The sequence below is a fragment of the Haemaphysalis longicornis genome, unplaced genomic scaffold (assembly GCF_048455015.1).
Source record: "Haemaphysalis longicornis isolate Haplotype H1 unplaced genomic scaffold, Haemaphysalis longicornis Haplotype H1 scaffold_8, whole genome shotgun sequence".
Classification (NCBI taxonomy): domain Eukaryota; kingdom Metazoa; phylum Arthropoda; class Arachnida; order Ixodida; family Ixodidae; genus Haemaphysalis; species Haemaphysalis longicornis.
The window spans coordinates 81464245-81536333 of record NW_027526445.1 but is presented as its reverse complement, the minus strand read 5'-3'; positions in this window follow the sequence as shown (position 1 = coordinate 81536333).

Sequence of the window (72089 nt, the reverse complement as noted above, 5' to 3'; positions counted from 1 at the left end):
ACGAGTGGGACTGACGTGTGTAGTACAGCGGAGCGGCCATGTCATCTGCGGTGAGTGGTCCGTCTCTTACATCATCATTGCCAGGGCCTACCAAGGCTAGAAATTACGAGCTTGAAGCCGAACGCGCAAAAACGCGAGAGCTGGAGCGGCTTGTAAGGTTGGCTGAAGCGGAATTCCTAGCGCGTCCGGGAAACGAGAACGTTGTGCGGCAGTGCTGCAGTTGTGGTGAGACAACACACTCGTCCGCTGACTACCGCCGTTACCGCTATCTCGATCGCGAAGCCAGCCTACACCCTCAGAGGGAACGGTGGGTTGAGCTAGCTGATTCCGAGGTAGGGGAAAGGCTGCGGCTGGTCACTGCGGCAGTGTCTGGAATCTCTAAAAGACGGCCATGCAAGGTGGTCAGCCGGCTGGTGGGGCTGAGGGTTACCACTAAGCCGTTCAAGCTAAAGCCCGACAGGGTCAAATAATTTGCGGCGTTGCGAAGGATTTTCACCGCTGATCACCTGACCGGGCCAGCGAAATCTGTCTCACTGGCAGAAGATTCCTGTGAATCCCGCTGTTCCTACCACATCGAAAGGTATTGTCGGCGGCACCTCGGCTTCACAGCCAACGGTGACGGAGCCGGTTGGACAGGCCACGGGTCAGGCAGGCACGCTCGCAGCTTCGGCAGGCGCCGCCAAAGGGTCGGCGGGCTTGTTCAGTGACTGTCCGAGTAAAGCAAATGAGCCGGTCAATATCGAGGGATCTCCACTGAGAGCCACGGCGGTAGCAGAAAAGGCGGTTCGGCCGACAGCCAACGCCCACTTGGGTGCTTCAAAATCTGTGCCGTATCATGACCGGCTCTGCCCAAATGGTTTGCTTGGGGCAGACGCTGCCGCGGACGTCTGCTGGGGTAAAACTGCAGCAGGCACAGCGGCTGACGGCAGAGTACGAAAACAGAACGGTGGCGCCATGGCGAGAGACCCGGACTTGCACGCCATTCAGCTCCCGTCCGCTCGAACCTGTGCTCGGTTCCAGGCATACCCGCCGGTGCTCTCTTGCTTCGACAAGCCATTATAATTGAGAAATAGGGAATCGCGTCGTGCACCGGGTGACTTCATTGGTCCCACTAGGCGTAGACGAGGCTCAGTAGCGTCGAATGTGGTTGACCACCGCACTGCTCGGGAATCTTGGCCGAATCATGCCCGGGCCTGCTCAAACGGGTTTCCGGTGGCAGTAGCTCCCTCGGATGTTTGCGGTTGCGGAAAGATGGCAGGCACCGCGGCGGCGGTATGCAGCGGGCTAACGCGCACTGTTGCTGCCCTGGCAGGCGACATGGCCTCGGACGGCACTCAGCCGTTGTCCGCACTGGCTGGTACGCGTCCTCAGTATGGTCCGCCAGTGCTTGTTGGCGTTGACAAGCCGCCATCGAGCTGTGACAACTACGCAAACTAGATAGGCTTTCGGGGTCTCGTAAGTCTAGGCACAGCTCCACAGCCTCGAACGCTGTAAAGCTGCTGCTTCTGGGCGCAGTAAATCAAGAATCCGAGCAAAGGGCAGAGCAAAGCAGCTTTGCATGCGCTGGAGGGGACGGTGTCAAATGCGTACATGAGAAGGGAAGCGTCTGAAAGTTTCGGCTTCTGGCCATGCGTGTGGCCCTGGCATTCTGGGCTTCCCGCACAGGTTGCAGAGGTGGATCACCTTACGCCTCTTCAAACGCTGAACATCGCGGTTGGCGCAACAACCAGGTTGTGGCCTCTCACCTCGAAACAGCGCCCGATTAAGTCGAGTGTTACGGGCGAAAGGGAGAAGGGACTGTGGTGAACAGACTGAACGCTCCTGTGTGGTTCATTCCGCCGTTGTTTTTTTCTTCCCTGTGCTTTGGGCGGAGAGTAACATTCACCCTGTGTTTTGTTGCTTTATTTTGCAATTGCGTTGTTCATTTGGCTGCTGTTTTCTCTGGTTCCTTCCCTTGTTCTCACTTGTGAGCCTAACTGTTGCCTTTGCTCTTGTATCCCGCACTCGGGTATTTTGTAGGTTGTATGATGTTCCCCTGGAGTGTTATGCATCCTTTGTGTTTTATTTCTTTTGCGTAGCATTTCACTCTGTGCTTGTCTCGCAAGCGTAAATTTCCCTTGCATGCACGGAGTCCTCAAGGGATATTCCTCGCGGTTTTTGTTTGCTTGCTTGGGTTACGGCGCTGTAATCACTTTGTTTTGGTGCCTGTAGTAGTCCAAGCAGTCCTGACACAGGCTTTTGATAGGGGAGCTGTAACGATGACAGCGCCGCTGAACCCCGTCTTGACGACGACCCCCCTCCCTTCTCGTGGCCTTGTTGTGTCTCCCCATCTGGTGGCGGAATGTTGGGGCGGCCTCCGCCGACGAAAGCGAGTCGCAACCCTTTGTATGGGCCTCGACGTCGGCTTTTACGCGTTGTCGGGCAAGGCTTTCCTGTCCTCCTGACCTTTGGGGACGGCCAGGGGGGGGAGCGGAGGTCAAAACCTTTATTGGCATGTGCGCTGCTGTTGGGAGGCGGCATTGCTTGCACACTGCTCGGGCATGCTTCAACGAGTTTGTCGAGAGCTGCGACTGCGAGCGGTCGCACGAAGACTTGCTCCCGTGGCGGTTTCTGGGCGCCAGAGCCCCACGAATTCCTCCCCAACCGCGCCTCGGTTCGGCACCTTTTTTGGTCTCCGGGCTTCCATCAGGGATTGCGCCCCGATACCCCCTTTGTGCGCTGCGGCGCCTTTTAATTGTAATTAAGTTTTCGTTTTGTCTTGTGCTATGTTTCGTCGTATCCTGTAAATAAGTGTAAATAAACTTTTTCTTTAACGTCTACTTGGCTCGTCTCGAAATCGGGTCCTTCACCACCCTCCACGACAACACCACTGACATTCTTAAACGAACCGAACTTTACTGAGCTCAAGCTCGTGAAGTTGGTGCTTTGTGAGATCGTAACACATGCCATCGGAGAAAACTCCTGATCCCAACAGTGCGTGTACTAGCCAACGAGCGATATCTTGCCAGGCACCGCCGAAAATGATACACAGTCGACGTACACTGTTAGGAAACGTCGAGACGATGGTTCGAACTCTCTGCAACTCTTGAGATCCCCAGTTTTGCCAGAAACGGTACACCTAGCATGCGGATACAACCGTTAGGAGGGCAAGCCTTCCGATAGTTAAGCGAATACCTTCACGGTTGCTGGCTCTGCCATGCACAGATGAGTAATTTGTGTTTGTTACTGACACCTTCGTTCCAGTGGTAATCAGAAAGGTTATTATAGTATCCAACACAAGCCGCACGCGTTTTACTGCGGCATCAGTCATAGACTGATCGTTGGCATCCGTCCAGATTGTCACCACGTCTGCATAAGCCATGACGTGAACTTCTGTGGTGGCAGCAACATCTTTTACAGGTTCGGCCATACAATATTAAATATAGTCGGCTAAGTTATAGGGCTTGTAGTACTTCTTGGTGGGATACAGTCTCGGAAGCCCTAGAATGGTTTACAGCCAAAGAGATGTCTGCTGGATGATGGCGGATGCGCCGCAGACCCACCTGAGGAAATCGATTCTGCCGTGTGTTGCAAGATTGATTCTGAATCCATTCTGGGGGAGGTGCAAAAAGAAAGCGTCTTTTTCCAAGTAGTGGGTTAGGCGTGTAGCTGCCATGCATTCAAGTAACTTGCACAATGGCGGCGCGAGGGAAATTGGTCATAAATGAGACGTCGCGGATGGGCTTCTTCCAATCTTCGGAAAGGGGGTAACGACATCGTGATTGAATTATTCTTTGAGTAGTCTTAAGGCCCAAAGGCATTCAATGTTTTCAGTGTGTGGTCTCTGTTGGAGTCATCTAAATTCCACAGCATATACCAAGTCACGCGATGTTTCCAGTGGAGTTACAAGTTCCGTAAGATGAAAGGGCTCCTAATGGTGGTCGATTTCGTTTAATAGCTCCCTGGAGTAAATTGGATGGGGTGGCGTATAGAATATCTGGGGGAAACAGTTTTTCGGTCTTTTCGCTTTAAAAAGCCTAGCGAATGTCGCCTATGTGCAAAAGCACATCTGGGAATGCATCTTTCAAGCTTGTGCGAGCAGGGATGGCATGAAACGTTCCTCACAACATTCGAGTTGGACTCCCATGAGAAGACTAAGTGCAATGCTACGCGCAGCGGTTGTTCGCAACTTGCCGCGTTCGGCGACGAATGCGGGCATTGTGTTGGCGAATTCGCAAGTGGCCCCTAGCGCATTAGCGCTCTTGTAAGAGTCCCGAACACGGCACGTGTTAATGAGGTGGCGGGATAGAGCTGGCACATCAGGCTCATTCTGTAATGTTTGAGTAGCTATGGTAGCTGCCATAATAATGCGGGTGACCAGGGCATATATAATAGTAGCGCCTGGCTGGTAGAATAGCTGAGGTGGGGCTGTTTTGGCCAAAATGTACCAGAAACGTTGCTCATCTGTATTGCCGACTAGCTTCCTACGCATTGTGGCCCGAGTGAGTGCTTAGCGGAGTCAATTGAAGGTAGTGGTCGCTACCCCATGGAGAAGTTTCACGCCAGCAAATCGCTACCGCATTGTTAGTGGCTGATGCAAAATCATGAATTGTGTATCGTTGACGCGGGCGTGAGCCCAGACGCGACTGGGATGAGGCAACTGCAAATGCAGTGACCATTCCCTTGGCAGATATTGGATTAGGGTACGTCTCGCGGACAGGTATCCCCGCCATAAATGCTGCCATAGTGGAACCCACTGACGCGTTGGAAAGGTGATTCTGGAGATTCCCGTCGCGATGACAGCGACAACGCTGCAGTTTGTGCGGTACATAGGATAGGGCTTTAGAGAACCTAGTTCCGTGAAATAATGCAATGTCTCTGTGTGGGTGTGGGGGGGGGGGAGGGTGGCAGTGCCTAAAGACACAACGGCCAAATTCCTTTTACCGAGACGTCCAATGTAGACAATAGAGAGTTTTACTACAGCGTTTGTTGCCTTTCCGTACGCTAAACGCTAAATTTTTGCTTCCCGCTACGTAAGAACCGTGAGAGGAGTTTATTAGAGCGTCTTATCAGTCTTGCGTAGCGGCACGCTAATGCATACGGCGCCATCTGTCTAATGTTTTGCGAAATGACTCGCCGGCTGATCTGCGAGCGCAGTGCCGGTGTGCTTGGAGATTTTACCACTATCCAAACAATTGTAAACAAACGCTTTCCCGTTAGTACTGAATGTAACACGGCCACAACACGGCATTTATATTCTCTTACCTCAGTAAGTTCCATAAAGACACCGTTGAAGTCCCGCGGAGCTTCTTTCGTGCAATCGCACAGAAAGCACTGAACCGAATGCCCGGGTTTGACGCATACATTTTATTCAAGTTCAAAACGATCCAGAGAGGTGTTTCCAACGACAACAACGTCACGATATGCGGTGCAAGTCTGAACTGCATTCGAACAGCGATCGGGTGCCTCGTCCTGCCCGTCGTAAATGCGCCACTTACCTCGCGCGCGGTTTGCGGGGTGGAACAGCAAGTCACTTAACTCTGGCGCTCAAGCTGAGATGGCTTTTAGCCACACACAGTGTACATACCCGATGCGAGGTTGAGTCGTACGTCACTCGAGAAAGATAATCCAGAGCATGGGAAGCACTGTCCACCCGCAGAAACACAACGTCGCATTTCATCGCGAACGCACCCACTACGCACACAAACACCGCTTCAGTCGCTGGCCGGGCTACAAAGCTTCGTTCGGGCAGTCAGCGATGTCACTAAGATACGGAGGTGCGCGAGGGGCGATGTGCTAAGCACTCGACATATTTAAAAACACACGGGCAAAGAACTTGGTTCATCGGGAGCAAATTACTGTCGACAGAAAAGCGGAATCAAGGATGCTTGCCCGACTACTTGCCGCCATGTTAGAAACGCAAGCGGCCTCACATACGCACGCTATTTCGCTGGAATAGCGTCCGTCCGCTAAACGCAGAAGCAGCTTAACGTACGGCGCATGCGCAGTGAGAACGACGCAAAGAAATAGCGTTCGCTATATCTTTGCGTATGGTTGCGTACGTTATCCTAAAACTCTAATATTGGATGACTCCCATGTGGCGTAACTGCGGAGATTTGTGTTCGAGTCACGGGAATGTGTACGAATTACGCTACACGACCACACAACCAGCGCCTCGAAGACAATGCTGAGTGTCCAATGATCATTTGGGTCGGTTTGCAAAAATGGGCAGTTTGTTCTGGACTGTAAAAGGTGATTGTTTAGAATTTGCACGATGACTATTCTCTGTCAAAATGAGCCCGTTCGTAGTATCTTGCTGGGGGGATCAGTCAAAGGAGGCCTGCGCGTTACCTAGCCTAAATGTCACCAACGCGCACTTTGTGGAGACATGGACATACGAAATTAAAAGTTTAAAATGTTTAAAAAATTAAAAGACATACGAGAACGGAGTCCCTGTTGTAACGGGGCAAGGAGTGGTGTGACCGGTCCTTTGTCATCCACAAACCCGAAGCATCTTCTGAATGAATGTCATTGACGTTCATTCAGAAGAGGCTACTGGGGAAGAGCTGGCGTGGCCGTTTATGTGGCCTCGGACGTCGATTTGTATTTTCAGTCACCACGTTTATGCCTCTCACTGTCCACATGGGCCTCCGCACCAAGACCGGGTCAATTACCTCCCCTAATGAAGCCATTTATACCGCTTTGAGATTTATTGCGAGGATGGTACGCTTCAATAGATATCTTCACAACAGTCAAATATTTGGGCTGAACTTTCGGGACATATAACCAATACAGGACGAGACGTAGTGATCGTGATTCGGAGCCCCTTGTCAAAGCCATTCCGCTGGACAATTAACGGGAAATTAGAGTGCAGGAAAGGCTCCGTACTTGTATTCTTGATCCCCTACTTATCTTCTGTCTGCCTGGGAAGCAGGTCACAAGCAAATAATGCTTAGAACGTAATACATATGGAGAATGTGGGCCCCAAGGTACCCCACACACTATTGCCAGTTGCTCTTTTCACTGGGCCGGAGGCGCAGCCCAATAAGATTACCAGGGCTGGCGCCCGAAACTTTGCTAAGCGTACTCAACGGTAGTCTAATTACGCGCACAGCAGGTGGTCTGCGCGGGCCAGCTTGTGTTATCCTCTGTAAGAAAAATCGATTTCCTGCTCTTCATCCAAACGCACCAGACACATTTGCAGAATTGTCGTTAAAAGCTACAGAAGCATTATAAAAGCTATTTAAAAATACTGAAAACTTCTTCAAGTATTTACAATATAGCAAAACGTATTTTACTACTGCAAGAATACATTTAAAGAAATTAAAATTTCCCAATAAATTTTGAAGCGAAAACCTTTTACTTTTCTTTTTTTTTTCAACGTAGACGGATGTAGTTAATACCCTTAATGTGACCTTGCTTAAAACTATCTTTTGTTAATCTTTATCTGTGCCAATAAGGTTGTAAGCAATGGCTAATGCTTGTGCATTGCGACCAGAGCAATCACCGTTTCACTTACATTTAAGCTGTATTTGTACGGTTCCTTGCATTTTGCACGTACGCCATCAGCCTTGCGGCACAGCGAACTTCAACGTGAATTGAAGGCACATCATTCCGGCTACCCTTGTTTTAACAAACCATCCAAGCAGAAGAATATAGAATGTATTTCAGTTTCCCCGGTGAGATTGCTCTATCGTCAAGTGAATACATATGTTTTACTGATCATTATTACTTATTATATTTTACTGATCATTATTCATTGTAAAGTTAAACATTTTCCAGCGCATCTGCTGCCTAATGTGTTGCAAATATCGTCGAAAAGAACTTGTGCTCGATCGGATCTTGCCACGTAAAGTATTTTATTTTGCGCCGACCTGTCACGTTCTTCCTTTCAAGTCTGGCTTGTTCCACTGGAAACAGTGTAGATGTTAGCCCTAAAGAAATAAATGTTACAGCGTTTTAATGTAACCGCCGTCTACTGGAACGTTTTTTTTTAATGTTAAACCGTGAACTTTTCTACGTAGGGGTGCTTCGATTCCTTTGCATGTGTGGACGTGGAAACTCATAAACCCTTGAATCTTAATTGAAAAAACGATACAAATGCCTATTATAGGTTGATGTCTTATCTCGCATACGCTAAATATTTCCGTTTTGATCAACAACCTGGACCAGAAAGGACTTTCGTACGGGATATGTAGTTTGCAGAAGCGTCTACTGTATAAATGCCGCGTTCAAGAATGCATAGAACTTTAGTCTGGACGCCTCGAGTGCAAAGACAGACACACGTACAGACAAACAAAATGTTTGCCTACAAGTAGCCAAAGAAGAAACTATCGTGCTTAAAACGCTACACATTTCAGCCTGCTTTCCGTACAGGGCCATGATATCGGGAGCAGCATTGTAACATGGGACCGCTGCAAGTTCTGTTCTACCGAAACAATACAAATTTGTATACAATTCTTCTCTAAGATAACTATCTACATAGCGGAGTTTTAATGTTTGGTTGAGTTTAGTTCGTTCGTCATGAGTTGGTTCGTGCCTTTTTTATGTGTCCGCCCTGTTCCGTGTGCTACGCAGCCTCTGCCGTGGTAAACTTTCACAGCACGAAATGACTTATGTGTTTTGGTAAATGCCGAGCCCGTTTCGCGAAATCCTCATTTCAATATCTTGCATTTGGAGCGGATGAGAAACGGTGAGCAAATCTGAGGTCTCTTCGTGTGTACGGGAACAACCGTTGTATGGTAGAGCTGTGAATTTCGTTTGAGGTTTAAAGGCAGGCAAACCCACAAGTTAGGACAAACTAATATTCCAGTGTTCCTGGATTTCTCTTTTTTTTGTTTAGCTGCATATAAAAATTCAATAAACATAATCATCATCAACAACCGGCTGTTTTGTCAACCGCAGCACGAAGGCCTCTCCCAGTGACCGACACCCACTTCTGTCCAATGCTCTCCGAGTCCAATATTTGCCTCCGGGTTTTCATATTTCTTCGCTCCATAAAGTTACCGGCCGTCCCCCCTCTTCTAGTCGCGTCGCTTGGGCTCCATTCTGGGGCCCTCATGGTCCGTCTGTTTTCAGTCTTTCTTTCTACATGGACAGGCCAAGTTCATTTCTTTTTCTTAATTCGAACTATGATAACCGCGAATCATAGATTGGGTTTGTTTATTATTTGTTTTTACCGCCAGGCCGACTCAGGTTGTGCCATCTTTAACTTAAGTGAAGCGCGTATTGCATTCTTTTTTATGCCGCAAGGTTATCTAATTAAATAGGGAGAATTTTTTACCCTAGTGTCACCACATTAGAATAGTCTGCTTTCATATATTTTTTTTATTTATATAATCATACTGTTCGCTAGTGAGGGCCGATACTTGGTGGGAAAAAATAGGCAACGCTGGAGTGTTCTCAAAGTAATTCGACGGTTTGCGAAACACCCGCCCCGAAAGATAAACGCCCGCACAGCACACGCCGCGGCATACGGTTCGGCGACACTCGCCTGCTCACATCACTTTGCTGACTGCTGCTTCGCTACCTGGGTATTCTCCGAGTTGTTAGGGGAGGCCACGTTTGCTCCAAAAAAAAATTGCTTTTCCATCAAGACAGCTGCATCGTCTTTGGCTGCGTGACAAATCTTCTAGTCTAGTTTGTTCCCTTATCCAGCTTGCTCGTATCGCGTCTCTAAACGTAACACCTATCATTACTTGCTCCATGGCACGTTTAACGGATCGAGGTTGCTTTCTAGTTGTTTATTACAGCGCCTAGTTTGGGGCCAGTATGTAAACACTGGGAGGATGCATTCGCTTTCGTTTAGGGACAAATGTAGCTTAGTTTTCGTTATATGTGAGTTCTTGCCAGTACACACCAAACCAATCCTATTCTGCGCCGGATTTTTATGTCGAGTTTCGGGTCAACGCTGAACGTCAGGGTAAGGTAATATTCTCACATACATTGCAAGGCTTCGTCACCTATGCTTAAAAGGACGCGTTAAGCATGTTTTTTGATAATTACTGTAGATTTATTGATATTCATCTTCAGCCCATCGGCGACACTGTGATTTTAGTTCTTAAGTCATAATTTGGGGTCGTTCTGCGTATTTACGCACAAGACCAGTTCGTCTGTACATATGAAATGGCACATGTATCCCACCTTCATCCTTACGCCAACATTTTCCCTGTAAGGCGTCCTGGATGCACTCTCTAGACAAGCTGTGAACAATTTTGGCAAGATCGTATGTCCTTGTCCCAACTCATTTCGGATAGGAAATTTTTCGCTTTGTTTGTGAAGGATATCCTCCTCGTACATGATTTAAATAGGTGGTTGAGGGATAGCATTTTGATCTTAATCCATTACGGCGTCTATCACTCGGGGTGCGTACAGAATCGAACGATTTTACCTTGTCTGTAAATATAATGTTGAGCAGCTCATTAGGCTGGACCAATTTTATTACTTGTTTGATGACGTGGATGTGGTATATTTTACAATAATCTTTCCCGAACCCAGCGTGTTTTTTGGGTTTTTTAAAATCGAGATCGGCGTTCACGCGGTGAACTATTATCTTGGTGGACGGTTGGTCTGTAGTGTCTAGGATCCTTGTTATCTCTTTTCTAGTGAATTAAAACTATACTGGAGCTTCCCAGTCTGTTTGTAGACTTGAAGCCATTACAAATTCCTAGAATAATTTAGCAACTTTTCTAGTAATTTTTGTTCACCCTCCCGTAAATTGCGTATGTTTATGCCGTCCTCGCCTGCAGCTTTCCCCCTTTCTATGCCCTAACATTCCTCTTAATTGAAAACGCTCCGAAAATACTGAAATAGGAAGAACATACTTTTAAATTACCAGACCACCCATGATGCTTCTCTCCGATATTGTCGATTCCAGTATATTCAATTCCCGTTAATTTTAGGATTTCCATTTCTGCGCATTTATCACACTGATATGATGTTGCCGTTACAGTATTCGAATAATCACCACATGTAATGTTATATAACAGTGCATACAGGCAATACTAATACATAAAAAGGAGAATACGGAATGAGTTGCTTGCTTGCGAGGTTTGCTTTTAGTTGAGACTGCCAAATGAAGCAATTATAGTTCTAATGCCCATTACAATTTCTCATCGCTATCCTCCAACTCGGCTGGTAGCCTACGGCACCGCCTGTCCTAGCCGGAATCCTGTTTGCGGGAATTTCAAAGGTGATGTACTTCCACTGGGCAAAGAATGGATGGGATGCACATAGGGAATACATGTTGCCACTAGGAGGATATTCTTTACAGCATCATATTCCGAGTACCATCTTTTTCTAGAATTTGATGTATCTAAAAGTAATGCTCAACGGGGTGACAAAAGTGCAATATTAGCTGTAACCACTTAGTTAGGTCCTAAATTGAAAACACCAAGAAAATGATTTATTTGTAACAATTTATACGGTTTCTTTTTATCCGGAAGCTTAACCTGTTACTATAATATTTAACAATTACGGGGAGTTATGTTTTCATTTTGCGAAAAAAAAATCACCGTGCCAGTATTATTGCTATCCTGCTATACCACCTTTGCTTGAAAAGGAATATCAAAGTTATTTAGGTTTGTAACAACCGTCGTAAAGTTCAACGAAAAAGCCTCTTTCTCAGCTGTGTTTTCTGGTTATATAGACAGTGATTTTCAGAGTAACTTTGTTGCAGGTAATTCTGTGATTTATGTGCAAGAAATACCTCATTCAACACTTTTTCGAGAATATGCGCCAGCAAATGGAGACCCTTGACTTCGCGTATTGTCAGCAATACTTAAGCAGAAATGCGTTCATTTGCCCCAATTATTAGGCATACATCTCAACGCATGTGTTCAAAATCAAAGTTTTTTTCTCAGAAAAAAAAGTTGTTGGCCTTTTCAATTACGTTGGCAACACGTTCGACGAGGTCGTGCCACAAAATGGTTGTTAGTGGTTTATCCAAATTTTGTTCGACATATTTTTCTCACATTTGATTGCTGAAAAATTACAGCTAAAGGACATTTCAATAAAGGTATGTAGGTTATATCGAAAGCAATTTTGCCTTAATATAAACCGTCCTTCCTTTCAGGACTGTATACAGGGGCCAGGCATCTATGCGGCGTGTGTACGAAAGGGCTAGATCGCCGACTGATGCACAACAAATCGGAGCTGCCATTCCCAGTCCCCGGCTTGCCTCTAAAATGGAGACGAGACGAATGTGAAGAAACTAAGCTTACTTAACTGCTTCAGATGGTCTCCCTGACTACAAAATACAAATGGTATACACCGCCATTTTTTTTAAAATAGAGCCCTCATGTGCTCTTATGAAACGACGGTGTAGGAGGGGTTTCCAGTTCAAACAAAGGTGCTTTATTATTGAAGCCAAATTCATTGTATTGCCGCGAACCATGTATGGGTTTGTTTAAGTATTGTTTGTTTTACTGCCCGGCCACGCGCGGCTCTGTTATATGTGCCCAGAGCGATGCGCATCTTCCATTCTTTATGTTTGGGCAGCATGAGCTATGTCATTCAGATAAGCAGGCTGTTTCACCCAACGTCACTAAGCCCAGAATAATCTTCTTTGACCTACAATGTTCTGGATGTAAATCAACGGTTTCAGAAACATTTGCGCCGAAAGATAAAAGCCTGCAAAGCAGACGCCGCGGCATTCCAATCGACGACACTCGCCTGCGCAAGTCACTTTGTCGACCGCTGCTTCGCCGCCTCTGTATTCTTTTGGGTTGTTAGGGGAGCACACTTTCGCTCCAATAAACTTATTGTTTCTCCAAGACAGCTGCGTCGTCTTTGGCTACGCGACATCTGGTAATTAGAAAATAAACCCATACATGGTTCGCGGCTGTATAATATGCTTCTGGGACGTTTTAGGATGATATGATACATGATTCATGTATAATATACCTCGTTGTCATTGCGTTTTATTTTCTCTAGAAGCCCGAATAAGTAAGCGTCAAGGTTATCTTTGCTTGTACTTACCTTATAAGTTATGTATTTTGAAATTCATTGAATTACTATATCAGGCCATTTAAGACTACCTTAAGGCATTTAGAAAAACTTGAAACGATGAGGTAGTATTCCCTTTTGAGAGCATTAAAAAGTATGTTCACCCAAAACAATAAGTTCATCTCATGGCAGACCCGAACGCGCCCGATAACAATTTTTATATTTTCAAGCACATGATGCTAATCAAGGGACCTGCAGAGCCAAATCCTGCACAATTTTTGTTAGTGTGGTAATTTACCTGACCAGACATAAGGCCTGCAAATATGAATGCTAATCGAGGGCTTTTTGGATACTGTTGATATTAAATTACGTATCAAGAAGTTAGGTTTTTGTTCCATAACATTAGCCCTTGGGTGGCCTTACGTACCATTTCTTGTACTGTTGCACTGAATTATGGAATAATAAAGAAAAGGTCGTTCTGCTTTAGGGGCCTGATAAGTCAACACAAGTATTTTGCAGGTTGCTGGATCTTTCTGAGGGCTTTTCCACTTCTGCTAATCGGGCCCCTGGAAATAAACATAGACTAATGTACCATCGCGCCGTTAACGAAATGGAGAAATTTTCCCTGATACCTCCCGCATATCTAGAAGTAACGCTGACTTAGCAAAGCGAGTGTCAGCCGAAAAATGTTAAAGTAAAATATTGTGTGTGTCACTCACCTATGTTGTCATCAAATTGCAGGAGTCCTTATAAAATTGCTACTCACTCCAACCTTTATAGCAACTTCACATTAGAACTCAAAATTACTCGACCATATGTAATTGTTGATTTACAGCATCGTATTAACACAGGTGTGACGTTTTAAACATTATTTTGTAATCACACAGCTAGACCGATGCCGCTGTTATTTATAACCTTAAGTTTAAGTGCTTTCCTTCATCATTTAGAGAATGCCATTTTGGAATATAATACTTTCGTAGGCCGTAATCTGGGTCAACAGTATAGCATCTTGAAATAGGCCAGTATATTTAACCTTACACGGAGTACTTAAAAAAGAAACGAGCGCAAAGAAGTGATATTGCCAGGAATGTTAGAGAAATATTAGTCTTTGCTCAAGCCTGCGAAATTATATTCCCAAGTTCTTCAAATGACTTATGTTGAAATACCGCCAAGGCGGTACTGTTTGTCAAGATGTAATGGAAAGTGTGATTGCATTCCAAGAAGAAAATACTGACAGTGGTGACACAATTTTGTCGACGTCGAAGCCAGGACTAAATTATTACATCGACAACCGGAGTGATGTTTGCTCTGTTTGGCGATCACGTAGGGGAGCATTTACAGGAAAGAAGGAACTCTGCTGATTTGTTTGCGGTGCTTTTGGTCTGCTTTTAATTTCTGCACTGTACTGAGGGGGATTCCTGTGGAATAAAATATTGAAAGTGTTTTGATGGAAAACTTCTAAAGGTATTTGTTCCTGCCAGGGATGTCAAAATCAGAAATAGGAGGTATTTCTATGGTGCAGCTATTTATTTTCCCATTTATGTAGCCTTGTATTTTTAGTCTTGAAAACTCATCCTCAACTTCCGGCCCAGGTACGTACAGGTAAGTGCGTAGTGGCTCACGGTAGCACCAGTACTCTTCCGTCTGCGCCCCCGCTTAAAATGTATGATTACTTGCAACGCTATCCTGTGGTCGTAGCTTGCATGAACGCCTGACTCCTCCGGTGGGGTTCCGTAGGTACAGGCATGACTATTTTATGTGCAGATCACTGTAGTGGCTCTCGTCGTCTTCGAAGCTCGCTGTAACGCTCGATGTCAAGCGAGTGCAGGAATCAGGCGCAGCAATAAAATAACGGACCCAAGTAGAGCTCGGCGTACCTGTCGTAGGACGTGCGTCCCCGAGAGGCCTCGAGAACCAAGCGCTTTAAATAGTCTAACCGTTCGAAACTCGTGACCTGCAGGCGCATGTCATACATCTCCCCGTTGTTCAGTGCAGAAAAAACCAACAGGTACTTTTGAGGCAAAACATAAGCAATTGAGTGCAGCGCCCGCGTTCATTTAGTTAGGAACGCTCGTTTGGTTGGTTCTTACGTTACTAAGCGAAAGAAAGTGGCAGTGCAATGCGGGACGGTGCGGGTGGAAAATAAGGCACAAAAAGAACGGAAGTCCCCCTGGCGCTATATCAGGCAGAAGGCGCGCGAGCACTGCGGCGGTGGGAAATTTCAATTGCATTGAGTAATAACAGCGAATGGATAACGACGCTACAACCCATTATGAGGAATCACTGCGCTACACTTCCGACGGCTGTACCGTTGAGTGGAACGGCTTTATTTTGTTAATCTTACTGCCCTAATATCCGCCATGAAGGATGCCGTAGGCACGAGTCCCCAAAGTCTGGATAGACCTGTTTGGTCGGCAGTACCTATTAAAGTAACGAGGTTTATACCCCATGTGCTTCTCGCCACCTAGGTTAAAGCTGGCTACTTTTCTACGTAATTAGGTTTTTTTAGGGATATTGTGGTAGACAATGCGCAGCACGGTGAAGCATTCAATAAGGGCGTAAGCTCGAATACCTTCAAGTTTGATTATTATACGAGTGATCAGGGGGTTACAAAATCGTGTTTGTATGTCCTGCCGCCAGAGAATGCTCTGGCTCACGTGCTAGTAGGCGAAGCACCCCTAAAATTCAGATTGTCAAAAAAAAAAAAAAACAGGAAGCTTTCGCCGACGCCAAGGTTTGCGAAATAAATATACGTCCCTGTCGAAGGAAAAATCTATTCATTGCCACGGGACTACTCTTATTGCCCTGGAAACCTTTAAAATAATGTGTTATTTTATCCTCTGAAAGTGTACGACGGGCGGACGATTTCAGCTCGCGATTTACAGGAAGGCAGACTTTAAGTAAAAATTCCAGTATTTTTTTTAGGTGTTTACTGCTGTGGCTGTAAACACAGTTGAGCCTACATAAAAGGGTACAGAGTTATTTTGACAAAAGTGGTCTTGATAATTGCGCTGTCGAAAACTAACTTGGCAGATATCCACTTTTGGGTGATGACAAATATAAGCTTGAGATATGTCCGGTATAGAATAATGCCGATATTGATGGTGCGACCGAGATAATAGCATGCATACCGGGACCTTAGCCGTTCAATGCATTGCGATTCAAACTCACTTGGAGCATTTGAAGTTGTTTTTCCTTGGGCAAAAAAATAAAACATTCGTTTTTGGAGCTTTGCCTAGAACTATGCGCTTGCTTTCAAGCGGAGAAACCTTCGCCTCCTTACTTAGTTAAAAATCAAAATTGCTCCTAAGGAGCTCCTAAGGCACCAGGGTTGAATTGCCAAGATCACTGAGTTAGGATTACGCAGGATGGAATACTTAAGCAAGAGCGATGTTAGGAAGATAGCAACAGTTCCCTGCCGTTACTGATAAAATCGCCGCCCGTAACAACAGAAAAGAAATCTAGACTTTGCAGCACCACCAATTCTATACCCGTCGTAAACTCTCTACCGCTGCATGTGTAAGGGCGACGATGTTAAATAAGTGTTTTTTGTAAAGTTTCTTTGAACTCACAAATTACGCGTAGATATGTGCAATCGCAAAAAAAACGTTATGTACTGGTTTAGAGCATGATCTGGCACTGACGGGCTATTCCTACTCATTTTTTTGAAATTTGGTTGCCCTTCCTGTTTTACTGTGTATCGCACTCACCAATTAATCGAGAAATCTTCGACAACTGTCTCAATTTAATGTCAATTCTGCGATGACGTATTTTGATGGATTGACTGGTTGTGTGGTTTAACGCGCCGACGGAACGCAGGCGATGACGCCTGCCAGAGTGGAGGGCTCCGGAATATTTTGACCACCTGGGGATCTTATAAAGAACCCCAGGTTGTCAAAAGCGCCGAAATCTCGTACACACGGTCGTTTTTTCTTCTTGCCGTCCACCAGAAGAGAGGCATTCGCGGCAAGGAAACAAACCTTTGTCATCGAGCTCAGCAGTAAAATGTCTTAGAATGTGGACCACCGAAGCAAGGGCGGTGACGCTGTACTAAAAGGGAAAATACGGTTCGCTACTGCTGCTAAGCACAGACATCCTACCCTGTTATTCCACCTAAGAGGTCTGCCTTGCCTTTACCTATTACTACGAGCACAACGCTGTCAGTGGGTTTTGACCCGGCTCTGAAAATTTTAAGTAACGAAACTTTTTAAATTGTCCATGTTAAAATTTGTGCTACACTAGGTAGTGACAAAATGTAGTTGTGTTCTTCATCCCTTAAGATGATCGTGTAAAAAGCCATTATGTCCTACAGCGCCTCTGGGAAGGGCTGTCAAGTATTCTTTGCGGGCGTGTTTCTAACTAGAGGCTCTGCAGCTAGCAATATTTTAGTCACCGCTTCGCCGAATGTTCGTATATTGAATATATCACAGACACCCGTAGTCCTTCATACAATCAATTCTTCGTTTCGCCTTGGTGTTCAAGATTTTTCGCTGCACAGAAAGGGATCGTTTCCAATAAACTTTTTTATCAATTTCTCTTTCTCTCTCTCACTCTCACTCTCTCTCTACTCATGTCCAGGATTCTTTTGCGGCATATTGTACACCTTTTCTTTCAGACGCAGTCACCTGACATCGAATAAGTCACCTGGCTGGTGTCATGATTAAGGGGGCAATCCCCCCGTGGGAATAAAGATGACATGTCATAGCGGAGCCAGAGGCCGACGAAAAGGAAGACGAAGAAAGAGAACGCAAATTTCCCGCAAATAGAGCGGACTAATGACCAGGTGACGCGAGGGAGGCACGTGGAGAAATGACCATTGTGGCGGTGACCCGTGCGGCGGACACGGGCACAGCGAATGCAAGAGTGCCGCTACGGCCGGGCAAAGGCTATTTATTCCCGGGGCACAGGTCGGAAGAGGGAGAGAGATCAGAAGAATGCCACAGCAGGGCGGTGAGGTGCATGAGCTCGAGGAACAAGCCGGCGGTACTGGACCACACCATTGACCAGAGGCACGTCACTCTGGGCCCGGTGGACCGACGTGGCATCGGCTCCTACTCCCGCGTCGTATCACCAACCTGTGATTTGGTGGCCCCGGCGGGGACGGTCGGGCACCTGTGTACAGTGAGGACGCACCGTCAACTAACGCCTTGGCGGTCCCCACGCGGCGACGTTGCTGGAGCTCCCCGGTGCTACCTGCTACCACGGCGACGGCCCCGAGGCCAGGAGCTCCTTCCTGCTACTAGGGCTAGCACGATGAGTAGCTGAAACGCGGCCCACCGTGTGACTACCATGCCTAACTACGTCGCTACCACCACCACCGGCAACGCGGCAGCGGACAACTACGACTACCAGCGTGTCACGGCCACGCCACGGGTACGACACGTCAGCGCCGGAGACAGCGGTAGGCCCGTCGGCTAGAGACTTGGGTATTATATGACCCTGTTTGTTAGGATTGTTAAAATGGACGTTGTATAGACTGGAGCTAGGACGGGTTGCTTTATTCAGGGACACCATTGTAGTGACTATTGGTTTGGTTTTTTGTTGGGAATAAATATTTAGAAATTCCTTTGGTTGAGTTCTTTGTTTGCTTTGTTGTTTATTTTGCTTAGGGGTTGCAGTTGGGCATAATAAATGTGTGCTGTGGTAAACGTGCCAAAAATTCTCCCGTGTTCCTTCTTCTGAGCTATTCGAGACGTGCCAGAAAACGTGACAAAGTTGGCGAGCCTGCCAGGATCTTGACATATCAACTGCTAGGATTGGCCCAGTCACGTGTCTCGCCTGCTTAGAGGAATGGATTGTGGAAATCTACTAACGATAGTCCAAACGCTTGGTTTGAACAAGGATCAGGCGTTTAAACTGATTGAGAAAGAGAGTCGCTGAGTGGAGGAGGCGTTTGAGGTAGAAAAATTATATTGGAACAGAAGATAGAACTGGCCGAATCGAAGCGGCGTATCGTGCAACCAACTAACGAAAGAGCCAACAGCACCGAACTCGTCGCAACTGGGATGAAAGGCACGCGCATGGCAGAAAGCAACGAGTGCACGAGAAGAATAAAGCAAAGCTAAAGAATGGAAAAAGTAAAGGGGCGTTCGCGACAGAGCTTCCAGGAAGAAAGATCCAATGAGAGTGGTGAACGTGCCGCACGTGAAACCGAAGGCACGTGGGTGTCTGACCTCTATGAGGCACGTGAGAAAGAAACCATGCACATCGCCGACGGCGAAGGGGCACGTGCGCTTGAAAGAACGCAGGTCGGAGATCGCGATGAGGCCGCGAGTAAAAATGAACAGAAAGAAAACGATTCCTTATTCAGACAGGAGAAAGGCGCGTTCGAACCGCGACGACGCGAACGCGCCGGGTGTGGCAGAATCACCGGCCAGGCGCTTGGTGATCAGCGCACTTAGAAGACGCCGGGCAAGGACAGCTTGCTGCCGCCTAGAGAAGCTGGTGACTCAGTTGGTTTGACGGTCTGTGAAAGTTTAGTGATTGAGACGGAGGTACCTGATGCTCCGTACACATTTAGGAATTGCATCCGGCCAGAAGGCTGGAATCCTGAGCCGTGGGAAATGCCTACGGCTGGTAGAGTAGCCTCATCCCCGAAAATCCTGGTGCAAAAGGTTCAGGCAGTGAAGCGTGGAGCTCAGCGTCTGAGATTGGCTACGCGGTCATTAGAGCACAGCCGAGTACCGGGGTGTCAGCCCAACGACAACATCGCCCTCAGGCCGAGCTCTGTGCTGTTGATGAAGAGCTACAACTAGAGCAATGGGAGAGTAAGGCAGTGCAGGTGCGAGTGATCTCCTGTAAAAAGTCTTTGAAAGCTTTGAATAAGGTAGCCGAGGTACACTTCTGTAAGGAAAAGCCTTAACATAATCAAAACAGAAACCGGCGTAGGAAAGCACAGTGGTGCAGCGTTAGCCCGGGTTCAAAATACGAGAGAAATACCCCATCCAAGGGCAGTCTGTCTCGAAAAATTGCTCAGACAAGGCTCGGAGAGGGGAGAATAAACAGACGGAGCAAAAAGATGACACAGCGTGAGAAAAACGGCCACAGTGAGCACGGAAGGCCAGGCAGCTCGGAGCAGAGAAGAGGTCAGGCACGAAGAGGCTTGTGAGCTACGAGTGCAAGAAATGCTCCCTGTTGCATAGCAGGAGGTGATCTTGCAAGGCCTGGAGGCCTACTGCAAACAGTCAGCCAGGCTACGTCCCCGATGCGGGCGAGTAATATTAGCAAATTTGGCTGTCAAAGCCGAGCCGACAGTGTCGCAAAGGGTGCTGTGTGGTTGAGGCGGAAACAGGTTAAGAAGAAGCCATAGGTCCAGGAACCTGATGAAAACCACGGAGTTGACTCGGAAAGGAATAGGACCCATAACAGAGACGAATGATTGCGTGTTGTGGTAGAGTCTCAATACTGTAGTAGAGCGAAAAGGCAAGCTTCGTGTAAATGTAGCGAATGAGAATAGTGGGGTTTAATATTATATGATCGAAGTGTGTAATTTTGGTGATGTTATAGCAATTTATATGACTAGTTTGGTGTATGTGCATGAAGTGTAGATATAAAAGAGTGCAATTGAGGAGTGGAAGTAGGAAAGATGTTTTTGATGTGGATTGAGAAAAAGGGTTGTGGAATGAGAGATCATTCATGTGTTTGATTTTTATGATGTGTTGGAGAAGAGTTTGAGCATTTCGGTGTTAAAGAAAGGGATGTATTGGTGATAGAACGGGAACGTGGTGTGCACCAATGTGTGTGTCCTGTAGACATAAATGAACTATAAATAAGGATTGAGAAAGTGTGGTGTTGGCAATGGAAGTGGTGAAAATTGTGTGACCACAAGACAAGTGTTAAAGAAATGAAAGTGAATTGTGTAGTAAAAAGTACATCTAAAGAAGTGAGCAGGGGTGTTGAACAGAGGACTGCGTGAGCAGATTTGTATGAGACATGATCGCGTGGGGGTTTGTAAAGTCATGACGGTTGTGCGGGCTAAAGGTATATTATGGTGTGTAGAAAGAAGTAAACTGTAAAGTGGTGAAAAATTTAACGGTGGTGTGTAATGAGGTGTGCTGTGTGAGAGTAGTGAACAGTGGTGGTGATCAGAAGATACATCGGCGACAAGTGAGCAGTTTGTTGGGAAAAAAAACTCTTGAAAAGGGGGCCCATTGTCATGATTAAGGGGGCAATCCCCCCGTGGGAATAAAGATGACGTGTCATAGCGGAGCCAGAGGCCGACGTAAAGGAAGATGAAGAAAGAGAACGCAAATTTCCCGCAAAGAAAGCGGACTAATGACGAGGTGACGCGAGGGAGGCACGTGGAGAAATGGCCATTGTGGCGGTGACCCGTGCGGCGTACACGAGCACAGCGAATGCAAGAGTGCCGCGACGGACGGGCAAACGCTATTTAATCCCGGGGCACAGGACGGGAGAGGGAGAGAGATCACAAGAACGCCACTGTAGGAAGGTAAGGTGGCATGAGTCCGAGGAACATGTCGGGGGTACGAGGCCACGCCATCGACCAGAGCCACGTCAGCCTGGGCCGGAGTGGACCGAAGTGGCATCGTCTCCTACTTCCGCGTCGTACCACCAACCTGTGCTTTGGTGGCCCCAGCGGCGACGGTCGGGCGCGTGCGTACAGCGAGCGCGCACCTTCAATTAACGCCTGTGCGCTCCCCACGCGGCGGCGTTCCCGGATCAAACGGTGCTACCTGCTACCACGGCGACGGCCCCGAGGCCATGCGCTGCTTCCTGCTACGAGGGCTACCTGGAGGAGTAGCTAAAAACAGTCCACCGGGTGACTACCACGCCCAACTACGTCGGTACCACCACCACCGGCACCGCGGAAGCGGACAACTACGACTACCAGCGTGCCACGGCCACGCAACGGGTACGACACGTCAGCGCCGGAGACAGCGGGAGGCCCGTCCGCTTGGGACTTCCGTATTATATGACCCTTGTTCTTTGGACTGTTTACATTGACGTTGTATAGACTGGAGCTAGGACGTGTTGCTTTATTAAAGAACTTCATTGTAGTTACTTTTGGTTTGGTTGTATGGTTAGAAATAAGTATTTAGGGATTTCTTTGATTTAGTTCTTTGTTTGCTTTGTTGTTTATTTTGCTTAGGGGTTGTAGTTGTGCATAATAAATGTGTGCTGTGGTAAACGCGCCAACGATTCTCCCGTGTCCATTCTTCTGAGCTGGTCTAGACGTGCCACAAAACGCGACAGCCGGATCGCGTAATTTTTCTAGGGTAAAAATTGCCGTAACTCTTAATTACAGTGCACACTTTACTAAGAGAACTCCCATTGCGTATTCATCAACCACATTTTCAAGAAAAAGTCTTTGCTCGAATATTTGCAGTATAGGGAAGGGCAAGTTTTTTTCGAGATCACATCTACTTGAAAGAAGTTAACAGAGGTTTTCTCATTATTCGTTACTTCGGAAGAACCAGGTTTACAATGCATAAATATTTACACTGTCGTTAATATAACACATCAACTGGTAATAAATATGTCCTGTTGTACATCGCCGACAGACAAGGATGTATCATACCTGCACTTTTGAAGGAGCAGGTCTATCTGAGATCACTTGAAACTGCAGGTCACGAAAGCATCGTTTGTGTCTGCTCTGTGCTTGAATAGCTCATTCCCATCCTCGTATATGCAGGCATACCGGTATGCTGCAAACCCAAACTAGGGAACGAGTGATGTTAAGGCATGTGTAGGCGAATGTGAAATTTGAAAATAAATAAGGAAATGCAAACAACAAATAAATATGTTCATCTTTCTAGCAGATTTCTAGGCCAAAATCAAAAAATAGGCTGCACCCCCCCCCCTTCCCGATCAAGCAGATGCTACAGCAGGAGGTGGTTTCCCGGAGTTATCCTTACGTATGTATACGCCGCATAATGCGAGCTTAGACCAGTGCTAGCAGGATAACCCCACCGAGGCATTATAAAACCGACACCGAGCGCCCACGGCCGCACTGCGGAAGCCGAAAATATGAGCTGTAATAACTGACCGAGTAACCTCTACACCACCCGAAGAGCATCATTCTCGGAGTACATTGAGAGTACAAGCAAATACTTTAGTTTGAAAAAGGCCTGTCGAGCTATTTCCAACTGTGCATGCACGGCCAGTTTTTACCGGTTTCAAAACCCAATCTTAAAGACAGCAACTCCGAAATATCGGCTGAAGTGTTTGCAATAGCTAAAGTGCTAAGTCGCATTTCTTGCGAGCGCGAAGATCAAATGTTGGGTATGAGAAGATATTGTTTATTAAAAAACGCCCGCTTTTTTTCTCTGCAGTTTGTGTTGTTTTGCAGCTTTTATTTGTTGTTGTGTATTTATAGTACATTTGGAAGCCTACAGGCATGATGGGAGTCTATTCCAGTAAATACTTCCTGTTTTTATAGTTTTCGTATTTCAACAACAATCAATGTTATGACTGTATTGAATCCCAAAATATGGCCTTTCTTCGGAGAACTTTTATTTGCGTGTGACTAGCATTTAACCGGTTCTTTGTTTCAGATGATTCATCAGTAATCAATAGCGATTATATTTATCGGTTTAATTACCGCCACTTTGATGTAACTGACGACGTCTTCATTGTCTGCCTATCTGTAAAAGGAAACGACAACTAATTGTGTCTCCGCGAGCGCAAGATAAAGAACATCAAGACAAATAGCGGCCTCGGTGCTTCAAAAACGAAATATAAATTACAATACTATATAATTACTATCTATTACTAATAATGCATAAATATAAATTACGTCACCGTTTAGTGAAGTAATTTCAAGGAATCCGCCACGCAAGTTGTTGGTGGAAGTCCCGTTTTTGCTGCCCACACCGACCAATAAGAGTTCTAATAAATATGGTTTGTCTTCCGCGTACCCGCTTGAAAAAATTCGCTCAGTAGTCATGCTTCAATTATGTGCAAGTCACCTCTTATCCAATACCTGGATGTTGCAAGTTGCTTTTGAACATAATTTATGGGAGCTCAGCTCTCCCATTCCCCGTCCCCGCAACACACTTCGGGGGTATATTAAGAAGTATTTGCGAGTCCATAGAGATTGCCCATGCAATCTCAAAGCGGGCCCTTACTTTTCAGAAATGGAGTAACAATCTCTGGTTATCACTGAGCGCTATCATCACCATTACGGTCACTGAGATTTAAAATATGTAATTCTCCTGAGCATGGCTTATTGGCGAAGTCGTGACACGCTGACTGATAAGCAAGATTATGAACCTTATCAGAGACATACACAGCGCAATGCCGTTTGCACAGCCTGTGCACGTTATTGGGATTAGCAAGAATCCCACTTTAGGTGTCCGTATTGCGCCGATATAGAGTGCGGAAGCTCACAACTGCGCCCAGGGTACCTGTAAACCACTCGATCAGGAACACTGGGCAGAACATTTTCAGGCAATGCGTCATGTCTGCCCAGGCTCAGCTGTATTTATTTCTCTCAGATCCGAGCATGCCCTTTTAAACGGTGCTTTATTATTATTTTAAGCGCAAAATCGATATGAGAAATATTTTTAGGCTTTAATACAGTACCATTTTTTTACACCTGCTGAACAGATCCGGGCGGTGTTAAAACTGGGGTTGTTCTTACCACCAGCTGTTACTTTGATGGCAATGGCATGCACCAAGGCGCCTGTTATCTTTGGCTGTTGGGAAGTATCGTAGCCCTCTTGGCGTGTTCATCGACGAAAGGAGCCACAAGTGAAATTCCTGTGAGTGATCTTTTTTTTTTCTTTACGCCCACCTGACAACGTTCCACAAAGAAAAGTGAACACCTCAGTGGAGCAGCTATTTGATGTTTGGATATGTTTTTGTTTTGCTTTGTGTGTCCTGCAACGTTGTAATCGCAAGAATAATTCGGTTTACCGCCACATCCACCACCACAAATACGTATTGTGCAGAGCGTTAGTATATTCCAGAACCGCACTTTTTTTAATGGAGACAAATATTTTGGAATTCAATATTTTAGAGTGGCATATGTATACTTAGCTTTCACTGACGCCACTGTTGCTGTTCCGGCCAACTTTTAGCCCTGGTTTCACGTTGGATGGCTGTGAACTTCTATAGAGTCATTATCTACAGAAGCACTATAAAGACTGAGAATGTTACTCCAGAGATGGATAAAGTGACGTCATATGCGTCTAAAGGGCCAACTGTTACTGCTTTGTGGAGAACCGAACGTGAAGCTTAGTTATTGGCGCCATGTAAATTAGAAAGTATGTTCAAGAACGGTTTTTTTTAATATTTACCCACTGCTGGTAGTTGTAATCTATGTTATAGATTTTGTGGCATAGTTTCTATGCGGATCTACAGAAGGGGAATAAAAAAATATTTGCGGAAAGCTGATCAGAGTTTGGGTTTGCTCTAGTTCATAGCGGTATTCCATGGCGTCATGTAGGGCAAAAAACGACAGATGGCACATGAAGGCGACGGGAACAAGCGCTAGCGTCTAAGCGAGTTTACTTCAAAAATATGCGTGAAGGTAAAACACTGGGCCGGGACATTATAATAAAGAAACTAAGAAAAGAACAGACAAGGCGCAAGGCATGATAAAATTTGCCACAACATAATTCGCACAACGCTGTAACGTTGACAAATGGCCGCACAACGCATTGAGACAGGTGGCACCCACTCCCTCCTAAGATAGCTAATCTCCTTATAGGACAAGGCCACGAATGGTGCGGACACGCAACAATCCTGCCGTCATGCTATTTCCGCGGCCTCGATTATTTCCCTTTCCTTTTTGTTGGCGTGACGAGCGATGACGGCACAACTGCAAAGCGGGGCGTACAACCGCAATCGCGGCAATGGATGCCCAAGTGACCCGTAACAACCTTATGAACATTGTAGTCATGCTAACCCCGGTCCAGATGCACAGCTTGCGGCGTGTAACGGTGCTGATAGCCCTGTCAAAAAACGGCTCGCTGTGATTCCGTGCTTTCATGACCTATCACATAGGCTGAAGAAGATTGGTGAGAAGGCTGAGGTGAATGTTCTGTTCTGCGCCCCGAGGAAAATATTAAGCCTTTACCACGTAAATGACCACGCAGCTCCCTGGCAGCCAATGTGTGGCAAGAATCACAAAAAGCCGTTTGTTCCATGCATGGAAAACGTTGTGTACGCCATTCCCCTGAAGTGCCGTAAAGTATATGTTAGATAACCAGGTCGGTGCTGAACAACCGGCTGCGTAATCAAGACTAAAATATTGAAAAAGTTGTCAAGAGCCACTTGGGGATTCATTGCCGCGATTACGGTTGTACAGCCCTCTTTGACAGCTGTTCCGTCATCTCTCGTCACGCCAACCAATAGACAAGAGAAATAATCGAGGCGGCCGAAATAGCACGCCTGGGGGATCGTTGCGTGTGCGCGCCATCCGTGGCCTTCTGGGATAGAGAGATTGGCTATTTGAGTGGGGGTTGGATACCAACCCAGTCAATGCAGTGTGCTGCCTTTTGATGACGTGACCGCGTTGTGCGAAATATTTTTTTTGTGCAAATTATATCATGCCTTACTATCGTTCTATTGTTTTCTATATTTGTTTCTTTATGATAATGTCCCGCCCCAGTATTTCAAGTTCGCGCATTTTTTTAATAAACTCAGTAAAAAGTTAGAGCTTGTGCCCGTCGCCTCCATGGGTCCTCTGTCGTTTTTTTTTGCGGTACACGAAGTCCTGCCAGAAGGCGGAATTCTTTTTTCTTATTTTGGCGGTTTTTCCCTTATTTATTTTTAAAATCAACTCCCTCGGCAGATCCTTCAGTTCAAAACGCTGATTGCTCAACAATTTATACAAACAGTTTTCGCTGTTACTGAGGTATTTTATAGCACCGCACTAGCTTTCCAATTTGATAAGACCAGAAAGAAGACGGTAAATCTTTCCCTGAGGCACGTCATGGCAGTTTTCGAAGAACTGGTAACTTGACTGTATCGAGTAACGCTTTTTGGGAAAATATATTTATTGGTCGTGTGTTTATCGAACATTTCATATGCACAACGGCGAAATTTCTAAAGGGATCTTGCTTCTTTGCAGCGCTGTTTGTTTCCTTCATAAGCAGAATTCTTTTCTTGTGACAAGAAATAGTAATACCAATATTACTGTGCTTATAAAATGATTGCTTTTGACTTCGATTTGTAAGTACTAACACTGTATTTAAAAACACCAAATTGCTATTTTTAACCACTGCCGGTTTGCTTAGCTTTTGATACACCAAAGGAAGATCTTCGGACACAGCTGGACCAATTATAACCAATTTAACTTATTCCTTAAAAAACCTCTCGTATTTTCATATTAGAATCAGTATTTATCATAGTGATTGGGGTGCACCACGAGTAACATACTGCATTTCATACGAATATGTCACAGAATCAAAGGTTTTTTTTTTTTATGAAGCAGGGCATGAGAGGTTCCCCGTCTTTCTGAAAATGATGAGTGTGCAACTGCACCTCTATGAATAAAAAGGCAACTTCTAGCAGAGGCGGCCGAGAATGGAAATGTTTATCATGAACCAGTGTGTATAATGTTACCAATTCCTGAGGATATTCAGTGTGTAAGTGCGGAGCTTGGTTAGCAGCATACCGTAGGAGAACTTGCATCGCAAGTAGACTTTGACAGTGGCGTGAAAGGAACATTTACTAGATTAAGGATTTTTTGTAACTTTGCGAAATAGCACAAGGTGCAACAGGTTAGTACGTTTGGTTTTATTCAATATTTCATTGAGTAATTAGCAGAAACAGGATCTAGTTTTATTGCTAAATGTGTAACTATGTGTTACCGAGCAGTTCGCTCGTTTTTTTAACACAAAGACTTGGACAAAGACTCTCATTGTCAGCTCTCAACCACGTCTATACAGAAATATAAAATTCAGTCATATGGTTTCAAATATTATTTGTTACAGAAAAAAAAGGTTTTTTATACAATAAAAAAAGACAACTTTTAATTACCCTGGTTTCTTCAGGGCAGCTGGCAAAATTCAGACAGCTTTCGCCACTACGTCACTAAGCATTTATTGCCGGTGATTTGTTGCTCTTTTTACATTTTTCGTCACTCAAATAATTCTAGTTCTACTATGACCTACGCATTCCAGTAACTACAGCGAGGAATAATTTTGCAGATTTAAAATCTGTAGATAAGTTGGTTGTTGGGATGCCACTTCATTCCGTCACATTGCAAACAAATAAAGTTATGGGCTTTGGTCCAATAAACAGCTTAGTATTTATATTTTCTTGTTTAAATATATCTTGGAATAAAGGTCATTAGTTGTTCTGTAGCAGTCGAGAGGGCAACAAAAAACACTACGCTCTATACACCATTTTTTCATAGGCGTGGCCATTTTCAGGACGCAGCGGCGTCTTGCGTGCGGACGACTACGCCTCCATCTTGGCATGTGAGAACGCACTTGCTGTGCATGCGCGTCAGCTGGCAGTAGCGGGTGTTTTGATCCTGCATTTGATTCGATCAGTCTTTCGAAGGTTTTCTCAGTTCGAGGCAGCGTTTTAGGCTTATCCAAGCTGAAATGGCCGGTGTTTCGACTGCCGCGGAAGCTGGAGCTGCTCTTACACTCGCGCCAACGATCAGCATAGAAGGTAAGTGATTTTGTGAAGTCAACTGTACCAAGCTAGTTTAGGTTTTTCATCCCGCTTGCGTAGCATGCATATCGTGCTTGCAAACCGGCATGCTTTGTAGGTTTGGGTGATGAAATTATTGACTTTGTTACGCTTTGATCCCTTCGTCGAACGGCCGGTAGTGATGACAAGGAGACCGATGTCTCTCTTCTCTCTATGAGCGTTTCTCGAAACAACAAGTCTATGTTGCTGTGGCGTGTACTACTGTTTATGTCGCATGTGTTTTGCATTTAATAAGGTGTGCCGTACTCGTGAAGCTCGGCCACAAAATCAGGCGTCGTGAAATTGCCGTATTTGCTCGCCAACCCGCCTCGACAGCGGACGCATCGGCCGGGTGGTGGCGGAGTAGTGCTGGAAGAAAAGTAGGCAAGGGATGTGGGCTCAAGTGGAAAAGTTAAGAGATGACAATTTAGAAAGCGGAGGGGTGAGAAAATATTATGCAAGGAAAGCAAATGGTGAGAGAGTTAGGGCCGCTCGCCGGCAAGAGGGTGCGGCATGCATATAACAACGGTCGTCTTAGGCTTTACGTACAGCTCGTAGAAGCAAGGAGTTAAATTACGTAGATATTCAAGGTGAAATGAGCCCATGTGGCCTCGCAGGGAATAAAGTCTCGGGTGAAGGCGGAGGTGGATTTCATAACGCCTACGAGGCGCCCGCCAATATTTCTTTTCAAGGCAGCATTTTTAAGAAATTCCTTCCTGAGACTGGATATTCCCGCATTCCTCGAATTTTGGGCCGGCCCCTGTACCGTAAATGCAGCCGGAGCAGCCGCACTACAGGGCATGAAGTCAAGCAGTGGCGTGGAGTGGCATGCAGTCTGTCAGTATCTACTAGAACTTTGTGAGCATAAGACCAATTATTCTGGGCGACAATGGAGCGCGTGCACATTTTCTAGTAGTCAAAAATGACAGTGTTGCAATGTATATAGGAGGCTGGCAAAAACTGCTGCATGCGTTCCGAGCAGTTACTGGTGTTGTAGATTGGATGGTAAAATAGAGATGCTGGCCGAAAAATGATTGCTTGAGATGGGTACGGTAATAATTTATACAGTATGCATACCCACAGGGGTGTGGGGTGTTCATTGTATAAAGCAATCATCAAATTGTGAAAGGACTATGACTACTACGAACCATGGCTCTGCTGGTGCTATCACTGTCATTTTACTTGGCCCCACCTCTACTTATTTCACCTATAAAAAGGCTAACACCGAATTTTACAGCAGCAAGATAATTTCACCAATAATGCAGGGTCTTCTACGCAGAGCTTGTTTCACTGTTTTTCGTTCAATACCACAGAATTGTTTGGCCAGTGCCTTGTTTTTACAATTGACAAATTTCATAGAGAAGTGTCAAGTCCCCTTTAACGACGTGTTTTTATATTGCCAATGAACTTCAGAATATTGAATTTTGGGTGCATGCTAGCTGACTCCCATGTGATGAACTGCACGCTGAGCCATTGCTACTTTTCTTGTTTACCAGGAGTGAAGACTTGCCCACAACATAGCACACTGAACGACTGGATTGATGATATGAAGAAGTGTCCTCAGTTTGAGAAGCCTCAAATTTTATACTATTTATTGAAGAGCAAGGCTAGAAATTTAAATGATGTCAATGCTTTCCGAAGCATGCAGTCATTCACGTACATGCAGAGTGGATGGGTGGAGCCTGTTTTTTCACGAATTTGACTAGGCCCTTGTGCTCCTGAAAGGCGAAGTAGACTCCCAAGCACTCGCAGCATATCACATTGCATGAGTGTGTTGTGAGCGGAGTGGCGAAGTAATCAGTGGTGGCTGCACATGTATGGCCGAACAAGAGAAAGTGTGCAGCCATGTTGGGGCTCTGCTTTAAAAGGTGGACCTTGCAGTGCTATCTGGTTTTACACGGGAGGGTTGCACGGAAAATCGGCTGGCTGGAAGCAAGAAACCAAAAGAAACATGGAACCGGCCGCTCTTGAAGACATCAACTTCAGGGTGGCAGAAAGGATCATTGACGAGGACGCCCCAAGGAACACACTACCTTCACCGCCTCGTATTTGCTGCGACGATGAGGATTTCACGGAGTTCTACAAGGACTGCCCGTTCCAGGAAATCTTGCGACATCTTGGTAAGTTGTACCTTTATACGTACTCTGGCTCTTTGTCTTGTGGTTAACAGTGGGAGTGAAAGAAACTGATGGCAAAGAAAAGTGGCATGCTGCAAAAAAAGTACCAGGGCACCCATCATGATGCTCAGAAGACACCTTTATTCACGTGCATATGACCACTTCATTGTGGATATGCTCAGATTACATTTCAGGAGGAGGTGGGTGGAGGGGGTGAGGACGTATTATGTGAGGCAGCCTATAAGAGAAACATGAAATGTGCACTACCAAAAATTAAAGAACAACATTGAAAACAGACTTCCAGCTGTCATGCCTTGGTAAAAACAGCTTTGTGCATATTTCCTGCACAATACCATTACAGCCAAAGGTCATAAATTTGAACTCGAAGAGCACCATAAATTTGTTCGAATTAGCTGGTGGGCGCAAATGAATGGGAATCGCTTCACACTACGCGGGAAGAATACGAAGAAGCCACCTCTGGGCTCGTTATCACGAATTAGTAGCTACTACATGTTTGTTACACACGACATGTGATCGCGGCCCAAATAAAACCTTCAACAGCATGCACCGGAGCACTGGTGCCGGCAGCGCGGTGCCCGCTGGGGAAGGGAAATAATCTGTCGCACCAGCGCAGCGTGCGTGCTACGCTGTAATGTTTCTATTTTGCGGTCTTCATCTCTAGCAAATTTGGTTTGGTTAGAATTTGCAACACATTGTAATTACCGTGGCCCGACGTATTCTGCGGGGAGGTGATAGTAACCAGGGAATCCCAGTTTTAATGTTTCGTTATGAATACCGACACATAAAAACTGGGATTAGCGCTTTAAAGAACAGGACACACGTAAGAGAAAAATGGACAGGACTGGCGAGCGACAGTCCTGTCCATTTTTCTCTACGTGTGTCCTGTTCTTTAAAGCGCTAATCCCAGTTTTTGTGATCATGAACCAACTAGCCCAGCAACAAGTTTTACGAATACCGACACGTTCAAATTATCGGGTGTTTTGTCCCTTTGAAATGTACAGGGGGTTGCTAAGGCCGGGCGTTCGAATTAACGGAGTTCGAGTTAACAAGCTTTTACTGTAATAATGTCTCTACATGCCTGTCAGGCCTCTTTTAAAAATGGGTAGGTTGTTGCTTTTCCTGCACTACTTTGACAAATTGTAGTGTTTTCGCTTCTTAGCACCAAATTCAGCCAGTACAGGCTCTGTGCTGTTTAGCCCAATGTTTCCCGTAGATGCATACTTTCACAGAATTCTTCTGCTTGCAAGTGGGGTGCATTGTGCTGAGACATGTTCATTTTTCTTTCACTGTACGCACCCTGTTCCTTGCCACAATGACCGCACCACCACGGCAGCCTCAACAGGGAGCAGATGCTGTTCTCTAGCATTTTACGCACTCCATGAGGACACAGACAGTTTGCCTGTGGCTTGCAGCCTGTGCAACAGCTTCTATGGACGATACATCAACATTAGTGATGGTGCAGTAGCTGCATTAGAAGCAGCCATTAGAAAACAAAACTTGTTCTGGAACGCATCCAGAAGCATGCGTATTACAGCCTCAAACGGGGAAAAAAGTTCTAAAGAGAACAACAACGCCGACACAAAAGGCTGTGCAGGCACTGACGGCTCCAATCATTCATGGCAGCGCAGCTACGCAACATGGCATCAGCCATGAAGAAGTGACCCGCGAGCAGGTGGAAAGCTAATTGAAGCTAAAAGTTGAGCTGCCAGGCATCCACGTGAACAAAACAATGCCGTGGCTGTCAGCAACACCTGATGGTGTCATAGAAGGTCGCAATGAGATTTTAGAGATCACGCACCCGTTCGTTGAAGATTGCAGGGTCATCATCTTAAGCAAGCGTATGACGTAGTTGAAAAAGATGGCAACTACAAACTGGCTGAAAATAGCCCCATTTGCTGTTATGCACAAGTCCAGTACGCAATGCTGTGTACTGGCAAGGCCCTTTGCCTGTTCTACGTGTGGTCATTGAAGGCGTCTCATAGAAAATCCCTTTTGTGCTGCCTTTGTTGAGACTACAACTCCAAGGCTTCGCCGGTTTTACTTTATTGTAATGCTACCATGCCTGGATAAAACGCACACGGATGGCAAGCTCTGCTCAGCTCTGCTCCGTGATATCCTTCCGACAGTCACGTGGTCAGCTTTGTCAAAAAAATACATCGTTTTGCGGCATCCGCCGAAACCGAAACTGCGACTGGCCGCAGTGAATAAGTAACCATTTTTTGTAGAAAACGCAGGAGCAAAGACTGCACTCTTCTTTTCTGGGCGCCATCTTTTATAATAACAATAAAATAATAATAATAATAATAATAAATGTGTATTATTGTTATTGGTAACAATAATGTTTATTTCTGCCTCAAAAGCCGGGTGTCGAACCGGAACCGAACCGAACCGAAAACCGGAACTGAACCGTTATTTTTTTGGCAAATGAACCCATACCCGAAACGTTATTTTTTGAGCACGCTGAACCCGAACCGGAACTGAACCGAAAAAATATTTAAGGGTTACCGGTTCATGGCGAAACGGTTCGACCCTCTGTTGTTTAAATTGCATAGTCAATGTAATTCAGGCCTTTTTTAGGTGCGAAGCATCTCATGGTCGGGGCTATCCCATGCAGCACAGGGCTGTTCGGCCTAACTCAAGCCGGTGTACTTTGGCCGGTGATTTCCTGTACGGCCTTTTCCGACAACCGTGTTCGCCCCGTTTCGAAATGTGGGCCTTTTGGCCGTATACGACCGCACTCCCATCGCAGTCCAACTGCCAGTTTCCGTCGGCCAGTCGACCGGATTATGTTCATTCGGCCAGATTCCAGCTGTTCGGCGCAGGACAATCAAAAGCCACCCGTGTGCAGCCGAAGTACGGCCACCGGAGGACAGCCAAGATGCGGTCATCCGACTCCAGGCGGACTACAGCTGCCAGAAATTCGGCCGTGCTACGGACATGAAGTTCAGCCACAGTTCGTTAACTGTACTGATGCCAGTGGACGACCACTGCATGCAGGGCAAGCAGATGACGCGGTCGCGCTGTGCAGCAGCACGAACCCAGCATATTGGGTCCACTGCACCCATATCAAAGTGAGCCCGCGCGCAATCACCAGCCATCCAGCCTTGAGCGCAATGCAATTCACATTTCCCGCCTTCGCAGTGCTCGCGCTGCCGCTGCCTAAAAGGCCGCCCGCGAAACACATGTGCTTTTTGAGCTTGCTTTCCCTCCGCAAGTGCCGTCGTTGCACCACCTCTGTTTTTCGCGTAATTATAGAAAAAAACGAAACAACCTTGCATAACAAAATGATGGAGGGCACTGCTGGTTAACTGCGCATATTGTGCTTCAAACGTACCTGCAGTTTTCTTTGCGCTAAGCAACGGGGGGGGGGGGGCGTAAGACAAGCGACGGCGGTTCACGACTTTCGAACGTTTATGGCTATGTATAAACCGCTTGGCTTTCGAAGCCTCTGGGTTAGGGCACCACGACAGCCGCTAAAGTATGTTGCTGTGTGGCTCTACTTGGGCGAAACAAGCGAGCTACCTCGGCAAGGCAAGTCCGTATGTGCTCTCCACTTAAACTGACGCTGCGGAAGCGTATTTACCACAGTTTCTTCATAGACAACAACGAGCAAAAGTGGAAATCTGTGAGCTTTCGGCTTTGTACATATGTAACACGTCTCACGCGGCAGAGAAATGACGCTCGGTTTGAACCATTTGATTTACACACAATATATTTACAACAGCAAAACCTCAAATGAACGTGATCATAAGAAACTCAGGGGAACAAACCCAAAATAAACATGAGCAAACTCACACTATCAAAAATCTACTCTTAAAGTCATTATAACCCATTACCTGTGTATTCCAAGTTCACACAAATCCACCGCCGGTACCACGATGAATCCTGTGCGATGCCGATGACGTGGCCCAGTGGGCCGGTTGGCTTACGCGTTGCCGAACGTAGCTGCACGTCGCGATGGCGCGTGGTGGTCTTCAGTGGCCCGGATGACCATGGTGCGATGCCACGGCTTCGCTGAGCAGCGCGGCTCAGCAGGCGGCCAGCAGTGCGAAGGTCGTGGTAATCGGTGGTCCCGAGCTGCCCGCCGCCAGACGATGCGATGCCGCTGGTGCGTTGTGGGGCACGGCTCGACGGGTCTCCGGTGGTGCGATGCCGCCGGTCAGCAGGAGGCCAGCGGAGCGAAGCCGCTGGTAATAGTTGGTTCCGAGCTGCCCGCTGCCAAACGGTGCGATGCTGCTGGTGCGTTGGGGGCACGGCCCGAACTTGCCACCATTCCTCCCGAGAACGCATTCCACCCTCTTCACTCAAACTTCATTGTCCTCCTCTTCACCTCGCATTCTGTCGTGTGAGGATCTTATTTGCTAGTCCTGCCAACCTCCTCCTCCTCTTAATCACCATGTGTATGTTCTTTATTGGTTTCTTCCAAATCCTTCTTGCCATCCCGTAATCTGATTCTTCTTTCTCTTTGTCTTTTCTTCCGTCATCATCTTCTCGGGCCAATCCCCCTTCGCGTATGGGCTCTTCTTACCACATGACAACATAATGGAAGCGGGCTCTACGACAGCCAAAATAGAATAAGTATCTTTTCTTGAGCTCACAACAAGCATTATACAAAGACCTGTACCAATTTACTAATCCTATAATAGTTTTTCTGAAAATAGGTGTTGGAACTTTTCCGGTGTTGGCGCAACGTGATCGGCGTTGTTGGTACTGAGTGTGCCGGCACCAATTACTAATCAGTAAAGGAAAAACACTCAATAAACAGACAAGGAAAACAGTAAAAACATCTCTATAAACAAACAAAGGAAACATACGAATGATAAAGTAAACAAACAGTTGAATACAAGAAAGGGAGAAGCACGTAGGTATAAAGATGAACGGTCAACGTTTCACTCACCTCTGTTCTCTACAGAACACAATATATAGCAAATTTTATTGCGAAGACCTAAATACTATCGGCCTTCAATCCAGTGGTTCGAATAGGCCTTCAATGTGTCTCTCGCCAAAAAATGTTATTTACGTATTTGCGGTAATTAAATCATTATCACTCATTTCTCGTACACGAATTGTGAACTCCGTGATGTTTGCAAGATGCGCCAAATACTCGACTTCTTTTCTCATAACGAGCCTCTGGAAGTTGGTGCCTGACATCCCGATTCTTAAGGTGGTTATCAGCATCATCTACGCACAGTCACCGCCATCAAGAACTGTCAGACACACACTGGAACACTGAATGTTGCCCACCGAAGTAAGAGGTTCAAGTTCCCAACCACCATTTTTGGCTGTCACCGATTCTGTACGACCGCCCACATGCGCAGTATTCTACCACGTCTTACGCGAAAGACTTCACTTTTCTGAAGTTCTCTTTGCGCTCGTGCCTCTTCATAACCATCAAGGTGCCTCACAAGCGCATGCCACCGTTTGCTTAGCCAGATCGTTTTGTTAATAACCTACATAATATCGCGCACAATGCGGATGATATCGCCCTTGAGTGCAAGATGCAACACAACTTGCTATTACTCTGTGTAAAACAGAAAACGCTTTTTATTTTGGGGTGTGTTGATTGCAGGCTGATGGTATTCGGGCTCCAATGTTTTCCCGGCACCTTACATTGTATGCCGTACCAGTATAAACTCCTGAGCATAAGTGAACGTAAAATTTAGCAATTGTAGTATCATGTTTTATTGTATTGTTAGGAAATACAATTACCTTAACTGATTTAGTTTATTCAGAAATTTCAACAATTCATTTTCTTAGATAACGTTACGTTAGGTTAGGTTTAACAAAGGTTCAAACACAACAGCTATTCTCAATTGTAAGTAATGTCAACAGAAAACATCATCCAACACAACTGCAGAGGCCTCCTTAAAACCTTGACGATGTGTATAAGAAGCGGCATTCCAATGAGCCAAGTATCATGTGTCTCCAACAATTTCACCTCCATTCGCAACAAGCAAATTTCTTAAATAGGTACATGGTATTGAGAAAGGACAGTGTAGGCTGGACACACTGTTTGGGCGGTGTGGTCATTGCCACCCGGAAATCATTAGCATGCCACCCTCTTTCTTTAAACACCGTCCTTGAGGCTGAAACAATCCGTACGATAATTTTTAATAAGTTGATAAGGGTATGCTCCATTTACATCTCTCCTGGTTTTGCACTTCAGACCTCTTATTTCGAGGCATTGGTTGACCAGCTACCCGATCCACCCATCCTCGCAGGCGACCTTAATCCGCACAACTATCTTTGGGGCTCCCCGCGAACAGATGCCCCATGTCGCTTATGTGGTGAAAAAAGCCCGCCAGGTGGGACCCAATCCCACCCAGCGGACATTTTTAAATGCGAATGCATTTATTAGTCGGGGGTTGTCTTGCGTCCATCGAGCGACGTGCGCCTGCATTCCTCGTAGTTCTGCGCGCCTCGTAGTTCTGCCTTCGTCGTCGTCGTCGTCGTAAATGCGAATGCATTTCTTAGTCGGGGGTTGTCATGCTCCGTCGGCGTGCGCCCGCAGGTGTTATCTCTCCGCGCTCAATGCCGAACGCATGTGCTTGATACGAGCTGTACTAGTTTGCTCGAAGCGGCAAGGACGGCGAGTACTGCGGTGTTAGTCTCGTGTTTAACGTGTATGGGAACTTGATATCGCACGCCGTTGCCACGTCTCCCGTTCGAGACACGTCTCCGTACAAGGACTTGTACACACTTGCTCACACCGGAGACGGAGTCTTTGTGGTGACCGTGTACCTCGCGCCCAACCTCGCTCGAGACACCGTTGCCGCGCAGCTGGACGCGGCTATGGAAAGAGTGCGCGTGCGCTCCATACCCTCTGACCCGATAGTCTTGGTTGGCGACTTCAACGTTGACGTGCGCAAGAAGAGTGGCGAGTGGCTGGTCGAGTACATGCAGACCAGGCACTCTATGCATTGTCTCTCTGCCGGCTTCGACACGTGCCCCACTACCATTCACGGGAGTTTCATTGGTCTGGTCTTTACGCGAAACTGTGACGCTCGTATGCTTCTCAAAGACCCTTTGACCGTGCACTTTAGCGATCACAAGGCAGTGATTGTGGCCGTCAGCTACAACGATAACACAAACAGGTGCTGATAAATAAATGATTACGTTCACACTCTCGTCATTAATTACGCCATTACTCGCACCACACTCATCGGTGCACCCAATGCATTCCCAGCATTTCTGCACGATTCCCTTCGGGTTGGTGCGGGGGAATTTTTTTTATTATTCTTCTTTTTTTCCCTTAATCTTATATATATATATATATATATATATATATATATATATATATATATATATATATAAGGTGATTCAAGTTAAGTCGGCGGCTTTTATAAAATTAGGCGATTAGATTTACGTGAAATTAAAACCACCTCTGCAGTGCAGTGCGGTTGTGCATCCTGTCTTGTGGAAACACAATGAGGTGGTCAATACTGATGTCAGTGGCTTAATCAACTAATATTGACTATACAACTTTGAGAGGGTACAGTAAGCAGGAATTTTTGAATTGAACAGGTGGCCTATATTGGTTTTTCTACGCAGTTTCATTTTGCAGAATTCTCCGAGAACATCCGCACTCTGAGATATGTGATGCCGAAGTGTCGTTGCTGTTCGCATGATTAGGCATGCAAGACACTTCGGACCGGCGCAAAGCCCCTTATTTCTGTGACGTCACTGCGGTCTATGGTGCTTAGTTCAACAACACGGGAATGGCATAGGCGAAAGTGATAACTAGCACTCTTTCAGTCTTGGCTGGTGTTATCGAAATCTGCAGTACTAGGGCCGACGTCAAAACAGAGAGCAAAACATAGGAGCTTTGCGCCGGTGCAGACCATCTTATATGTGTAATCACGTGAACGGCAATTAAGCTTCGCAGTGTGATGTGTCGAATGCGGAGGCGGTAGACGATATCTACCAACTGAAACTGCGTGGCAACATGATTGTGTCTAACTTCGCAATTCAAAAATGCCTGATTAATTCATCCACTAAAAAGGTATTTCTTCAATTATAGCTAATTCAGCCAGCCTCAACAATAGTCATTACCTCATTCTGTTTCCCCCTGGGCACTTAGCCGTACTCTAGAGGTGGTCTTAACTTAAATGCGTGAAAATTCTGTTGTCACGTTCTCTCTTTTTTTTCTCTCTCTCTCTCTCACTTGAGTAATTATGTTTACAATAGTTTCGCTATTCCTAACTGATGTTGCTTTTTATTGTAGTCTTGTTTTTGTTGTTGTTATTTTCGGTGTATGTATTCTTATACCTTGGCGCAAGCCCCCCCTTATGTAATGCCTTCGGGCCTTTAAGGAGCAAATAAATGAAATGAAATGAAATGAAATCAAGGCGCCGAATCTTTAGAAAACCTGTCTACTTCATTTGATCACACTGTACATCTCTGTGTGTGTGTGTGTGTGTGTGTGTGTGTGTGTGTGTGTGTGTGTGTGTGTGTGTGTGTGCACGTGTACGTGTGTGTGTGTGTGTGTGTGTGTGTGTGTGTGTGTGTGTGTGTGTGTGTGTGTGTGTGTGTGTGTGTGTGTGTGTGTGTGTGTGTGTGTGTGTGTGTGTGCAGAGAATTAAAATGACAAATGAAGGCCTCGTGGAAGGAAGACAGTGGTGAGTACGCAGTCACGAAAGTAAACAAAATCAAAAGTAAACAAAATCAAAGGAAAATGTAGTAGGCCGTTTATTATTCTTATAACAAATATACGTAGTATTTTGAAAGGCCGAATAAAAGTTAAGAAAAATAGGCACGCAACGTTTGGTTCGAACCAACATACTCAGGAATAGGCATGTCTGGAATGACCACTGCCCCACCAGCAGGGCTGTGCTCCCATCTACAATTTGTATTTTAAATTAACATAATTGCCTCCTATGCTAGGGGGTGCTATCCACCTCCACGCTGAATGTACAGGGAGCGGGGGACCTTCTTTTCAATTCGCCGGCCCTTTAAGTCACCGCCTACAACACGTGGGGAATGGTCTACGAGGGTTTAACATTTATGATGCACGAGAGGCGTATTCTTGAGATCATTGAGGATCACACCCTAATTGCGTGTTTTTGTTTACATGACGTGTTCTTTCCTGCAGTCGTGAGACGACAACACCCACTCTCCCATGACCACAAGAGGCATGTCGACGGTGAGCGCATGAATCGAGCTGCCCGTGCGTGCGCTCTTCTTCCCTATACCACCCAACGGTGCACACGTACACAAATTGTACGTGCACATGTGTAGACGCTGAATAAACTGGAGACAAGGTAGCTTTCATACCTCTACAAACTGAAGAGGAACTGCTGGTTGGAATTGGAATTTTAACCAGTCAAGTTCCTCTTTATCTGGGAAATTTAGGTGTCATTGGAGAAGGTGATTCTTCAGGTGGCGACGTCTACAGCAGAAACTTTTTCTTGTTTTTGTAGTCATTCGTGCTTCTTTGGGCGGCTCGGCTCCTTCGATGCACGATCTTCTCCTGAGGATATTCGACCATCTTTCGTCGAAAGCTAAATTGCTGATAACGGTGGTAGCGCAGCTAACAACTGATGCGGCCACCCCTTAAAGGGTCATCGGTGTTGCGAGGGGTATACATCAAAGATTGTAGCACCATTATTCGCTGAAAAGGAGACAACAAACCTAAAAGACCAGAAACAGCAGTCTTTGTAAGACAAGGACAGTGCCCGTTCTGGTGTTTTTGTCTTTTATGCTGTTTGTCATTCTGAGCCGAACAGTGTTATAATGGATTACGATATAACTCGTGTGCTCATACGTTTTATACCAAGGAGCAAATACGGGCGGCTTCACCGAAATGAGAACTGGGGAGACTATACAACTGCACCTTTGCTGTAAAATTATCTCCATCTCAAGTGGGGGCAGTGTCCTAACAAAGGCCCGGTCCCGGATACATTATTCTCAGGTGCATAATTTTTTGGCGCAGCAGGGCTCCTTTGATTTTGAGCAGCATGACTGGGTTGCAGTGTTTCATAAGCTTTATTTCGGTTTTTTACATGACCTCAATTTCGTTCCTAATTTTCGCTATCTAGTCCATGCGTAAGTTTGCAACCCCATTAAACCTAAAGGTTCGAGTACAATGGAAAATAGTGAAGATAAAGTTTCTGCATCAGAGAAGAGTACAGCTGCTTATTTGTTAGCGAAGGATTGCACTTTTCCTGAAATAAAATTTTAATGTAGCATAGATCTACGTTAGTATGTGCACATTAGGTAAAATATAGAGGTAGTAGACTTCCAAGTTGTCAAACCGCACACAATAGCTCGCCCAGCAAAAGAGAACGCCAGGTTACATTCCCTACTCAAGATTCCAACTTTGAACAAACCACAAAGTTAATCAAGCGACATTGGAGTATTATAGTGAGCATGAAAACATAAGTTGATGTTGCCAGTTCTTCCTCAATATGGGAACGCAGAAGAATGCGAAATAGAAATAGCCAATCTCACTGAGAGCCTTTGCAAAATGCCACCACTGCAATCAACGTTTTAAAATTTTTTCCTGACCTACAACTTCCGGTTTACATTCGACTGTTGACGTGAAGGCAAAATGTTAAACGGTTTATTGCGACAAATAATGCCATGCGCCCTGTTAAAAAAAGTCTTCATGGTAAGAGTAAATTAAGCTAATCTTTTGCAAAACTCCAAGAAACTACGAATTTTATCTGGGTTGCGCCTTTGTACTCTCAATAGTTTGTCTCACGGTTTTGGTTATTCGGGAACGAGCGTTCAGTAACTCTAGAGGTGATGAACTTGTATAATAAACTTCACAAAATCATTTTACATGTATGCTACGCTTCACTGCAATTACAATATAATATAAGCACTACATCTGTTACCCTCGCTACCACATCGATTGTGGAGAGGCAGCCCACTACAATTTAGAGCGAGATTTTCTACAACGCAAAGCCTGCTCTCGGGACGCATACGCAATTACCTCCTAGGATTAGGTGATAAATTTAATAGCGCAGGGATTTATTACGTAAACAATGAAAACACAAAAACAATAGGATGTTTAACGCCTACACCAAGCGGCCAAGCTACCGTCTAGGATTACGCAGACCGGCATTGGCCGACAGTCAGCTCGTCCATAGAAAGTGGCTTGCCCAACACGCGTTGGGGATGGAGAGGGGAAGAAACAGAAGCTTTGGTGCAAACCACGGGCATCGAGCCTCCTGCACGACTACCGACTCCCGCAATCATAAAATTCATAAATCAACTGCTCGGCATTGTTTATCAGCACGTAGGCAACAATGGCATCTTCAAAAAAAGGGCAGGAGTGGCCAAAAAAGGCGTAATTGGTTAGTGCCATTCAGTGGTGTGCCTCAGGACCGCTAGCGCAGCTGCCGAGTCCTCCCCCATAGTTACAAAAGGGAGGCCCGGGATGATTCCCTCAATCCACCAAGGAAAGTGCTTTGTCAGCCCCTCCGAAGAGAAAAAAGGGGTTCCAAGGCCCACAAACAGAAATGGTCATTAGGCAACAATGGCAGCCACAAGAACGCCAGGAGTGGCTAAACAAATGTACTTTGGTCAGTGCCGTTCAGTCATGTGCCTGGGGACCACTGGCACAGCTTCGGTGTCCTCACCCATAATGGGAAAGAGAAGGCGCGGGGCGATTCTCTCAATATCCGAAGGAAAGTTCTTTGTCAGCACCTCCGTATAGAAAAAAGAAGTTCGAAGGCCCAAAGCAAAAATGGTAATTAAATACATTGAAAGTATACATCGAACTCATCTGGAACTCATTGAGGAGCAACACCTTTTTCATTTAACATGAAGACAGTTGCGGTAACTCGATGGGAACGTTTTGTACTGGAGGTTTGTATCTTAATTTAGCAGCTGCTAAGGGCGTAGGACGCGCAGGCAAAAAACGTTTTTTTTTCTGCAAGATCGGGCGTTAGGGGGAACACATTGCGGAAAAACCATGACCTTACTCATCCATACTCATGCCCATGCCTACGTGTAGAGGGCATATTGCATGTGTCGGCCAATGGTAGTATAACTATGTTAAAGTAGTGATTAGTCCTGAAGCTTATCCTTAGAATTCTCAGCCGCAAATAAGTACCTACAGCAGACATCTATGAAGCATATTGTTCTTCTGTTGCCACACTGATATTACATACCACAAGGTATAGTTTTCCACAAGCAATTACGTACCGCAGCACTGCGATTATACGGATTGTCGATGGGAAGCCGTGTAGTCGCAATACTGCATGTATATCATAGGATTATCGTTTGTATAGTGTAACGTAGCTCTGAAATGGTCATCTTCGGAAATACTCACCGATAAAATTTTTGAAGAGGAATGGGCTTCTCGATCAATGCCCCACTACTAACCCTCTGCGATCAATTCTCGGGCCATTCCCAAAAAACGTAAAACAGCCGTAGCGGTCTGTTGTCGGGACATGTCCGACATATTGGTTCAAGGTTAAACATCGTGGTGTTTTCACTGTGCCACGCTCTCATTCTTTGTAAACATGATTTGCCATCTCATGCAGGATAAGTTAACCTAGGTGAAGTTGTAATCATGTTGTACTAGGGTGCACCATATTTTCAGTACGAGTGGTTAGTATTGCGGAACGTTTTCAGGCCAAGGCTGTTCGTCTAGCAGGTTTAGAATGGTCGCTTCCTCATCTCAGGCCTTCTACCCCAGGTTTCACAGGGCCGCTCAGGCTAACTGAGCCCGATATTCTCTATCCGGCCATTTTCCGCAGACGTGTTGGGCCCGTCTCCAAATGTGGGCCTTTGTGCCGTATACCGCCTAACTGCCATTGTAATCGACCCGCAAACCTCCGTCGAGAAGTCCACCGGCTTACGCTCATACCATCATAATCCAGCCATATGGCCGGAGCGATTCGACAGCCACCCGTGTGCAATCAAAGTACGGCCACCGGAGGTCAGCCGAGATGTAATCGTTGTGCTCCAGCGGGACAAATGCTACCGGAAGGTGGGGAACGAAACGGGCATTGGAGTTAAGCCACATCACGCATACTTTATAGACGCCGGTATACTACCACTGCACGCTGCTCAACCAGATGACACACTCGCACTGCAGCAGCACAAGCCCGACATTTCAGTCTAGTGCACCTACATCAAAGTGAATCCGCACGAAACCACCAGCAGTCCATTTTTCAGCACAGCCCTGCTTATTGATCAGCCACGACTATTATGTGTGCCCATGACTCTTGTAAATAACATCATAAATAGATTGAAAAGGAAGGTACTTCTTCGATATCTCCTAGAATCAACCCTTTGAAAGCTCACCAGAAAAGTTGATCGAGTATAAAATTTCTTTCTAAGAAAAATGGTGGGAAACTGGACATACGTTCGTGTGAACGAAACAATCTGGAATGTTGCTGAGTGTTTTGTGGAGTGCCATAACGGTTTGGAGAGGTATGCCTGAAGGTTTTACGTACAATCAAACTGGCCAGGCAACCGCTACGAAATAGTTGATTTAGTCAATGCATAGAACTGTCCTGGGAGATTGCCCCAAAATAAATTGAATAAAAGTGACACTTTCATTTTTGTGAAATTCAACCCTCTTACGTAAGCACCCTACATCCCCACCACATTTCATTACAGTTTGGCCGCATAGAAGAGATCAGTACAAGGACAATGAACTATAACAGCTGTGGGAAGTACATAAATATTTTCTGCATCCGGCAGTAAAAGAATCAACGGAATTACAGGAACGAAAACTTGTGATCAAAGTTTTATAAAATGAATTTTGTTTAAACTGCAAAGAAACTTTGCATACTGAAACGGATAAAACAGGATGATTGAACTATTCGTCGAGTTTTATTGTGTAAGGCTCTCAAGCCCTCCGAGGCAAACTTGCAGCTGGGCCCATTGTACACACACCTTCCTACAGCTTTACATTGGAACGTGGCATTTTTTGCACGCAATCCAATAACCGCCCAAGCCGTGCTTTCCACTCCAGCCGTACCAGTTGCCAAGTTTTCGCCCTTTCAGCAAGTGTCAATGGCTGCGTGTTAGTCCAGTTTTGTTACGGCAATTAACGCTTAGGGAAAGCAAATTGTACCCTGCTATGCCAATTTGCTAAAGGATGCCCGCAAAGGGCACTTTTCACAAGCCCTTTACTTATTAACTTATTGAATGCTTGCTTCGCCTTTCCTTTCATTACTACATCGGTATACATAAAAGTAAGAAGCAAATAAAAAAATAATTCTACATTGCATGGGTAAAATCCTCTGAAAAACAACAAATACAATCGCACGTGGACAAAATTTCACTCTCATCTTGACCTATGTAAGAATGAATTCCGCAAGGCGCCATCTTTAAAATAAAGTTAATTGTGGTCTCGTTTTGTGGTCCCACTTTGGGATATGGAGAATGGCGCTTGGATATACTTCTCATCGATTCCTGTTTTTGAATGATAGATATAATGAAAAAATCAGCTTGAGGCTTCGTCAGCGATATCTCTCGTCTTGCCATTTAGGTTTACTTCGGTTTTCCCTCATGCTACGTTAATCCCAAATACCTAAATGAAATCGCACTGCCCTCTTCTGTATGTTTTCAAACGTATCGACTAGCTCTTTGGTGTACGGTGCCAGCGAACACATGCGCACTCTAACATTGAGCGCACATGAGTGAAATACCGTTGTTCTTGTAAGTTACATGAAGGTTCGCTGAAATATATTCTCAGAAAACCTGTAACACGTATAGCTATAACTTTTATGTTGTAAGAATGCCTACTTAACCTGAAGCCACGCGTTACGTAAACTCCTAGTTATTTACATCGCTGGCTGCCCTTAAAGCAGCGCCATTTACCATATGCGCATTCAACTGGTATGAACGTTTCTTGTAAAAGGGACGTGAACGCCATTTTTAATATTCAACGTCATTTATGAATGTGCACAACAGGATGTTGTTACCTTCAATTTATGCTGGAAGTAATAAGAATAACGTTTATTCTGTATAGTCCTGTACACTACACAGTTATTTGCAAGCATTTTGAACCAAGATTTGAGCCCAAGCGTAATATGATTTATATTACAAAAAACATAACAGGGTACACAACTGAATCCTGAGGAACTCCTGACGTCCCGGAAACATCTCAGAGAGAACACCCTTTGAGAATTACGGACTGCTGAGTTGGAGAGAGATAACTGACTATCCATGGAATAACTGAATCATTCAGGTTATAGCCATGCAATTCACTGAAAAGAAAGTCATATGGAACAACCTGAAATGCTGGAAAACATATCCAGAAACGTCAGTTTAAAGCAAATATAGTCAAATACTTTACGCCTATTTAATGCTGCACCCAAATCATTCCTGAACTCCACAATTTGCGTTGAGCAAGAAAAAGCTTGACTAAATCTGTGTTTCCTAGGATCTTAGAGATTGTGTTTAACAAAATGTGTCAAATCCAAAGTATCCCTGAGCTCACCTTTAGACACCGACACTAATTGAATACCTGTGCTTTGTCGTTGACAAGGTTCTGTGGTTATCGCCAATTTAAAATAACAATTGCTTTTAAGCAGGCAGTAACAAAACAAGATACACAAATATAGCGCATGGCACAAATTTGTTCCTACAAATGCACGCGCTATAGCCTCTTCTTGGTTTATTACGAACAGTATAATGCAACATTGTTTCTCGCAGTAGTATTGTCAGAAGAATTGCCGGAAACTCGGGCTTTTCTGGGCCCTTGGCAATTTGGCGAATAGTCCTTGACAATGCGCCGGTGCCCTCCTGCGTTGTGGCGGGTTGCTCCACGCCCTTGGAGGCCACTTGCTTTCGGTGAATCATGGCCATCCCGATTCGGACATCTATGCCGGATCAATGTCTGCAATTCCAACCATTTCTCGTGGAGGCGAATAGGCGTGGCCTTATGCTTCGACTTGGCCGGCGGGCGAGATGTGGTAGCGCTAGAACTCTAGAGGCTTAGCTCACCCGTCGTTGTTGCACTGGCTTCTTGTAGGAATGAACGGTATTCTGATGGCATGAAAGGGTAAATGGGAATGCCGGTTCACACAGTACCCCTAATTACGGCTTGGAAAACGAAGTTAGTTATTTAGAGTTCCGAAACACCGAGCAAGTGGAGACGCGAGTGGATCACTCGCCTTCCTAACGGCTTCCTTCATCGAAATAAATACCCGAAGTACACCGCCCTGTGTACTTCTAAATACCAGCTGCCTTAAGTGCAGGAGTTCCAGGCGCCCAAGACCAGTGCCGTTGTTCGGCTATACACCGCTTACCCAAAGAATGACGGATAACCTGAGACCTTACGTCGGCTGGTCGTCTCCTGAACAGCATTTGCCAAATAAAATGCGCCCGTTCGCTTGCCGTAGTTTTGCCGAAGACTGCATAACAAATGAAAAACGTACACTCCGGGGCCGTATGTCACCCGGTCACTTTTATAACAACGGTATCTCGAAGAAAACGAATATTGCCCCGACGGACGCGCGGTTCACCGTAAAAAGAGCGGATGCACGGCAGCCGCTGGAGTGTCAATGTTCTTCCGAACACAAACCGCAACTAGAATAGGAATATCTGTGGCTGGTGACTTGCCATGATTCGGCTGAGCACTGCTTTCCGAAGGAAAAAAACGGATGCCCGAAGGCCATACTTCGGGTGTTTGTTTTCTGACCATCGGCCGAGGAAATAAACTGAATATGGCAGCCGGGTACCAACTCTTGTGTCTCTGAACATGGGCGTTTGGAAAAATATAAGTGCTTGTGGCCGAATGTTAGCCTCTACACTTGCGACAGTGGATACCATATCCTGGGTATTAGCCGGTAGTGGCAGAAAGCGGCCAAAGATGGGCCGTACTTCTTTCCGTTTGCTGCCCCTCTCATATATATTTTTTGAAAATAAACGCAGTGAGAAATAAGGCTACACGATTGATATCCGCGACATGTTCCGAATGCACCCAATGTACCGAAAATATGTTAGCGAATGTACGAAATCTCGAGAGTCAAAGAAGTGCCATATAAAATTCTAACAACCCTTACGGACCATTACCAGAAAAGATGCAAACGGCTTGCGGCCGTTTGTATATCGGGGAGCTCAGTTCGACGTCATCGTCTATGACCACAGAACAAAAACAAATGTTTGGTACGGTACAGCTGCAGCTTTTATAAAAATTTCGTACAAGTCTCGGTAACAATTCGCGATTCACATAATATTGATCGCTGCGCAGAAGGACAGCTTGAAAGGTTGCTTTCCACAAGAATACGGCTTGAATTTCTTGCGCGGCCTTTCTGTTTCTGAGACTCGCAATTAAAAGGTAGTTAAAATGGAAGGTATTGCAGCAACTTAAAAGGCTAAAAATGGTTGAGAGGGCTACTTTCCAACGGTAAATTCATAGCGTAGAGCTCTTTAAAATTCAAACACATCATGCTCCTATATACCCAAGCAAGAAAATACCTAGAAGTATCTTATACGCTGAACCATTAAGGGGCGGCAATTGTTCGCGCGAACATTTCGCAGATAGAATAATTTTGTTGGAATCATAGCTTCCTTTTTTATATTTGCTCAACTAGCGTACCAAAAGTTTGCCGTACATCAACCAAAGTTGTCTCCCTTAGGGTACCTCCGTCAAAATGATTTTTTGACAATATAGATGCAGGGAAAAATCGGGCTGTGCAGTTTCTATTCTGGTCACATATATTTTCACACAAGCGCTGCCAAACTGAAACTAGATTTTTAATTTAGGTTTTTTTCTCTCTCTTTGGTGTATATTCAACAAATGAATGTTAAGGGAAAACCTGGCGTGCGCGACAAGAAACTCCCAACGCGGATGGGGACGGGTTAGGCAGTTCTCACTTAGGAAGCACAGTGAACATGGCGCGGCGAATGGTTACCCAGCGTTCACCGCGCGCCGGTGCCTCCTCAAACCAGCGGGGGCGTCGGGGGACGGCTTGGTCGTCTGCTTTAATGACGGCATTTTCGGGCCTGTTTTGGCGCAGCTTCACGTTCATTGCGCGCTAACTCCGCACGATTTGATCAAGTGGTTCAACAGCACCCCCTTGATATCCCGAACCCTACGGAATCAAGTGGTCGTACAGCCGATACGTTAAAGATTGATTTGGAGAGAGGGAAAAGAAAATGTCGAGACTACATTCAGACGTCAGACCACTACAGAAACGCTAATTTTGGGGCGCTGTTTGCTACGGATGGGACTGTGTTTTCAAAATGTTTGAATACCAATTCAGTTGTGCCTAAAGAGCTCTGTATTACAAAAGCTGGAAGAAGAAAGTGGTTCTGAGAAATAGCGATTATAAAAATTCCCCCAGCTTTACTCGCAATTCTCAAACCTGCTAAACTAACTATTTTAAAGGGTGTAAATTGGTATCACTAAGAGAGCATGCCGAATTGTGTCTGTCTGCTCTTGTGTCGCGCGGCGCTTTAGTCCCGAGGCACCAGACCAGGATGGCTAGGTTATCCTTCGTCAACCTTCGAAAGATACTCGTCTACGTTTCTTTCCGCCCCCACACGGCACGCCTACAGCAGTGGAGCCCGCCGGTCTAGCCGGGCCGTGGCCAACGTGCGTTCCGGAAGCCGGCTACGGGAATTCCATGTAATGGCTGAGAGAATCTGTCTTCTCACTCTTTGCAGGGACGCGTATGTGAATTCAGGTGATGTTGCCTGGGCAATTACTGTGGGCGTAGTTTAAAGCTTTGCTGTCCAACCACCTTCAGATCGTGGATTGGCGCAGTGTTTTTTTTAAATTTCGCCTTTAATCTTCACTGCACGTGTTCATGGACTGCGGCCTCGACCGGCAGGGCTCTTTTGATGAGGGGTGGAATGGTATGACAAGGAAGCGTTTGACATTAACCAACTCCAAAAAAAAGGCAACGAGCCGCATGTGGCGTAACCGCGTACCTCCCACAGTCATGGCTGGCTAATAATCGTCTAATCTATACTGGATCGTGTCCACTGCCCTGCCGTCCGGCAAAAATATTGTTGCAGGTATGTGGTTGGTTGTAGATGCTTCGGATAGTAGCGATATTATTATTTCTTCAAGCAGTGTTTTTTTGGGGGGGGGGGAGGGGGTGATTACCTACTGCAGCATTGTTTCAAGGTCATACCCAGCAGAATATATAAAACGAGAACAAATTTCAGGACCGATTAAAGCCCGAAATGACTTAAATAGCCAGTTACAAATTTTACGCTGCTGGTAAAAGCCCTCTTCGCATTTATTATTCTTTTAGAGCGAAGCTCTGCGTTTCCTTTTTGGCCATAGGCGTGCGTGAACAGAAATAGGTTCGGCAAGGAATCGCACGCGGGCGCTTCAGCACTAGCGTAAAGTATTCTGTGTCTGTCACTCTAACGTAGGCATCCTGAAAAAAAAATTGATGATATGCGCGCCAAATACGGTACCTTCATTACGACGACGTTGAAGTGCTTCTCAGTAGTAAATAATCTACAGCAAAATTTTAGCGCAAAACATCACCGCCGGTGGTCACTATATGGTCTATATGCTGTTGAAGTATCATTCAAGAACACCGCTGTAACTGCTGTATTTTAACAGTTACCTCGTATGCAATAATATGACATTACCTACACTCAGAGTTTTACCATTACGTCTAGTTTCATTGACTTTTCGTTATGACAAAGCTTACATCTAAGTTACAACTTCTGTGAAAAACTGTTTGTCGCTAGAGTAAAAGTCTAGACATTCAAAATGTTGTTGAGCTAGTTAACCTAAAGGTATCATCAATCACAACTAACGAAAAACCGTGTTCTGTTTTCTTAATTCATTGGACTGCTGTAAGTCTCGGTGCTTATCCTCCTTCACAGGGTTAAAATACAAATGGATAGGCATGTAAGACAATCAAAATTGGCGGACACGTTTTACAAAATATACAGGAGTTAAGTGAGAAGAAAACTTAATCAGACACACCTTTCTGCCTCCGTCATTATGTAGTACCTGTTGCAATGACAGGTCAGGAAAAATGTGGCAAAACAACGCCTTTTCGGAGTGAGTAGGGTGCAGTCGAATGGGTTACTTTTGTAAAGCTGAACCAATGCAAATGGTGTGATAGGGACTTCCGTAAGGGACACTTAATGCTTTACTCTCTTCCAAATCCCTGACTTGGAAGTTAGTAGCGTCAACGTTTGTTTAGTATTTTTTACATGATTTAGAAATAAAAATTAAAAATACACTTTAATAATAAATACGCAATGAATGAATTTTGTTTTGCTGCGTTATTTTTGTAGCCCCTGTTAAATTTTGTTCTTGTAGGGGAGTTTGTGTTCATTGTTTTCTTTCAAGCCAAGTTAATAAAAAAGTACGATACGCTAAGCTCCGCCAGTGGGGCAACCTTTCTTCTGGAATCACGAGTCTAACCTTATATGCGGCGTTTGTTGGGTGGTGGACAATATTTACAGTGCTTTATTAAGCGTAATGTAATTTTCGTATTTTTAAACTTTTTATCCCTGAGATAGTAAAGGTATATCTATGTCAGAGCTATATTTGTGGTTCCAAATAAAACTGCCAACGTGTACCAGCACTATTTCGATTGCACAGTTATCATTCGAGAATCCCTATATTTGCAATGCTGTGGTACGCAATACCTTAAATAAAGGCATCATGAAACGCACACATTAAGGCGCTACCGCCCATCTGAAGTTGTAGAAAAAATCACAGCGTACAGGTGTCTAGGTATAATTTTACAAGTCTATAGGTATCTAGGTGTCTAGGTGTCTAAGTGTCTAGGTGACTAGGTATAAAATAACTGGTTCCTAGGTATAATTTCACCAGTTCTAGTTCCGGCGGAACCGCCTTACTTTGCTTGATCGTTAACAACGCATAGGGTACGAGGTAGATTGTAGTTCATTGTAACAGTTGCTTTAAGCAAAGCAGACAAAGGTCATGAAAGACAAGGGCCGGCGCTGGTCCTTCTTTTGCACGTAGAGGCAATCAAGGACCTAAAGTACTTGTCTTTTAGGTCCATTGTCTCCTTTGCTGCACAAAATGGCGTTAAAGTGCCTAGTTGATACCATCACAATCACCGATACCTCTTTCCATGATTGGCGGAATGGCTTTTAGCCTTCCTGATGTCGTTGTCAGCAATTACTCTGTATACATGGGAGGGATTCATCTCCTACGCTTGAACAAGAGTGGGAATCGAAGGAGCGTCGCCGCCCATACACGCTCGAATGACCGCGGAAACAAGAGGAATCTGCTGCTGCGAAAATGCCGCCTGACATTTTACCTGCTCGAAAAGCTCCGCATCTTTCCCGGATGAAGAGCAACTTGAATGGTTACAACGCCGGCCCAAGACGAGAGTTTTTGTTCATATTGAACAGCATTTGGAGCGACATTGTAGCCAGTTTATTTTACGTCTACACATGTGCACATCACTGTTTGACAGTTTATTCTGGCACCAGTTGGTGGGAAGAGAGAGCAAGTGGTCCCGCACGCACAGGTACGGTTCGTGCACTTGCAGATGATATGCCCGTTGTGCTGATGGGAGATATGGATGTTGACGTTATTGAAGAACTAGACCCGCGCCATGGCTCTGCAGAGAACACCTCTTTCATCATCTTCTTTTCTCCTCATGATGATGATCTGTACTTTGGCAAGTGGTCTTCTTTCTTTTCGCAACATCCTCCCGCCCCCGACCATGATGCATCTACAGTCTAACACAGATATATCGAACACAGGTATATAGAATTATTGTCTATATCAAACTCCTAAACTATCCCCTTGAAAATTCAGTGTAAAAGTGTAGGAATTCGTACGTTTATATCGAACCGTATTTTCCCCGACATTGGGTATATCGAACGCCGCGCGAGCAGGAAGGTGCTCTTCGGCGGTCACTGCACCTCCGATTGAGGGTGAGGAGGATGTGGAGGAATGCGGGGGCATGGTGAAGACTGGCTCGCGAAACTAATTCCCCCTATCTGAGCGAATTTGCGCTTGCCCAGTCTGGCCCCGCTACCGGCTGCCGTAGCGTTAGCGGACGGAGCCCGGGATGATGAATCTCTCTACGCACACAAGCCCTACGCTCGGAAAATGTCCTTTTTTTGCGGCTGCGTACGTCCCAAGGCTTGCCGAAAGAAGCTTTTTTTCTCTTTCTGGGTCTGTCTCCCCCTGATGTCGTCTCGGGAAAGGGAAGAGGGAACGAAGGCGCTGGCGGCGTCCTCCTTCTTTTGCATTTTGCTGCTGTTGCTGTTGTTTGGCGAGTTGTCCCGCACCTTTCGGAGATCACTGTTTCTCTCGGAGATGACCATCGGGAGCGCTTTGTTGGAGGCCGTTAAGAGAGCCTTGTAATTGTTACCTTCAAAGTTCTTGTAGTACGTGCGTACTGTTCTTTTGCGTGCGTGTTGTGCATGGTGTGCGAAGGCGCAGCGTACTGCTGGAATTTTCTAGTTGTGCAGCCTCGAGAAGATCGAGACCTGTGTCTTTAATTTAATTTCCAGGACGAAGAAGCAGGCCAGGATCAGCGATTTTTTTTCCACGGAAATAAAGCGTCCTATTGCGTCGTGAGTGCGGAATTAGTTGTCATTCTTGAATGCGACCATCGGTAAGTGATCGCCCGCCGTAGGTGAGGTCTCAGAGCCCATTTTTAGCAAATTTTTCATATATCGAACTATTTTGCGATCCCCTTGGAGTTCGATATATCCGTGTTCGACAGTACTAAAAAAATGACTTGGGGGAGTAAACATGAGTGAAACATGAAATTCTAGTCAGTTCAGTAGCCTGGTTTGAATCTGCCTAGCCGTTCGGAGATCGTTCGTCAGCAGCTTAGTTTTCCATCTGTGCTTGGACGTCCGATGCTGCTTTCTATAGTTGGTGACAGCTTAACTCTGCAGCGGCTTTTCAAGATCAAAGGGATTTTGTGTTCATCCGCAACCAATGGCGTCTCGCCATTTGTGTGACGCCTGCGACGTACGTTTGAAAGGAGAACTACATCCAATATGGCCGCGCTCGCTTCCCCACCGCTGCTGCGCTGTAGAGCGACAACGAGGTTGCCGAGAACCAACAGCTCTGTAGGCGATTTGTGTTACGAATGTGATTAGTGCATCGGGAAGCCGCTTATCGTCACCTGTCCCGTGTGTGTCTTGCCGCGTCGTGGTTTGTACGTACGTGAGGAAATCGTGGCGGCACTGGTGGGCTGCTTTACGTACTCGGAACGTCGTCAACGAACTCGATCTGAGAACGGGAAAGCGTCGAAGCTGCATCTGTTGCTGGTGTGATTGTGGAAATTGTGTCGGTGTAACGCAACCTTTGTGAAGAAATAATGCGATTTGCTTTCGTCTACGGCAGTAGCGGTGACAAGTTGCAAGCGTTTTCGTTTGTTGCTGTGAGCGTAGGCTGCGCCCGATGTTGAGCGCAGGCCTACGTGGTGTCCGTCCGGCCCGACGCGGATCGTGCAAACGTGTGCGGCGTGTTTTTTGGCCGGATACGGCCGCTCGTACAGCCGAACACGTTATTAAGACGATTGCCAAATCTTACAATGTGAGGTATCTTTCCTTGCCGATTCGCGCATTGCTTTAGCCTGCCGGGGTACGAACGGAGCAGCGGTGTGGCGTTTTTTTCCCCCTGGCGTAAACAGGTATGATTAAACCATTATTGCAGGGACTCGCGAAGAAGCAAACGTTCGGGCACAATTATCCGAGACTGGGTTGGGTAGCTTTCAGAAAATCGGTATGAACCTGCCTTCCTGCGAGAGACGGGTGCCTATGGCGTTCTGTTTGTGCCAATGGGCACGTTATAGAACATACAAAAGTATGAACGAGTGCGAGTATTGTTGAGGTAATCAAATGTGGTTGCGTTTCGTTTCTTGACTCATTGGTTGGTCGGAATCATCAGTAGCGTTTTTTAAACGTATAAGAGGGCTAAATAAACATCGAAAGTGCATGATTGCTGGATTTTGAAATTTGAACCACGTCGTTGAAGGAAGCCCGAAATGTGTGGCCCCGCAACATGACCACGTAGTTTTTTATACATTGCCAAAAATACACACGCGCGCTGCTTTTTATTATGCCTGGTAAGCTTATGGTGCGTATGCTTCCATCGCTACACTAAGTGGCATCAGAGAAACTGACTATGCATGTACTGAGGCTGCGTATTTCGTGTGCAGTGTGGAATTTCTCATTAAGTGTCGTGAGCTGTTAAAGTTGTTTTGAAATAGCTGAATGCGTTTAGTAGGAATGAATCAATAGTTTATCTTCCCTTTATTTTCATGCAGTTTGTGTGATGGGCTTTATGAGTTATAAAAATTTGTCTATTGCAGCTGTGTTTCATAGTGATGGCTGTAGTTTAATGATTGCATTTTGGTGCTTGTGCAGTTTAAGTTTCAACAAAGGGGTTACAGTGTATTGGCAGACATTCAGATTTCCAGTGTCTCTGTCATGATAGGCTGTTAGTATACAGAGTGGAGGACATGTTTGAGCGTCTTATCATGGAGCATACTTTAATTTAGATTCAACACCGCTTCCCACTTTTAGATGTTTTTATTGTTCCAGCAACTGTGGAGAGCCTTCAAACAGTGACTGAAGGTGGTTCAGGTTGAAAAGCTGCAGCAATAATTGCTAATACTTGTGTGTCAGGTAGAAATGAGGTATGTCATCCCTTCAGAATGCTATGTTCATACTTTTCAAGCATGCACTGTTGATTCTGGTTATACAGCTGCAAGAATAATAGAAAGCAGTGATGCGGCATATCAAAATGGTTAAACTTCAGGTCTCCAGAGTGTCATGTCGCTGCTTTCTGTGCGCACTGTTGCTTCCAGCTGGTTCAGATGCAGTAAAAATTGGAAAACTTACTCAGCAGATCGCAACGATTTTACGTCACTTCTTCAAGATGCTATGTAACTCCTTTGCAAGGTTGAACTGTTCCTTCTGACTAGAAAGCTATGGTAAGAAGTGAAAGCTCTAATAAAATACGTTGGAACGTGTTTATGCCAGGCCTTCAAGCTGTGATGTCGCTGCTTTTTACCACACATTGTAGCTTCTAGCCATGAAGTTGTGGTGAGGGTTGGAGATACTTACATAGTACGTTAGAATAAATTCGTGCCACACTTTCAGGCTATGAAATCGCTGCTTCTCTCGTACACACATTGTAGTTTCTGGCCATGAAGTTGTGGTGAGAGTTCAAGATGCTTATGTAGTATGTTAGAATGAATTCATGCCACACCTTCATGCTGTGAAGTCACTGCTTTTCACGTACACACTGTTGCTTTTGGCTTTAAAGCTGCATTAGGCATTGAAAACACTGGTGCAGCAAATCAAAATGGATCCAATGTCAGGCTTTCAGGGTGCCACTTTGGCTGGAAAGTGTGATAAGAATAGAAAATACTTGTGCAGTAGCCCATGACACGTTGACAAGGGGCAGTGAGAATTAAATATTTCTTCTCCCTGTTCCAGTTTGGTGCTCTGATTGGTTGCAGAAGTGGATAAAATGGAAATGCTTACATGGAGATGTCGGCACATTTTTAAATAATTCACTTAGATCTCACGTTCATACTCATATCATTGGGCCTGTTGAGTGTGGTTGTCTAAATAGGTGCAGTAAGAATTGAGTGCACTTGTATAGCTGTTCGTTCAGGTTTCGTATGGGGCAGTCAGTGTTCGACGTCACTGTTTGGTGTACATAGGGGAAGATTATTGGCTTCGGGAAGATTCTCAGAAATTAAAATGCTTCCACAAAAGCTTGACATGACATGGCTGCAAAGCAACTACATGTTGAACCAAATATTTTCTTTATGTATGCTATTTCAAAAGCCTCATCAACAATAAAAATATCTTCACGGTAGGCTGCTGCACATCAGTGTAAAGCCAATGAAAGTTGAATGTAGCACAACTTGGAAACGAACTTCGGACGGATGCATTTGTAGGTCACTATTCGTTTTTTTCCATAAAAGCTCGCAACAGTAATTTTTTAGGCGGCTGCTAGTGCTTAAGGGTGTTTTTCTATCAATTTTCACCGTCAGTTGGGGTTCTCTGCGTTATCATTCCACTGTAAACTGCGGGGTGGTGATATGACACTAAAGAAACGCCGGCAGATCTTTTATTACATCGCCGGGAAACACCTCGGAAATGGTCGCCTCGATTGAAAGCATGACACTGTATACTGTCAGTCTAACCAACTGACGTAGAGCGTCTTGCCATTCGCGTGTCTCGTGAAGTAGAAATGCTTAGTCTTGTAACGTTTGACATCCCGCAGTTCTCTGCTCGCGTCATACGGTGTTGTCTCGTTTAAGCGGAATAAAATAACGCTTGTTTCTTCGCACCTACAGCTGATTTCGCAAGGCAGGACACCTTATGCGGCATCGCGACCTCCACGGTTGCGTGCGTCGCCGCGATAGGTGTTTGCAGTGCGTCACTACGTTCGAAACAGTCGCATAGAACAATGCGTGGCCCGTTGATATCGCGGCCGATTTCTGAAAGACACCGATGAATTTTCGCCGCTGGTTTCCTTTTCACCCTGGGCTTACATAGTCCGTGCACTGCATCCAGCCATTGCGGCGACGAACCGCCCCTTTCTTCCGCCCTGCGTTTACGACGCTTGATTTAGCGGTGATGATGGCTGTGGAAGATATTGTACCGACTACATTTCTTGACAATGATTGCACACGCGAAGTGAAGAAATAGTCGAACTGCGACGAGCCCGACAAAATATAACGACGACCATTGATTATGTTTCTCCAAGCAGACGACGGCTAAGCGACGTGCAGCGGTCGAAATTCGAACTATTCAGACCCAAAAAATCGTGTGCGCGTTGTTTATATGTTTATTTCTGTTATCTAACATTAAAACAATCACAGATAGCTTTGATTTAAGCATAAAATACACCGGAAATAGTTTCTATCAAGAATAACCTTTGTTTTAGTGAGTAATTTTTTTTTTCTCCTGAGCCAGTCTTTTTTCCTGTGAAAATCATTCATTCTTCGGAATGAAACATATATAAACGACATTATAATCAGATGGTTATACTGTCAGCCGCTCATATTAGCAATCATGGGTATAAACAGCTGCAATATAAAGAACTATTTTTTCTAACCGCGGAGAGTCAGCTAGCGGCCAAACAACGCTTGTGGGCGGAGCTGCATTCTTACCCTGTCATCAACTATAGTGACGGTCTTCGTTAGGATCGGCGATGAACGTACATAAGCACTCTGTTGTGTTACAAGGAAGAAAATTCGGGCGGTCTCGCGCCCAGCTGGTCGTTCACAACGTCTTAGTCGGGATTGCACTTTCCTCGACCAAATGTCCTTTGTCTGAACACGCTTTGCAAATGTGGAAGAACAAGTTCCACTCCGCCTGACCGAATCAGTTCGTAGTTTAGGCGAATGTCCAGAAACTCTGCATCTCGTCATTTGTTTGGCAGTTCTTTTCTGCTTCCTAGGCTTGTCCCGAAGTCTTCGCCTCTTGCGCCGGTCCATGTCGGTGTTCATGAACAGACGTCTCGCGCCCCTATGAGGTCCGTCTGCCGACGTCTTTGGTACAGTGGTTTCAAGCTTGTGTCACACAGGCATTAAGGTATCCGTGCCGTGACGCGGGATGGAAATGACAGCCCTCTGTTTGTTGGTTTGAATTAGGCACGAGTGCTTCGAAGTTTACCAGTGTAATTTGATTGAAGTGTGCTAAATCACTAATTCAAAACAAACGTGTTTTATTCAGTGCCCTTGTTGGACTGCGCCCAGCTTCGCGAGTAATCTTGCTTTACAGTGCGGCAAGGCGATCTCATTTTAACTGCCACATAACAAACACCTTACGTTCTACTCCCTTAGTAAGAAATGCCCAATTTTACTTATCTCATGGTCCGGGATTTTAATATCAGACATTGAAATATTGGCAGAAATCCAGGCTGTGAAAGGGGTTGGAAAACCAATCTCTAAAAAACACATACAACAATTGCCCATGCTAAGTCGCTGGAGTTGACACACGTGTCTCTACAAAAATTGCAAAAAGAGTTTCTGCTATACGTTACCTGAAATTTGTGGAAGCGCCATCCCGAATGCAGCAGCGGCGGCTATAGCCGGGCTAGAGCAGCGGACGCCGCCGCTGTAATATGGCCGTGCGTCGGTGGAAAGAAAACGGAATTTTAACATTAAAGGCCCGCGGGCATTACAATAGGGAGAGCAAGTGACGAGATACATAGCAATGTTCAACATGACACACAAAAAAGGAAAAGAAAACAAACAAAAACAATAATCGAATACATGTAGACAGTAAGAACAACCAAAACGGGAATGTTGTCTGAAAAATAGAATGACACATTTAAGGTGCGTACAAATTTAGATTTCTTGACAGGAATACATGAGGTTGTCAAATTTTCGATAAAAAGCATTGTTGCTCGGAGAAGCAGTCGGTTAGCTTTAAGGGGAACATTTTGCGGTCGGTGCGCGACGCGCAGTGCTTCGGTAGATCATTCCACGGGAATAGTGTGTGAAGAAAAATGAGTAGTTAAATGCTAATGTTTGGCCTCTGTTTTACCGATGGCACGATCACGCAGTCATCTCCTTTTCGCTTGTGCTTGAGCGTCCATCGCTGCTAATAAACCGAAAAGAGTGGCATTTTCGGATAACTTTCTTGGTCTTTCTTGATATGCGCCGTCGCCTGTTAGATGTTTTACCACACGTGTGTGACTACGCCGAAGGTATATATGCATGCCGTCTTCTCAATAAAAATCCAGTTGCGAGTTCCCGCCCGTCCCGTGCTTTTGACCGTCCGTGTCTGGCTGCGCTAAAACGTTTTTTTTTTTGTAATATGAACCAACTCGCCCAGCAAAACGTAATACTGAAACAACAAATATGTTTTGGTTGTTTGCAGTCTATATCGAAGGGTGCTTTGCATTAGACTATTGTACTGAGTCCGGTTAAATGTAAAGTACCCTCTGGTACGCCATCAATTTACTTACAAAGGCACTTCATCGATAAAGAACTTTTACGGTAAAGATCCTTCTAAGAACCGACAACAAAGCTTCTAAGAAATATGCATAGCGGAATATTGTATTCTATTGTAAAATATTAGGCAGAGAAGTGCGTTCAAGTGCCAGCATCCCGTGCGTCTATTAAAACGTTAGAAACAACCAAAACGTTGTCAACTCCAGTATTAAATTATCTACAGATGTATCACAGACTTGTGAAACCCGGAGTAACAATACACATCATCTATTCCTGGCCACAAAAATAAACTTGTCAAAGTTATTACTGTTTTTCACGGAAAAAAAGATGGGAATCAAAACTGGTAGAGATCAGGCGTACTTTTAAAGAAAAAATTTCGCTGAACATAGAAACGGCATTGATCATAGTGACGCATTCGTTTGCCCGTACCTTCATTTAGAGAATTCTTGTTTATACATATAATGGCCATCATTGTTCTTTCGAAAAGGTATGGCTGTTTTGGTGATCGAACGTCATCGTGCGTAGTGCAAACTTGTTTATGTATCCCTCTACCGCCACATCTGACGCTATTCAAGTTCTTTGCTGACGGCCCGAAAGCAGTCTTCGGAAAAATGCACAACATTTTTTTTTCAGAAATGTCCGGTACACCTTGTTAGCCGCCCAATTGCTCCAGAACATAATGTCCTGGTGATAACTTTGCGACAGTTTACCAGACAGCATGAATGTCACTAGTTGTACTCGTATTAAAGCGCGCTAGAGAAATCTTCGACCAATTATGTTTTTCTAGCCGATGGCCTAAGCACGGTACTTTTGGCAACATAACTGTCGTATTGATGCCTGGGTATTGAAATGAGAAACGATGTTTTAGGGAAAGAGATAAATAAACACCTTGTGCAACAATTTGAACAACTCGGAACATACATTGCTCAAACTACTATATTTACAAAGGACAAACAACATCGTAAATACTGATGCCGGTATGAATGCAATTCCGCAGCGACACAAGGAAAGTCGGGGTTCTCATTAGGGCTCACATATACAAAGTGGAACTAAAAGCATTTGAGTGGCAACCAAATCGATTGCGGGTGTTCTATATTGAGATGAAAGGAAGCACTAGGGCGGTCGTTTTATAATAGGAAGTTATTTTTTGGGACAGATTAACGCTTACTTCTATAAAAACATTGCCTGGCGATTCAGACACTCCGTAACGTAACATTTGAGCGCAACGTGAGCTCCAGTCTTCCAGGAATGTGCACATAGCTGCTGCAAATGGGGAAGTATTCTGCGGATCAGCATACGGAAGGCGGAGCGTGCTACTGTGCGCCTATACCATGGTGTCGCGGCCGCAAAGCAGGGCGCCGTAATTTGGGTTTTGACCTAACGCCCAAATGTGATGCAGTTTGATTGAGCCACGCAACGTGGAGGGCGACGAAAGACCGATGTACGTGCAGCACGCAGAGCGTCTTGGGTCTCAGTACTTTTTAGTAAACTTCTAAGAACAAGTCGGTTCCTTTCATTCACGCCTTGTGGTGCTTCTCTCTTCCTGGCAGCTGTTAGACGTCAAGGTGTCGTTTGCCCGGATGTGCTAGCAGCGTTGGCATATTGCCCCCCCCCCCCCCCCCGAACACCTTCACCCTAGTTCCTTCCCCAGCTTTTGGATGCGATGCTGAGAGGAGCATCTCTTGCCGGCGGCCCTGTCCTGCGTGCGTCCGCCGTCCGCATCCACACAGCTGCGTCTCTCCTCAGCTCGCCTCCTCTCCTCTCTCCGATAGCGAACACTATCTCCCAACATCTGCGGTAGCGCTGCGTGCGGCTGCGCACTGTGCACATGTGCAGTACTCTCTCTCTCCGTGGTCTCCTCTCCTTCGGGCGCGCTGCGCATAGAGGAGGAGTGCCGCGCTCCAGCCGTTTTCTCAGTCGACGGTCGTCCGCGCTTGCGCTTGCACTTGCTCTCTTGCCGTACCCGACGATTGCTTGATGCGACGGTAATGGAACCCCCTTCAGCGTCGCATCACACCAGGGTTCCCGCGAGGGGAGGTTGGCGTAATTTTTTTGCTCAAATTATCTCTTCTACGGCATTCTCTTCCTTCGCTGGGTCACGCCGAGGGACACAGGAGACGCGACACTGCCATAACGGGCACTTAAAGGCTTGCGCTATAAAAATTCAGACTGAATTGGCCTTACATACATAACTTTTATTCGACGTAATGGCTGGATGTTACTATTCTATGCTGGTGGGAACATTACCTAAGAGGTTGCGTCAATTTTTTTTGATACCATACTCGTGTCAAAGCTATATATAGCACCATTTTCCTAACAATTCCTCGAACTACACGCAGAAGGGTAAGCGGAAATTAACAATTTTGTTTGCGTCTACTAAAACTCGATAACACGCAATCGGAATGTCGATGCCACCGATCAGCTGAGAATAACCTTAACTAAAATTTACGGTACAGTCGGGTGCTTGCTTAGTGATTCACGGCCGGTTGTGCGGAGCCCGTCAGCGTAGCGGCAGCCGTTGCTAGACTTTACTGTCACGCGAAACTTTACCGTCGCGCAGGGAACCTTTCCACATAAACAAGACCGCACTGATTCATGAAGCAATCCTTTGTGTAGCGTGTAAATTGGTTCGACTGGAGTCGTGAGAGGTTGAAACCAATCCACAATTGTTTTCGTAATGCTCCTCACGAACTGATTTCTCACCGTAAAAACGTTTCCTGTATATATGTTTGAGGGTTTTTTGTACAGCAGAGTGCGTGCTACTGAAAACGTTCCGTATTTGATGAATGCATCATTTTTGCTAGGGACTAACACAGTCGAAGTTGTTGGGCTTAATGCACTGCTGCTTTTATTTTATCGCGGCTACATTGCATCAGTAAAGTGACTTTTCCTCTTTTTTGCATAATGGGTGGTGGTCCAGGCAGGGCAATTTGTTTCCTCAACCAATGTTTTTTTTGTATCCCACCCGCACGGTATATAGTGAGCCATTGTGAGTCTGCGTTGTGCAAAAGTAAGTGTTTAGTGAGATAACAAGAACACGCAGGATCTTATTCTACGTCATACCGCCGGTAGCTATTCATGTCACTGGCACATGAACTACAATGTGCCTCGTGGAATGCCGAGGCTGCACATGCCATAACAAGTGAGTGCCCTTAAAACAGAGAACAGTGCAGTTTTACCTGACCTTTTGTCACAGCTGTGATCGGGTGGTTGCAATAAAGCTGCCCTGGTCACACTTATCTGCACTTCTTGCGAACGCCAGGAGAGTGCTTAATAAACATGACTTTCTTAACTCTGTTGTAGACACGTGCTAGCCCGATGGTATCGCGTTGACCGAAATTAGGCTTAATGATAACATTCAGAACCATGAAATGTTTTACTACGCATCCCGCTACACAATTTATCTGTATTACCATACCCTCCGGGACAGTGGCGGCGTCACGCTTCCTGTTTTGAATGAACGAGATTCTTACTACACTGCTGTTAAAACCGATATTATAATTATCTTATTGTGTGTTGAGGTGGCACCCCAGAAATTCATCTTTGCGGCATGTTGTCCTCCTAAACGCTCCGTCAATCTCTCACGATGTTTTATAGCGTAGTTACTCGTTTTCCAAAATGCCCGATTTTCTAAAGAGGTGGCTTTAATTTGTCTGAAATGAAGTGGTCCTCCTATTCGTCCATGTTTAATACAATACTCACAGTATAGCGACTTCCTCAACCTTTGCTAAACTTTTACTCTTCCTCAACTAGTTTCCTAGCCGAAAAGGATAACAGAGAGTACAGCAACTCTACTAGACTTGATACTAGTACTACTTGTACTACTTCTATCAGTACTTGATAGAAGTACTGATACTAGTACTTGATACTTGGTACTAGTCAAGCTGCAGCTCGCAGCTTATAGCCCAGGAGGCCGTCCAGCGGTTGATCTGGAGAATAAGTGAGTACTTACCTCACGACCCAGCTCACTGTCGTGCATGACATATTTACCTGGTTTATCTGGTCATTTAATCCCTTATTTTGATATTATAGTACCGGCTCCAGGAACACGTAAGGCAGCTACACAATTTCAGGATTTCTTGACATTGCCCTGCATAATTTTCAAAAACGTGCTGTTGAAGTTAACTGGAACTTATTCCTGCGAAAGGTACACGACCTAAGCAACAAACCTTTTCCCACGCAAGATCGCCACGGTATAAAGCCTACTTTAAATGACTATTAAATGGTAAGGAGGCCTTTTCCGTAAAGCGAATCTGCTGCACCGAAAACTTGGTGGGAGGCGTATAAATTTGCTAACAATTCCTATGTAGCCGCAGTTAAAAATGCCAAATCCAAATTTTTCTGTAGCAGGTTACTTAGTTTTCTTCTAAACAACCCAATTTTTTGGCACGTAAATATTCCAAGCATAACTGATTCAATTACACTGCTGAACCACAATGACGAAGGAATTCCTGACAATCAGTGTCCATGGTGCTGGAGAGGTTCTTTTTTTCAAGTAATTGTGTCGTTTCTTCCAGTACATCTCTGTCTACCCCAAAGCTGTACGACTACCCACTCCTGAATCCACTTATTGACGCTCAATAAGTGTATAAAATAATAAGGTCACTTAATCGTCTTGAAGCTCTGGTGTCGTCCTTAAAACTTCTAAATTGCTTCAAGACGCGGCCTTGTATTCTACAATTCTTCTCTTCAACTTTTTCGACTTTTTCTGCAACTTTTTCAAACACTGCAAAATTGCTAATGTGGCTGCTGTTCACAAATCAGGTATCAAAGTATCATCTTAAAATTCCTCCCTACATCGCTCACGAGCATTATTTGTAATGTCGTAGAACATGTTTTGTTCACAGGCATTGTCACCTTTATTGAATCCAACTCATTTTTTACGGACGCACAACATGATCTCCTAAAGGAATTTTCATGTGGAACATAATTATTTTCCTTTACACACCAGCTTCATCGCATTCTTGACCGTTTGTCCAAAGCAGTTTGTATTTTCTGAGATTTTGCAAAATTTTTCGACAAAGTGTCCCATATTCTCCTGCTCCTGAAACTAAGAAAGCTCAACCTTGATCGTGACGTGTTGAAATGTATAAAAGGCTTTATGTGTGGCCGTACAGAGGTTCTTGAAGCAAACTAGTATTGTTCCCCAGAATGTCCGGTCTATCGGGTGCACCCGAAGGTTCAGTCCTGGTTGTCTTTTATTTTTTATATATATGAGTGACCTCATTGATCGCGTGTCATCAAACGTACACCTGTTCGCTGATTGTGTGATATTTCAGGAAATTAGCTACACAAGTGTTGTTAGTATTTTGCAAAACGACCTCAATGCTATTTCAAACTGGTGGGTTTTGGCTAATGAACCTTAATATTACTAAATGTAAAGTATTACGGGTCCTTGAACGTTTCCCACTCCCGCCTCTCACCATATTATTAATGATTTACTCGACTGTGTTTCATCCTTCCGCTAGATAAGTGTGAAAATATTTCGTGCCCTTGTTGGTCCAATCACATCAGCAACATTATTAACAGTGCAAACCGCTTGTTAGGCTATCTACGCCACCATTTTTATACTTCACTAACCTCCTTCAAACTGCTGTTGTATAAGAACATGGTTCAAAATAAATGGGAATGTCTGCCTTAGTTTCGGATTAAAGGCCTAGAATTTCTCCAACACAACTTTGCCCGGATCGTCCTACACAATTACGATCAAACAGCAAGCATTACCGCTAAGAAAAACTAGTTGCGAGTGACTTTCCTTTCTTCTCGTCGTAACTTCTTTTGCCTGTGCTGTTTCGTAATATCTTCTATAACAGCCCAAACGTCTGAGGAAATAATTTTCTTTCACCGTCCTACGTGTCATCTCGTATCGATAATACGCACAATTTTGGTATACCTTTATGCCAAAATAAAACGTGTTTTGCGCCTTTTGTCTCTGGAACCAGCAAGGAATAAAACCAGATTGCTGGCGCTACTACTACAAAAACCGATCATCAGCTCTTTGTCGCTGCACTAGCCAACATTATAAACTGAGATTACTTATTATATGTGCCCTTTACGAGATTTTTTTGTGTTCTTGTGCGTTCGAATGTGTTCGAAAAGCCACCATTGTATACAAAGAGTACTTATATTAGGCACGCTATATATTTTTATTTTTATTTTGCATCCTAATTTCGTTACTAGCTAAAATTTGCTTGTTCAAAAAACGTTGAATCCTGCACTCCCCTTACTCACTGTCTGTATCCTTGCTTGTAAAGCCTACTCCCCGCTTCAATGCCACAATTGCATTTACCACTTTAGAAGCTACCTTTGATGAACCTATTGTATGGCATTTGACATTACAAGCTTGAACAAATTTTTAATAAGAAAATAGGTTAAAATATGTTATTTTTTGTTTTCTGTCGTTCATGGCAATTATCTCATTTCTGCAGATATCATTCCACTGCATTCCTGATAGTGAATAACACGCATTGCAGGCTTAATTGCCATAAAAAGGGTCCCCCCATTCATAAGGACTCCCAGGGTGTGTTCACGGCACTTCACCGAAGAATATTTGTTGAAGAACATTGCACGTGGACGGAGAATACTGTGTGACAGAGCAGTACCTTCGGTCTTTACATTCAAGGAGCCAAAAAGGCCAGAAAGCCTCCCAAACCCCGTACTCTCCTAGTGGTCCAAAAGAGTTGCCCCACTGCTGTTTCCGAGGTGGCGACACCACCACCAAAACAGACATTCCAGGCTAACGAAGACGCTTCAATGAGCCTGCCGAAAGGTGCTAGGGCTCAAAGGGGATCCCGTGACAATTCGGAGAGATACTGAAATTCTCCGCCGACGCGTCAAATTGCAGGAAGCGCATGAAAGAAATGCCAGGCTGGAGGCAAGAGTTTCTTTGCTGCAAAAGAGGTGAGCTTATCTGGACATGGCGTGGGCGGAATTTTCCGTCGAAAAATATAAAGACAGTGCCGAAGATTTTCACTTCTAAACCGGATTGCTTTGCTAATGCCACTTCAAAAAACTGCTTCACTATTTTATGCTACATGGCGTGAGCACAACAGACAGTAGCACACCAGGTTCTACAAGAGAGGCCGGTCGCCTTGCTGTTTTGAATGCGGAAAAACAGCTTTTTTTCTCGTTCAGGCTTTTCCAGAAGATTATTGGACACAGGTTCACCATTCATGAAAGCACCGTGAGCCGGACCTTTAATGAAGGGGTAAACCAAATGTTCCACTGTTTGGGGGACATTTGAATGTGGCCTTCATTGCATGTAGTGGATAAAGGCATGAACAAGGAGTTCAAAGAAAAACATTACCAGACCAGATTCACCACCGATGCAACTGAGGTCCGCAAAAACTGAGGTCCCCACCGATGCAACTGAGGTACCCAGCTCATTTGTCTTGCAGTCCGAGACGTATTTGAACTACCAATCAGCCAATACCTTTAAAGGCCTTGACGGCCTATCACCAGTTGGAACCGTGGCATTTGTGTCAGCACTGTTCACATGTTGTGTTTCATACAGAGAGCTGATAAAATGCAGCGGGGCCTCTCCGCCGGTCCTTCGACAAAAGGGATGTCGTCATCGCGGATACAGGTTTCACCATTGAGGACCTTCCAGAGCCGCTTGGTGTGCACCTCAACGTGCCCCCTTCCTGAGAAATGGACAGTTTTTTTTAGAATGACGTAGCAAAGACTGATGAGAAAGCATCAATGCGAATACATGAAGAAAGGCTGATTCAAAAAATCAAGCGCTTCCACATCTTTGACTCACAGATACCCATCACGATTGCACCCCTCTCAAACTAATTATGGACAGTTTCTTCAATTTAACGAAATTGTAGACACCACTGATTAACCATTCTTAGTGCGTGAAGGATCCTTCATTTTCTAGACCACGGGACTAACAGAAATGAACTGATCCTGCTAGTGCAAGAGCAACCAGTAGGAGGAGTCACGTCACGTTATGGAAGGAAAGTCTGCTAAGAACCGTGTTATGAAGCAACATAAACAATGTGGTTTTTCAGCATCAGAGCTGTTCTTTTTTCAATTGCTCATCTCGATATTTTTGCTTGTGTTAACTGACTAGACTGCTAATACAGCAAACACAAAGGGGAGTAAACCTTTGAAAAATAAGAGCATTGGTAGTGATGATAGTATCATGTTCTCATTATTTTTTTAACAGTTTCGCTCTTGCAACAGAGGCTATTTTCTCAAAATAACACGACACACTGTAATCTTTTCAATTATCAACGTAAGCAATGACGCTATAACAGTATTTGCTCAAGATTTGAATAAACAACATCCCCTTATCTTTGCCTACGTGAACCGAATTGAACATGTATGGCAAATAAGCAAGCAACGTAACGGGCGCATTCAAAAGAAACACATTTTGATCTTTACACAGCCAGTAATTTCCTGAGGTATTTCTAAAACGACGACCAGCTCAACGAAGCAATAATTTGGCTGGGACTCATTGATACAACAGAAAAATAAAACGGAACAGAACACGCGTATTTTGTTACCTCATACAGAATGACTCAGACATGGAAGAAAATAAAGTGCAATAATTTAAAGGTTTTTGGCAATGCAAGGAGGATGGCGTAGTAACAGAAGAAACTGACACTTGCGCTTACTCGATTGCACTTACTCGGTTTATCACATATATAAAAATGTCATTATGCAAGAACAATACTACAAAACACAACCACAAAATAAAATTACCTATCAATGATTCAGAGCTTGTCAGCTGACATTGAAAAATTGCTAAACAAATCTGTTTAAAATGGCCTTGAATTAAACTTTAACTAATACATGGCGGATGCCATTTGTGGTCATTCCAGTCTAGTCTGCATATATAGTATCTATCAGCCTTGTTTATTTTCTAGGATGGCGGATTAAAAATGCAGGCAACTTTGCGGCCACCTTGACAACTACCATAGTTACATACTGGCCAGCATTCTGTTTTGCTACCTCGAATATTTGGAGATTTTCTGCTTAAATAAAACCTTCTTTACTTCATTACTTGTATTGAACATGCTGCTGGTCCACTAAAGTACACCGTAGAGACTTGATAGTACCGCTGCAGCTGACGTCGGAAAAATTACATGGGGAAGGGTTGTGAAAAGGAGCGCCTGATCACTTAATACTACGTGCAAAAAATTGGCCAAAGCAACTGAACACGGGCTAGTCACCTACAGTAAAGTGACAAAATTATTACCCATTGTTTGCAAGCCTTTAGCGCCCCTCTTATAAAGCCGCAATAAATTATGCCTTCAATGGAAGAAAAATGTGCATGGGTTGAATAAACTTGTACACACTATCATTACTGGTTGTTTGGCCACATTTTAATGAAAGCACAAGAATTATGTGATAAGCTGAACAATCATCAAGTTATCGCAAACACGCAAACACGACTATGCACACAAATGTGAAACATATGTTCACTTTATTCGCAAACTACATCGACAGTGAAGGGAGAAACGGACAGCATGAACGAAATAAAAACTGTCAAGTTTGGCCTCGATGTCACACCAGTTGTTTTGACAAAACGTCGCTTTCCACACTATCATCCGTGTTTCTGCATGCACTACAAAATATTTCCATAGCAACCATACACAAAACATTTGACACGTAACCGCAGCGCAGTAATCGTTGGACGAATTAGGATGTGCGGTTCTGCCAAAGGTTTCACCCAAAAGTATGTGGAGAACATCGCGTCCTGCACGTCGAAGCTTTCTTCGACCAGGGGAACTTTTCCTCAACTAGGCCAAAGAGAGGGTCCTCTAGGGTGTCGTAGACTACCCGTTAAGGAGTCGTGCCTTGCTATGGACAGCTGGACTTGCCCATGAGCCTACGTGTGCAGTCATCGGACGGCCCAGGTGCTCCATGAGAGCCAAGTAGCACTGAATCACATCCGGCTTATTCGCAGTGCTATACTTGCATACATTTAAACACACATATGAACGAGTTGTTTGAGGCCGTAACACAAACATATGCGGGTTTTTTTAATCTGTCGTATTGTAACACCAACTTTAGAGCATCGGTATTTCTGTATAAGAATTTCAATTGCCCAGCCGTAACACCCAACCTTGTGTTTTACCACACAAGTGTAAATACACGGCTACGAAGATATTGTAAATAAAAAAAGGCAACACAACCCTTTTCTGCAGTGTGTTATCGTGCAAAAAGAACAACCTCTCGCTTCGTTAAACAAGTCAATTCGCATCGATTGGTTGGTTTACATGTGTCTTTATTAAAGTTAAATTTGCTGCTGCAAAACTAACCCAACAGGCCAACATGTGTCACCTTTTTTCACATTGTCATAGCTTTTGCTTACATCCCAAGATTTAGCGTCCCGAAATATGTGTTGCGAGATACGCAAAAAAATATGCACGTTAAAAGGATTACTTTGTTGTGAGGACTTGGAATTGCACTGTACATAAACTACTTTTCATATGGGGGCAGAAAAGAAAACTACGACAAAATGTACAAATTTCATGGTCTTACGTACAATGTGATTAGGGAAACTTATTGACCTCTGGATGTTGCCTGCGCCCCACTCCGTGGACAGCTGTTTTCTTGACCAGAATGAGCTAAACATGCACGCTGTCAGTCTGCTGGCTTGAGCAGTCTGCCACGTGCCACTTCTGGCTTGTTGCCTGGTGTTCATCTCCACCATGCTCGCATCTTCGGAGGAGAGCTTCAGATCCCTAATAGATAACGCAAAAATTTAGGAGTTTGAAAATAAAATTTTGTCTGTACAGCATGCACTGTGTCAACATTTTAGGCAGGGTTTTTAGTATCCTGCAAATGTGGTTTTCATGCCTGCAGGACCTTATTCATTCGTGCGGCTTCCGAGGGGCACTAGCTCGGCTCGTGGGAAGAAAAATATTGTGACACAAGCTCACCCCGCACCACTTGCACAGGTTTCTCCCACGGCACCAAACATTCAAACCCGGATGCTAACACTGTAATTTGCACATCCTTTGCCAACCCTTCAAATCACTTCCCTCACTGTATCAACACACAAAGCTCGCAGATGGTGCTTCTCCTAGGATGTGTGCCCAACAATTTTTGTCTCTTCCAGTCCATCACCAAACTTTACGGTTGCTGCACACTGTTGCTCATTCGAGTCATGGCCCCACAAGTCGATTCTTGCTCATGCACAGATTGAACGTCCGATTTGTAGTGATCTAAAACAATACTGGTTAATTCTAGGGATGAAGAAGTTAGGACATTTTTCAATCTGGCTTGGTTATGAGGGGACAATTCAGACGTAGCGTGTTCTAATTTGAACATGAGACCTTTCGGAACAGCAGATTCATTTAAATAGTGGGTGAGTGAGGTGACGTGCAATTCAAAGCGAAGGAGTTTTTCTGCCAATTTTCTAGCATTTTGGAAGTTCCTAGACACGGTTAAAGGAGTAGATTTACCAGTGTCTAAGATGGGAAGTCAATTTTGGCGGTTGCTTGTTGAGGGCTCAGCATCGCTGCTCCGAAGGTTGTTGCGGCGGGGGCTTGGCTGGGGTCTGTGCGGATCCGATGGCTGGGGTAGACGGCCCACGGCTCGAGCCGATGGCATGGGTCTCTGTGGAACCGATGGCGTCCTATTATGTCGGGGGGAGTCCTGGGTTGTCTGGCTCTGTGGATCAGCTGAAGCGAAGCTGCACCACGTAGTACCCTCGCTGGGTCTTCGAAAACACAGGCGCCAGATATGACTAGCCATGATGGCGACTCCTTCAAAACTGTCGTGAAGGCCGTCGGCAGCTAGTACCCGTGCCGCCGGGAGCCACTCCAAGCCATGGTCCAGGTAGAATGTAGTGCGGGAACGACGGCAGAAGTTACGAAGCAGTTGGTTTAAGCGGCAAGCTTCCTGAATGCAGCGGGTCACCAGGGAACGGTTTTGGCCGCCACGACGGCGATCAGTGCTCCTAGGGAGAATTAGGCTGGTGTACACGCGCGACACTTGGGGCCGCTTCCTGGTGATCGCGTCAAGGAGGGAGCGGAATTTCTTGAACACGGCCGTCGCCTTTTTTCAAGGAAGCTCGTTGGTGCCCACATTTAGAATAACAGTCTTGGCACTGTCTGGGATGGAGTCTAGAAGGTCGTGCACATCGCTGAGGCATGCACCACACTGTGTCACGAAGGCAGGGGTTTTCCGATGCGGTTGGGATCAAAATGCTGGAAGAGGTGCTTCGTTTGCGAGTCGCCGATGATTACTGTTGAAGTCGTGGTCTTGGGGTATCTCCACACAATGCTTTTGGACGTCGTCGATGCTGGTGCCGAAGTCAAAGTCCTCGACTAGCATCTATATTTTCCGAACCACCACGTGTTGTCTACAGGCGAAAGAAAAACCTGCGCCACATTCTGACATATTCGATGCTCAGCCATTCACCAGTGACCGGTTGTGGGCCCTGCAACAAGCCTCGTTGTCAGGTATGCCCCCACATGACGAAAACAAAAACCGCCTCTAGCGCCGCCTCGCACTTCTCTGTAAAACTGAAGGGAAATTTTAACTGTGACAGCGCCAACGTAGTTTACCAGCTCGAGTGGTGCAATACCTGCCACCTGCAATATATTGGCCAGACGGCGAACGCTTT